The 71,647-nt window shown below is 37.1% G+C and overlaps 4 protein-coding genes, 1 long non-coding RNA gene and 2 pseudogenes across 7 annotated transcripts; 6 read left to right on the plus strand and 1 right to left on the minus strand.

Annotated features, from left to right (window-relative positions):
* The first annotated feature begins 3,030 nt into the window (after positions 1-3,030).
* LOC122312735 lies at positions 3,031-7,707 on the plus strand (annotated as a pseudogene).
* Positions 7,708-14,761: 7,054 nt separating this feature from the next.
* On the plus strand, positions 14,762-15,999 carry LOC122313848. Its single transcript, XM_043129123.1, has 3 exons — positions 14,762-15,235; positions 15,332-15,423; positions 15,574-15,999. Exons 1-3 carry the CDS (start codon positions 14,911-14,913, stop codon positions 15,856-15,858), a joined length of 702 nt encoding a protein of 233 aa, XP_042985057.1. The 5' UTR covers positions 14,762-14,910; the 3' UTR covers positions 15,859-15,999.
* Positions 16,000-17,481: 1,482 nt separating this feature from the next.
* Positions 17,482-26,149, plus strand: LOC122313718 (nucleolar protein 14). 2 transcript variants are annotated; one of them, XM_043128906.1, is made up of 14 exons: positions 17,482-17,844; positions 17,966-18,100; positions 18,609-18,759; positions 18,972-19,054; positions 19,680-19,739; positions 19,929-20,141; positions 21,031-21,159; positions 21,622-22,293; positions 22,926-23,118; positions 23,236-23,429; positions 23,999-24,103; positions 24,288-24,427; positions 24,746-25,024; positions 25,134-26,149. In XM_043128906.1, exons 1-14 carry the CDS (start codon positions 17,620-17,622, stop codon positions 25,396-25,398), a joined length of 2,844 nt encoding a protein of 947 aa, XP_042984840.1. In that variant the 5' UTR covers positions 17,482-17,619; the 3' UTR covers positions 25,399-26,149. The 2 variants fall into 2 exon arrangements, with proteins under 2 accessions (XP_042984840.1, XP_042984841.1); XM_043128907.1 differs by lacking the exon at positions 17,482-17,844 and having other exon boundaries at positions 18,977-19,054.
* A 751-nt stretch (positions 26,150-26,900) lies between these two features.
* Positions 26,901-36,261, plus strand: LOC122314129 (annotated as a pseudogene).
* Positions 36,262-41,885: 5,624 nt separating this feature from the next.
* On the minus strand, positions 41,886-44,581 carry LOC122314159. The gene is made up of 2 exons (XR_006243625.1): positions 43,869-44,581; positions 41,886-43,741 (listed from the first exon to the last, which is right to left on the minus strand). It is a non-coding gene; the product is annotated as an uncharacterized LOC122314159 (long non-coding RNA).
* Positions 44,582-44,941: 360 nt separating this feature from the next.
* Positions 44,942-47,320, plus strand: LOC122314123 (cytochrome P450 CYP749A22-like). The gene is made up of 5 exons (XM_043129533.1): positions 44,942-45,288; positions 45,388-45,611; positions 45,899-46,131; positions 46,237-46,615; positions 46,720-47,320. Exons 1-5 carry the CDS (start codon positions 45,006-45,008, stop codon positions 47,134-47,136), a joined length of 1,536 nt encoding a protein of 511 aa, XP_042985467.1. The 5' UTR covers positions 44,942-45,005; the 3' UTR covers positions 47,137-47,320.
* Positions 47,321-58,554: 11,234 nt separating this feature from the next.
* On the plus strand, positions 58,555-60,989 carry LOC122312359 (cytochrome P450 CYP749A22-like). 2 transcript variants are annotated; one of them, XM_043126935.1, is made up of 5 exons: positions 58,555-58,971; positions 59,041-59,264; positions 59,435-59,667; positions 59,774-60,152; positions 60,270-60,989. In XM_043126935.1, exons 1-5 carry the CDS (start codon positions 58,686-58,688, stop codon positions 60,699-60,701), a joined length of 1,554 nt encoding a protein of 517 aa, XP_042982869.1. In that variant the 5' UTR covers positions 58,555-58,685; the 3' UTR covers positions 60,702-60,989. The 2 variants fall into 2 exon arrangements, with proteins under 2 accessions (XP_042982869.1, XP_042982868.1); XM_043126934.1 differs by having other exon boundaries at positions 58,555-59,264.
* The last annotated feature ends 10,658 nt before the right edge of the window (positions 60,990-71,647 follow it).

Below are 71,647 nucleotides of genomic sequence, written 5' to 3' on the forward strand. Positions count from 1 at the left end.
GATATATTATATTCAGCAGAGGAACAAGATCAGTACAAATACATGACTAGTGAATATATGTTGACGTGATAACTATGGGCACGAGAGGAGAATCATATATGGGAATCTGGAATTGTATATATCAGTCCTTGACAATCATTATACTAATGACTGATATGCAAGTGTCTAGTAAAACCACCGATTGAATATGTGTATGATAATCACCTAATCATACACATAGGCCAGTAAAATTATAATGAGTAAGATTTAGGAAATTGTTTGAAATGGCTAACCCGGTTAAACCATCTAGTTTAACCAATATTCAGTTATACAGGAGGGCAGGAAATGATAGTAAAGATATGTCCTCCAACTAGATGTCTTCAAATCCACCCAATAAAAAATTAAACGATGGCTCTGAAAAAGCAAGTAAAACCAAGAAGAGCACAACAAAGAAACAGAATACATAATATAACATATGTAACACAAATAAGTTTCATGAAAAAACTTTCTGCAAAGAAGCCCCTCATCCAAAACATCAAAGAAAACGCAAAAAACATCATGTACGTGTTACAACAGGATGTTTAAACTTATATATACAAACACTTAATTATATATAACATTAATTCAGATAAAATAGCTACACATGGAACAAGGGACAAAACAGTTAAACATGAACGCTGAATTAACAATACTGATGGGTATAAAATCACTCGAAATAAGATACAAATATGTAAAATTAAATAGATATGAGCAAAGAACCAATAAGTTTTGTGTGGTGGTTATATTATATACTTTCAAAATGTACAAATGATAGAAAAGGCATACTTTTGATATATGCCTTTATGTATGACATGGTTTAGTATATTATTTGCTTTGGGGCATGGGGGGAATTAGTGTCAAATATCAATTCCATTGTTTTGTCCAGATGCGTCAATCTTCCTCAAAAAGGGGCATTGACTTAAGGGTTACGATATCACCATGCTCAAAACTGTTAGGTTCACTTGAAATAGTGGTCATTTGGTGGCTTGAATTTGTCCTAATACGAAGTGAATAGTGGAATATGTTGTTATGAAACAATAGTACTTCCTAACTTTTGCTGCTTACTAATTATATATCCATTGCTCAAATAATTACAGATCCAAAGCTCTATCTAAAAGCTCATGCACAGCACTTTTTCCACAAATTCGAACCTGAGTAGATTTAACTTTGATTGCCTTGTTACATGCCCCCCCACACACACATATATGTTGGTTATTTGTTGGTTGATTTCAAACGCATTATATATGGGGTAAAAGGGTAGTTATTATATGTGAAAGAAGCTCAAAAAGAAAAGGAAAGATAGAAGAATATTGACGTTTGGATCTACTAATAGTACTGCACTAGTACGAGCTACCTCAAGTCAAATCGCTAGAAATTAGGGCAAATGAATTGAATTTTGTGTATATATGGATCATGAACTTAGGGTAATAGTCCTTGCATGGCGGGGGCCCCATGGGTTTGACATTTCTTATATACTTGATATAGATGATGATCTAGCTAATCTATTAATTTATCCTTTTAAGTGTTCGATTTAATTCATGCTAGCTCAATTTGCATTTGTGCTAAATCGTAAATATGAAGATGTTGAACTCAAGATTTCAAGTTTCATGTGATTATAAATCTACACATGGATTTTGATGATAACAAATGAATTCAAAGAATAAAGAAGTCTCAAGCTCAAGTTGTCTACACAATGGAGTCAAGCACATCAAGGAAACAAGCATGAGCAAGAAGGGAACAAGTTCACATTAAAATTATAGAGTAATGTTGTAAATCTCTTCAAAATTCGAAATTAGGATTAATGCTCAAAATTAATATTTTATCATAAAGCATTAAAATACATTTTCCACATGTGCATGAATATTTTTGAAAATTAAATTTGAAAATTTTGAAAGATGATTGATTGTCATCTTTTGCATGTGCATGCCTTGATTAAAGGGTTGAACTTTGAAAATATTAAAGATGATTGATTGTCATCTTTCACATGTGCATGTTTTATTTGAATATTTTCAAAAGTGATTGATGCTTTTTTAGACTTATACAAAAAGTAAAAGATTAGGTTTGAATTTTTTGAAAATGAAAGTGTGCTCATTTTGTCATATGCCAAAAGTAAAAGATTAGGTTTGATTTTTTTGAAAAAGTGAATGATGTTGTCTTTGACAATTGAGAAAGAAGAACCTTTTATTTGAATTCTTTGAAAAGTGAATGATGTTGTCTTTGACAATTGAAAAAGAAGAACCTTTTATTTGAATTTTTTGAAAAAGTGAATGATGTTGTCTTTGACATGTGAATCTTTTTAAATTTGAATATGAAGTCTCATATGCCTATAAATAGATCATTTGAGAGCTTCACATTCACAACACCAAGAGCATACAACATTCATTCAAAGCTTTCATTCTCTCTTCTCTAAACATTGAGCCTTAATCCTTGTTCATTTTGAGAGATATAGCTTGCGCTGTATTGTTCTTATTTCACTCGTTGAGGAGTGTTTTCTGATAACCTACCCACTATCAGCTTTTGTATCAGAAAAAGGGTGTGTATAACCCTTGTGTGTGTAGAAAGTATTCTACACAGGGAATAGTTGAATCACCACGTGTAAGGTGATTGCAAGTGTAGAGGGTGTTCTACACGGATCCTTTGTAGCGGTGTTGTTCAAAGGTGTAATAGGTTTCTATCTCCACCTGAAGGAGGTTGAATAGTGAATTTGGGAATCCTCAAGGGGTAGCTTGAGGCGAGGAGGTAGGCAGTGGGGCCGAACCTCGTTAACATACTGAGTTTGCTTCTCTCTTACCCTTACTCTTTATATTTATTGTTATTTCATATTTTGTTTATATTTTATATTATATATTTGATTTATAATTGTTATTTTTTTAATACAACTCAATTCACCCCCCCTCTTGTGTTAGTCATCTGGGCAACAATTGGTATCAGAGCTAAGAGCTCTATTATAAGATTAACTATCTTTTGAGTTAAGATCTTATGGCTAACATTGCAGCTTCATTTGGTGAAGGTCAATCTAGTAGTCGGCCTCCACTCTTTTGTGGAGATAATTACTCATTCTGGAAAGTTAGAATGAGAATATTTCTTCAAGCTCAAGGTAGAGAAATATGGAAATGTATTGTAAATGGACCTTATATTCCAACAAAAGTGGTTGGTGGAGTAAAGGTCAAAAAGGAAGAAGAAGAGTTTGATCGTGAAGACGATAGACTTTATACTTTAAATTTAACTGCTATGAATTTATTATATAATGCTCTTAATGGAAATGAGTTTAATAGAATAATGAATTGCGCTACGGCAAAGGAAATTTGGGATAACTTGGAAGTAACTTATGAAGGAACTTCGCAAGTCAAGGAATCAAAAATTTATATTCTTACTCATGAATATGAAATGTTTAAGATGAATGATGATGAATCTATTTCTAGTATGCACACTCGTTTTACTAACATCATAAACAGCTTGACAGCTCTTGGCAAAGTTTATTCTAAGGTGGAGATAGTAAGAAAAATTCTCAACTCTTTACCAAAACGTTGGGAATCAAAAGTTACAGCGATTCTTGAAGCTAGAGACCTCAAGAAGCTCGAAGTCAATGAACTCATCGGGTCACTTATCACCCATGAGTACACATTGAAAAGAGGAGAAGAAGAAGGAAAGCCAAAGAAGAGCTTAGCACTTAAAGCTGTTCCTCATGAAAGTGAAAGTGATGAAGATGAGGAAAATGACGATAAAGATGAAGAAGTTGCGATGATAACAAGAAGAATTCAGAGGTTCTTGAAGAAAAATAGAACTCCTCCGAGGAAATCTTTCAAAAAGTTTTCCAAGAAAGATTCAGGTAAAAACGACACTTTAATTTGTTATAAATGCAATAAACCTGGTCATATCAAGCCAGATTGTCCTCTGCTAAAGAAAGATCAAAACAAGGGCAAGAAAGCAATGAAAGCTACATGGGATGATGATTCAAGTAGCTCAGATAGTGAAGCAAGCAATGAAGAATCAGCAAATCTTTGTCTTATGGCTAAAGATGACATTGAGGTAACAAATCTTGATAATATTGAAAATCCTTCGTATGAAGAATTGCAAAATGTTTTAGAAGAGATTTATGAGGAATTTGAAAAATTGGGTATCAAGTATACTGCTTTGAAAAAGAAAAATTTTTCTTTAACAAACGAAATTGAAATTTTAAGAAAAGAAAGTATCATTTTGAAAGATGAAAATCTTGAATTGAATAAGAAGAAAACCGATTTAGAAAATATTGTTGAAAACTTTACGAATGGAAAAAGAAATTTTGAAAAACTTCTTGGTAGTCAAAGATGTGTTTTTGACAAGGCAGGTTTGGGATATATGCCAAAACAAAAATACAAACCTTATAAAAATTTCTTTGATAATCATTCTACCTCAAAGGCTAATATTCAAAATTCTTTTCATAAAAATAATTTTGTCAAAAAAGGATATTATTATAATCATTCAAGTTTTTCATATATGTCACATGCTATTTGTAATTTTTGTAATAGAAATGGTCATAATTATCATACTTGTCCTATTAGAAGAAATCATACAATGACTATTAGGGCCATATGGGTACCTAAAAATCTTGTTTCTTCTAATACTAATAAATAAAGGACCCAAAGAACTTGGGTACCAAGAAAAATCATTTTAATTGTTTTTATAGGTATGCATGAAGTCATCCACAAGCAAAAATAAGTGGTTTTTAGATAGTGGATGTTCAAGACACATGACGGGAGACAAGACTAAGTTCTTTGATCTTAGATCTAAAGAAGAAGCACACGTGACATTTGGAGACAACTCGAAAGGGAAGATCGTGGGAATAGGTAAAATTGGTAATGAATCTTCTCTCATAATTGAAGATGTTCTACTTGTTGAAGGTTTAAAACATAATCTTTTGAGCATAAGTCAATTATGTGATAAAGGATTTACAGTTACTTTTAAAATGGATAAATGCATTATTTTGAATGATCATGATTGTAATATTTGTTTTATTGCTTTTAGAAACAATAATGTTTATACAATTGATTTTGAAGAAATTACCTCACAAGATGCTATTTGCTTGTCAGTTCAAAATGAAACTAGTTGGTTATGGCATAGAAGATTAGGTCATGCCAACATGGAACTTATTTCCAAACTTTCAAAAAATGATCTTGTGAGAGGTTTACCAAAAACATATTTTCTTAAAGACAAAATTGTGATGCATGTCAATTTGGTAAACAAACAAAAACTTCTTTTAAAACTAAGAAACATATTTCCACTACTAGACCATTGCAACTGATACACATGGATCTTTTTGGACCAAATAGAGTTGCAAGTCTAGGAGGAAAATATTATGCATTTGTTATTGTTGATGATTTCTCTAGATATACTTGGGTCATCTTTCTTGCTCATAAAGATGAGGCACATAATGCCTTTACCAAGTTATGCAAGAGAATTCAAAATGAAAAGGGCTATACTATTTCAAGTATCCGAAGTGATAGGGGAAAAGAGTTTGTTAATAAAAATATTGAAACATTTTGTGATGAAAACGGTTTTATTCATAATTTTTCTGCTCCTCGAACTCCTCAACAAAATGGGGTAGTAGAGAGGAAAAATAGATCTCTTCAAGAGATGGCAAGAACAATGCTCAATGAGAACAACTTGCCTAGTTATTTTTGGGCCGAAGCGGTAAGTACTGCATGTTATGTTATAAATAGAGTTATGTTAAGGTCTAAATTAGATAAAACCCCCTATGAGCTTTGGAATGAGAAAAAGCCCAACATTGGTTACTTTCATGTATTTGGATGCAAATGTTTTATTTTGAATGACAGAGATAATTTAGGCAAGTTTGATGCAAAATCTGATGAAGGTATTTTTCTCGGGTATTCTACTAATAGTAAAGCTTATAGAGTATTCAACAAAAAGACTTTAACTGTACAAGAATCTATGCATATAGTATTTGATGAATCTAATTCTCCACTCTCCAAGAAATCTATTGATGAAGAAATAGAAGGTATAAATAACACAGAAAGTCTCAATCTCAACAAAGAGAAAGCAATAGAGGAAGTTCAACATGGAGCCATCAGGAAAGATCATCAAAATTTAATACAAGATGCAACCAAACAGTGGAAATTTGTGAAAGATCATCCAGTGGAACAAATTTTGGGAGAACCTTCACAAGGTGTAAGTACTCGATCATCTCTTAGAAATATTTGTAATCATACTGCTTTTCTATCTCAAATTGAACCCAAAAATATTGATGACGCACTTCTTGATGAATCTTGGATTCTAGCTATGCAAGAAGAGTTGAATCAATTTGAAAGAAATGATGTTTGGACACTTGTTCCTAGACCCAAAAATTATACTATTATTGGAACAAAATGGGTTTTTAGAAACAAGAAAGATGAGTCTGGAGTCATTACTAGAAATAAGGCTCGACTTGTAGCCCAAGGTTTTAATCAAGAAGAAGGAATCGATTATGATGAGACATATGCACCTGTCGCAAGATTAGAAGCTATTCGAATGCTACTTGCATATGCTTGTTATAAAGATTTCAAACTTTTTCAAATGGATGTTAAAAGTGCTTTCTTAAATGGTTTTATAAATGAAGAGGTATATGTTGAGCAACCTCCAGGTTTTGAAAATCATATTTCCCCAAATCATGTTTTCAAACTCACAAAAGCACTATATGGACTTAAACAAGCTCCTAGAGCTTGGTACGAGAGACTCAGTGGTTTCTTGATTGAAAAAGGTTTTTCAAGAGGAAAAATCGACACAACTCTTTTCATTAAATATGAAAATGATGATATTCTTTTGATTCAGATTTATGTTGATGATATAATATTCGGTGCTACTAATGAAAATATGTGTCAAGTTTTTGCTAAGACTATGCAGGAAGAATTTGAGATGAGCATGATGGGTGAACTTACATTCTTTCTCGGATTGCAAATTAAGCAAGCAAAAAGTGGGACATTCATCAATCAATCAAAATATATTAAGGAATTACTGAAGAAGTTTGGGATGGAAAATGCTAAGGAAATTGGAACACCAATGAGCCCATCAACTAAACTTGATAAAGATGAATCCGGTAAGCCAGTTGACTCGAAGATATATCGAGGTATGATTGGTAGCTTATTATATTTAACAGCCAGTAGACCAGATATTATGTTTAGTGTGTGCTTATGTGCACGTTTTCAATCATCTCCAAAAGAATCACATTTAATTGCAGTTAAGCGCATTCTTAGATATCTTAGTGGTACAATTAACCTAGGGTTATGGTACCCTAAGCACACATCTTTCGATCTAATCAGCTACACAGATGCAGATTATGCTGGCTGTAAAATAGATCGAAAAAGCACTAGTGGAGCATGCCATTTCTTAGGTCATGCATTAGTTTCCTGGTTTAGTAAAAAACAAAATTCTGTTGCACTATCTACTGCTGAGGCAGAATATGTTGCTGCGGGTAGTTGTTGTGCTCAAGTTCTCTACATGAAGCAACAACTTGAAGATTTTAAACTCATGTATAATCACATTCCAATCAAATGTGATAATACAAGTGCTATAAATCTTTCAAAGAACCCAATACAACATTCTAGAACTAAGCATATTGAAATAAGGTATCATTTTCTTCGAGATCATGTGCAAAAAGGTGATATAATGTTAGAGTTCACAAACACACACGATCAGTTAGCAGATATTTTCACAAAACCTTTACCAGAAGATAGATTATGTATGATCAGAAGAGAAATAGGTATGATGCATGCTATGAATATCTCTTAAAAGATAGACCAGAGTCAATAAAAATAGAGATAGATTTTTTTTAATACTTTTACATAAATTTGAGATTCTTAGCCTCATGTTTGAGACGCTCATTCTCTTCATACAATATCATGTCATTCTTATTCATGGGAACCGGCAAGCGGAATGAAGAATCTAATAAAGATTTCAACTGTTTATTCTTCTGCCGAATGATTCCTTCCCTTGTGTGAGACTCTTGAACAATTTGTTGAAGTACAACAATTTGTTCTTTGAGCTTTTCAACTTCGTGATTTTTGGCTTGTAGCCGCTGAGAAAAAGCCACAATAGAGGAAGAGTAGCGAGTCCCAAGACTCACCAAGTCATAAATAGCATCAGAATCTGACTTATTAGTCAGATTATTATTTTCTTGCTGCAACATGGCACCAATGGTAGCTGCAGAAAGAACATGAGGTTGGGATGCAGAATGCCTCATGGATGGATCTAGAGAAATGTTAGAAGAATGAGCCATTGAGAAAAGAATAGAAGGCTTAAAACGAGAATGCTGAAGGAATGCAGATGAGTTATAGAGATGAGATGAAAACTTGATGCGGATTAGATGAACTTCAGGACTGATTTTATAGAGATAGCATAAAGAATAAGACAAACTATTTTCTCTTCAAATCTTATTTAGTCAAAAGAAATACAAGATATGCTGGACACACATTGTCAAAAGTTTTCTTACTAAGCCAGCGAGATTAACAGTAGATTGTCCCTATTTTTCTAGTAAACGATGAACCTCTGCTGTTATCTGCCGATGTTGACCTTGTATCTGAACCCTTTCTCGTTCCAGCTCTTCTATTCGTGGTTGCAGATCATGAGCATACCAATCTGCAAATTTTTTCAACTCTTGGTTTTCTTGCTTTAGCCTTTTATTCTCACTATCCTTATTAGCAAGCTTCTGTCGTAACTCAGATATTTGCATGTTAAGATGATCAATCTCACTCACCCTCGCCATTAACCTTCGAGACATGATCGTAACAGAGGCAGCATATTGATTACTGAGCATTCTTGATTCTGCAATAATCTCAGAATCAGCCTTACTAGAAAAACGGTTCACTGCTCCTATCATGGTATTGACGGCCTCAGGAGAGAAGATTGATGATTGATGCGTCAAGGGTTCCTGATTCAAGTCTGGAACATTAGTGGAAGAGAATTGCTCAGCCATTCTATCGTTGTGGAAAAACAGAACTCAGGTCAATAAGTGATTATTTTTTTGGCATCCGATAGATGAAAATGATCATTTTTTTATAGAAACTCGGAGCCTTCAATCCCGTTTGTCAACAACATCAGGCGATTGTTTAAATCTTCAGCCGTATTAAATTCATAGAGTTAGGCCTCGAGGCTTTGCAGCACTTGTCGGGTCACGGACGGCTCCATTTTTCAACTATCTACAGTGACTATTAAACGCATCGTTTTCTTCAGTCCATTTTCTTGTTGCGGATCCTTTTTAATGATGCCAAAAGGGGGAGAAGTGTTAGACTAGAACATTAACATTGTTTAAATTGCTAAACTTGTTATATATGCTTGGAATTATATTTATACTTTTGCTTGAAAAACTAACGCATATTTTCAGGGGGAGCTTAAGTATTAATATAGGTTTCAAGTTCTATCAAATATTTGTCATCATCAAAAAGGGAGAGATTGTTGAACTCAAGATTTCAAGTTTCATGTGATTATAAATCTACACGTGGATTTTGATGATAACAAATGAATTCAAAGAATAAAGAAGTCTCAAGCTCAAGTTGTCTACACAATGGAGTCAAGCACATCAAGGAAACAAGCATGAGCAAGAAGGGAACAAGTTCACATTAAAATTATAGAGTAATGTTGTAAATCTCTTCAAAATTCGAAATTAGGATTAATGCTCAAAATTAATATTTTATCATAAAGCATTAAAATACATTTTCCACATGTGCATGAATATTTTTGAAAATTAAATTTGAAAATTTTGAAAGATGATTGATTGTCATCTTTTGCATGTGCATGCCTTGATTAAAGGGTTGAACTTTGAAAATATTAAAGATGATTGATTGTCCTCTTTCACATGTGCATGTTTTATTTGAATATTTTCAAAAGTGATTGATGCTTTTTTAGACTTATACAAAAAGTAAAAGATTAGGTTTGAATTTTTTGAAAATGAAAGTGTGCTCATTTTGTCATATGCCAAAAGTAAAAGATTAGGTTTGATTTTTTTGAAAAAGTGAATGATGTTGTCTTTGACAATTGAGAAAGAAGAACCTTTTATTTGAATTCTTTGAAAAAGTGAATGATGTTGTCTTTGACAATTGAAAAAGAAGAACCTTTTATTTGAATTTTTTGAAAAAGTGAATGATGTTGTCTTTGACATGTGAATCTTTTTAAATTTGAATATGAAGTCTCATATGCCTATAAATAGATCATTTGAGAGCTTCACATTCACAACACCAAGAGCATACAACATTCATTCAAAGCTTTCATTCTCTCTTCTCTAAACATTGAGCCTTAATCCTTGTTCATTTTGAGAGATATAGCTTGCGCTGTATTGTTCTTATTTCACTCGTTGAGGAGTGTTTTCTGATAACCTACCCACTATCAGCTTTTGTATCAGAAAAATGGTGTGTATAACCCTTGTGTGTGTAGAAAGTATTCTACACAGGGAATAGTTGAATCACCACGTGTAAGGTGATTGTAAGTGTAGAGGGTGTTCTACACGGATCCTTTGTAGCGGTGTTGTTCAAAGGTGTAATAGGTTTCTATCTCCACCTGAAGGAGGTTGAATAGTGAATTTGGGAATCCTCAAGGGGTAGCTTGAGGCGAGGACGTAGGCAGTGGGGCCGAACCTCGTTAACATACTGAGTTTGCTTCTCTCTTACCCTTACTCTTTATATTTATTGTTATTTCATATTTTGTTTATATTTTATATTATATATTTGATTTATAATTGTTATTTTTTTAATACAACTCAATTCACCCCCCCTCTTGTGTTAGTCATCTGGGCAACAGAAGATAAACAACCTTTAATTGTTTATCTTGTTGGATAGAAACTTTTGACATACTAGAATGCCCACATTTCTTGGTCTCTTCACCTTACAGTGACGAACACTAAATCGAGGCGGCCAACTAGGTGGATATGTGAGTCAAAAGAAGAAGATGAGGGAGCCATTGACTTTTAACTGTTACCTGTCTACAGAAATATATAAATGGAGCGTGCATGGTTCTTCTTGAATGCGGATACTGGATGCAGCTTTACTACCCCAGCAATTTGACTTCCCTTCTTTTAATGGGAAACAAAGGTCATAATATATTATGTTATATACAAAATGGATTTGTGTCTCATATATTTTTATTCTTATTATATATGTCATGGCTGCACATTTTCTAAAACTGCATCATCTGCAGGTTCATGGATAAATTAAAACCATTTATTGACATCAACAAGAAGGATTTAAGTCTTGTGCATTGGTTTGGATTCAAACCAATTACCAGACCCATATATTGTACAACCATTCCCTACATTTGTCGTGGAAGTGGCCGTCCATTTTCCTTAAAACAAGTTAAGGATGAAGCTTGACAATGGGGCATATATACAAGCATTTAGAAGGGCTTTTTGGTTAATCAAAGTAGCTAATTTGATTAAGAAAATCTGCCCTACACTCAAGCTCAAAGGAAGTGTTAATTTTTTAAGGATAATCAGTTTACGGACCAGTATTCCCATATTTGCAATATATGCATATATCCTTAATATATATATCTCTGCCCTACATAATATATTTGCAATAAATGCCAGAAACGGTAAGCATGCATATATATACATCTCTATTTTATTTTACACAATCATACCACATCAAATAGAAAGAAAACGAAGGGAGATTCAGCTCAAACCGTACCGTGGCTTGACTTTGCCTCCGTGAGAGCCACACACTTCGGCCTGATGAACTGGGTTATGGAGGCTAGGGCATACCGTGCATGAATTTCGTAGAAATGGCTGAGTGGGTGAGGGAAAGAAGGTGCTTGGGGGTTCCGGGGATGATATAACTGGCGAAGAGGGTGAGCTATGGCTTTAGTACAAAAGGAGGCCAAATCATTGAAATTTGCTCCTTGCGAGTTTGGGGGACGGAGGTGGGAAAGGGGGTAAACGGCTGGGTATAGAAAAGGAAAAACCCTGGCCTTAAAACAGAGACAATCAGAATCGCGCGTAATTAAGAATCGCGCGGTTTCATTAATTACCTTTTGCGGCAACACGAAGTCGTGGGAAATGCCTAGCTCAACTCGTGGCAAATAATTCTGTACTCACGGATTTGTATGCTCTTCATCACGTGCAAAATAGCGATGATGCGATATGGTGGAAAAAAATTAAATTCTGACGTTAAAAGTTTTATGCCACGAAGAATATACATTAATGGATTCTTTTTCCCGTTAGAAGAAAAGGGTGGCATTAAAAGATGAAATTTGTGGGAAAAAACATAATTGCCAGTAAAGTATTTGTCACCACTGTGATCTCATGGTAAATGACATGTTTCACTCCCACAGATTACTCTGGTGACAAAATCACCACTTATTGCCACGATATTGTGTCGTGGAACAAGAACTCGTGGCAATAAGCTGCTTTTCTAGTATGTATATACATACATATATATATATGTATATATATTTATATTTATGTAATGCGGTCTAGCTAGCTATTGGTAACTGTGATCTAGAAGCTTAGATTTCTGAAATTTTTAGTATGGTTGGCTTGTGGAACTATTATGATCAGCCACAAAAAACTATTAAAGTGTTTATAATTTAAATATCCCTCATTTTTTAAAAAAATAAGTTACAATTCACGATCATGTCATGACTAAAATATATAGGACTGTTAATGAATGAGAAATTGATAATGCATAATCTTAATAATTGGTTTTCAAGAGGGGACAAATTGCAAAAGGAGAAGTTGTAGTTTGAGGGGTAAAGTAACATCTTTGGTAGTCTTTATTAGTACTGATCACTACTCAGAAGTGATCGCGCGTACTACGATATGATAGATTGTTTGGGAGCAAATGGGACTTTCCTTGTATAGATAATATATAATTACAACTTTTTATTAACCTTCTTTTATTTGTTGTAACAGTTATGAAAATTAAGGGTGAAAACCGAATGAATTGGTTTGGAAGAAAACTGACACTACCGATTCTGGTCAGTTTTTAGTCAGTTCGACGATTTTTAACCAATTTTGGGTGGCGCGATGAGAGTTTGGGAGAGTGAGAGAGCACCGAGAGGGAAGTGCGATTAGAGAGATGGGATGGCCAGACCTAATGGAGGTCGGTGGAGTGAGACTAGTGTGTGATTGCGACGTGAGAGAGAAAAATCTTGGGCCGGTGGATGCAGCTGCATGAAAGAGGAGAGAAAGACGGTGTGAAATGAGACTCTAAGAGGAAATGATATGAAGAAGAGGGGAGGGGAAGACTAGGTTAAACCATAATCCAAAACAATGTCGTTTGATGCATTAAACCAAAAAACTTCATTTCTTCTTCTTATTATTTGTTCTAAGAGCTTTGCTACATATAAGCCCACATATCACAGACCATACTTTTTATTTTATTTCTTAAAATTTTCTCTATTTTTAAAATTTTTTTTTGGGTTTATTTTTCTTAAACTAATTAAATTTTTTTACTTATTATCCATATACTAAATATTTGGTAAAAGATAAAAAAAAGTGTGGTACATGGTGTGTGGGCTTATGTTTATTTTATTTTTATTTTTCTAAAGCTTAGTTATAAAACGATGTCATTTGGTGTATTATTAAACCAAACATCATTTGATATTAATATATATTTTTTAAATCATAACTGTAAAACGACATAGTTTAATTCACTTAAGTTAAATGGTATTGTTTTGTATAAAAATATAATAAAAATATATATTATATTGGTCGGTATGTCAGTTTGAATACGGTTTAAACCTACGGAACCAAATCAACTAATATTAATTTTTAACATTTTCTACTATTGGCCGACCGGTTCTCTATCAGTTTCGGCTAATTCCAATTGGTTACGGTCAATCTCTTCAGTTTTTGTACAGCCCTAATGAAAATAATAATAACAAAATATGTGAGTCTTCAACTTTATTATGAAAGAACAAAATTGACTTTGATTCATTTTCTCGGATAGATCCCTAAATCAAAGGAATTTTTTATCAATTAATTCTTTTATAATTGGCCACCGGAAATTATCATCTTGCTATTTTATTTATTTATTATAATTTGAATGTCCTAGACCCCTTAATTGGTTTATGAACATTAGCGTACTGAATTACTGGATAGGGGTCCTTTTGGGATTTCAGTTGCCGGCCAGTTCATGTCATGGAACTGCATGTTAGAATCTGCCTAATTAGTTCATCGCACAATTGTTCTTGTCCAATGGAAAATAAAAAAATATGTATATGTATATAAATATCATTACAACAGGAATGTTTTTTTAACGAAAGTTTCCATTAAAAACATCATTTTTATTGCAAACAATCTTTGAGATGAAAATGACATTCTTTGGGATGAAAAATTTCATCTAAAAAAACATTTTTGTTGTAATATTTATGTATAAAGAAATGATATTTACAATCTTAAAAGATGTAAGTCTCGTACACATCTTTTAAAAAAAATGATTAAATATAAAATTTACATAAAAAATTAATTTTTTAACGTTGAACCCGACACTTTTTTAAAGGTAGTGGACGGGATTTGCACTATACGTGTGTGTGTTGGTGGTCTGAGAGAGAAACTCTACAATTAGCTGAACTATGTCTTGTTAAGATGCTAGTAGAAGAGGAAAAGCACCTTAACAATACAACCAGAACTGAACTGAACGTACAGCTGGAATTAGAAGGGATGGCCCTATGGCTTCATGACAAGCACGTTCAGGAATTAGTCCCCACACACGGGGAAATATAAAGGAACAAAGAACTGACATGAATCATGATTAAGAGTAAAAGAAAGAAAGGGGTAAAACATGAAAAGAAAGGAAAAGAAAAGGGAAAGCTAGCAAAGCAGAAATCAACCGTGGACCAGAGCAACATTAATATCTAGAAATTTGTTATCCTCTTCTGCTGCTTCTTATAATAATTGGCGCTTCACTTTCACTCAAGAGCCTATCTCAGGAGATGGCCAAAGCAGGCACAAAGTTACCGAGTTTCTGTCTAAACAGAATTAGGCCTCATGCTAGAGTTCGTTCCCCTCCTGTACATTCTAAGCCTGTGAATGTCATGAGTTCCAACAAATCTGATAAAAAAAGTGAGAATCCTGGTACTGTCAAAGAAGAAGAATCAGGTGATGGGGTGAAACCCGGATTGGTGATTAGTAGGAGAATAATGGTTGTGGTTGATTCCAGCCTTGAAGCTAAGGGAGCTTTACAATGGGCACTCTCCCACACGGTTCAGATCGAGGACACTGTTATTCTTCTTTGCTTAACAAAGCCTTCTAAGCAAGGTTTGATTCTTCTTCTAACTCTTACTTTTCTTCATGTAAGTTGACTGATTTATTCAGTAAATTAGAGTATAGTTTGGTTTTGAATATTTCTCACAGGCTGCAGTCAAGGGTCCAGCAAGAAGATTGTTCCAAGGAGTTATGAATTCATTGACTCGTTGAGAAAACTGTGCCAGTCGAAGAAACCTGAGGTGGGTACATTACAGTTGAGCTCCTTGATCCTTTTTTGTATAAATTTCAAAAATTCATTACTTGCTATACTATATACCTGTAAATAAGCCATATCCATGGACTAGACTGGCATATCTTTGAATGGCACTTCACTTGCTTATCATTTATAGGTGAGGCTTGAGGTGGCAGTTGTGGAAGGGAGGGAAAAAGGACCTGCTATAGTGGAAGAAGCAAGAAAACAGGGGGTGTCGATGCTGGTTTTAGGGCAGAAGAAACGCTCCACAACATGGCGCCTTATGATGATGTGGGCAGGCAAACGGGTCACAGGTGGAATTGTAGAGTACTGTATCCATAATGCTGATTGCTTGGCAATTGCAGTGAGGAGGAAAAGCAAGAAGCTTGGAGGGTATTTGATCACCACCAAGCGTCAGAAAGATTTCTGGCTCTTGGCTTAAGCAGTTTAAGTGTGTGTTAATCTGTTACAGATTGTGATTCCTATACACCTAAACACCTTCTACAACTCGGAGAAAGACATAGTTTGTGGCCAAACATTAAATACGTTGAGATTCGTATGTTATATCTATCTCTCTTCGAAATATAGAAGGCTTTTGGCTAGAAAATTATAAGGAATCCTAATAATCTGTTACGTGAGTCTTGCCGAGACCATAAAGAATAGTCTAAACTTACCACAATGAATATGTATTTGTCTGTAAATGATAATGAAAAGGGGATTGTTTGTGAATGAAAAAGTATGCAGTGCCATTATTAATTTAGGCCATTTGCTACGTACTATGGCTAAGGGAAAGACAGCGGGGTCCCATGGGCTCCTTTAGGGTCTCTTCAGGATGCTACATTAGTAGCTAAAGGCACATGGTTGCAGACCTTTTCTTCTAAATTTGACAAGTTGAGGGGACTGTTGGTTGTCCTTGGCTGTCACAGTTCTCACCTTCATCATCATACATGACTTCGTTGCTGCAACTCTATGTAGCCATGCATGCCATTATGCCAACTTGTGAAATTCAGCTTGAGTTAGAACATGATTGTACGAGGATCTGAGGAAACATCCAGAACATACAATACATTGAGTTAGATAATCCTCATGACTTACCTAAGATTGGAGCTATTTCCTTTTTGCTTTTTGCACTACTACTACTTGCGTTTGGTCTCTGGAAATGATGGATGGAAATTCTGCGGCCAGATGCTGGAAATTAAAATTAATATAAATTTTTCTAAATTCTCAGTTAAAATTGTTTGATCAAATTTATGTAAATATGGGGGCAGTTGTGCTATCTACTACTATATATTCTCTCATTTTATTTCCCTCATATTTTACTCATATGATATTTTCTATTCATTGTTAGATTAACTATTATTTTTTAAAATAATAAAATTCAAGACTAATGCAGAGTACCACGTCATCATAACAAGATAAAAATAAAAAAAGAGTACGATGTATAATATTTTTTTATAAAATTTAAGTCACCTCACCCCTACTTTATGTCTCATCCCTTCTTTTCCTCTTGACACCTTAACACTTTGCATTCTCTTGTCCATTTTCTATTTTATTTCTCTCTCTTCTTTTGTCTTCTAGTGATGATCTTTTGATGGGTTGGGCCTTAGAATCACTTTGGGCCTAGTTTATTTTACTTATAATAGGATTACAAAAAAAAGAAAGTATAGTATATAACGTTTTTGGTAAAAATAAGCATACATAAATATACATGATATAATAATTTAATAGTCATATTGAAATTCCAAACATAGAATGTTGTCTATGGGATGGTCTAATCAAGGACTTCAATTCAATTAAGAAACCAAAATAGATTTATTATTTATAGTAGATATCATGTGAGAAATAAATATTTTTTTAACGGAAAGAATATATGTCACTTTTTTTAATTTAGATTTTATAAAACATATAATTATCATTTAGAAAAACTATTTTAATAATTTAGCAAAATTTATAAATAATCTAATGTAAATGAATTTGAACTGAGTTAATTAAAATATTTGACAATCCCCATCTTGGGCTAAAATTTAGTTAGACCGCAATCCGAACCGGTTCCGATTCAGCCCACCCAGCGTATCACGCTCATAGAGATCATAGATTCATAACCCCCAGCAAAATCCTAAACTCTCTGCACCACCCACCCTCCTCCCGGACCTGAAACCCTAACGCCACTCTCCGTCCCTCTTTCGAATCAATCAAATTAGCTATGGCTAAGCTATCGAACCCCACTGGCGCCGGTCCCAACGACATCAAGAAGAATAAGAAAAAGAGGAAGAAGTCAGGCCCGAACGTCGTAGCCATGAAAGTTCAGGCCCCAAAAGCCAATCCATTCGAGACCATTTGGTCCCGAAGAAAATTCGATATCCTCGGGAAGAAGCGCAAGGGGGAAGAGCGCCGTGTCGGCCTCGCTCGCTCCCTTGCTGTGGAAAAGGTACGAATGAACGAGCTTACCCATTTAAGACCCTTTTAGTCCCTTCGATTTTCAAAGTTACATTGTGTCGATTATATTGGTTAGTGATGGATTTTTTTTTTCTTTTTTTCGTTTGAGGCAGAGGAAGAAGACGCTGCTGAAGGAGTACGAACAAAGTGGGAAGGCTTCGGTGTTCTTGGATAAGCGTATTGGGGAGAATAATGACGCGCTTGGCGAGTTTGATAAGGCTATTCTGCGGTCTCAGCGTGAGCGTCAGGTATGTTAATTTGGATTCCCTTGACACTTGAATGTCGAATAATTCTCTACTGCATTTTGGTGGTAGCTTTAGGACTAAGGAATCTAACAAAGTCTTGTGATTTATCATTGTTTCTTTTATCAATGCCCGATGGATGGAAAATATCATGCCAAGTTACTCATTTAGTTTGAATTATGGTTGGCTGGTTCTCTGTTTTTTTTCCCTGAAATACTGGATGCCCAGTTTTTTTATCATTTTTATTTCCTGACGCTTCTCGGTAAGACGTGGCATTAATTTCTATCGATTAGTCTTCTTGAGACATCATACTTTATATCGGCTGTTGAGATTGTACTTCAAAAATGACAATGCGTGCCACTCAAATGTGAAATTCTCGTTTTCCTGAGATTTTTGGGCATAGCTGAATATATCAAACTGGCTGAGTTAAATGCAGAGTAATCAGGACCTGTGATTTATTTATTTATTTTTCCTTCTTCTTACCTGAAAATTTCTCCATTTGTTTCCTTTGTAGTTGAAACTGAGTAAAAAAGGCAAGTATAACTTATCAGATGGAGAAGAAGAAGATTTTGAAATCCAAGGTCTCGGTGCATTCTCTGACAGGGATGATTTTGAGGATGAATTGTTGCCTGATGATGATGACTATGATGGTGAAGCCACTAAGAGTATGTATGGGATTTTGTGTTGCCATGTAAACATTCTTTGTTAGAATTTTCTACAACTAGTTTGGCCGATAGTTCTGCTTTCAATTAGTGATAGATATATGCTCGGATTACAGAATATAACAATCTGCATTTTGTAGTTTGTTTTTGTAACGGTTCTGCTAAACAATTGGAAGTTTCTTACTTGCCTATTAAGGATGCCTTTAACTGTGCAGAACAGTCAGCCATGCTAAATCAACTTAATGCTCATAAGACACAGAATCCACAGGAGAGGCATCTGATTGAAGGAGGGGAAAATGTGAGAGTTATTCTGCTATATTATTATTTTGGTGCACTACATTCACATTCTATATTATTATTTGTTATTCATGCCCCTAATGAGCATGACGAACAGTGTAGATTGTCAATTCAATGATACTTCTCTTATTTCGGACTATCTTGTTTGATGTTATAGTTTTGTATATCCCAACTCACTAATGTTTACTCTCTTTTTCTATAATTGCCTTTTTGCTGCTCCATCTTGTGTCTCTTAGCTATCTTGGAGCTTTATGCAAATATCATTTTTTTTTAATGCGTTTAAGTATTTCCCCTGGTTCCTTTCTCTAACACTAAAGGGAAAAAAGTACTTATCAAAAAATACTAAAGGGAAAAAAGTTTCATTTATCTGTTTGTTCTACAGAGGTGTAATTTATCTTGAGTACTCTACTTAGTCTATGTAGACATTACTGTTAGTTGATTCCTTAGATTAGCAGCATATATTCTAGCTGTGATCATTTGGTTTTTTCATTTTTCCTGATGTGAAGACTACATTTTTCCACCCAGAATCATATTCCTAGTATGGATTGTGTCATCTGCTGAATAATTTTTGTTTCATAGTTAATGATGGCTTCAATCTGATACAAAGCTATGTCTTTTCACTGCAGAAACACAAAAGCAAGAAAGAAGTGATGGACGAGATTATCTCAAAAAGCAAATATTTTAAGGTTAAAATCTTTTTCACATTTAAGAAAATTTCTTTGTGAAACTCCTTGCCGAGGGTCTGGGCACCCCCGGGATTAGTCGGGATGCTATTCCTGGACACCTAGTGCCAATAAAAAAAAAATCTTGTGAATAAAGTTATCCTATTTTCTTAATCTTTGTTTCAATTAATAAGTTTCACTAACCGCTTTCAGGCACAAAAAGCAAGAGAGAAAGAAGATAATGAACATTTGATGGATGAATTGGACAAAAACTTCACATCTTTAGTGCAGTCTGAGGCATTATTATCTTTAACTGAACCTGGTAAGCTGAATGCTTTGAAGGCTCTTGTGAACAAGAGTGTTCCGAATGAGAAAAAGAAGAAGGATGAGCTGTCTTCAACTCAAAAAACAGAAAATTTTAGCCAGGTATGGTTTTCTGATGAAGATTCTAGATTTCAATTTTTGTGCAATACATTTGGCATTTGGGATTTTTAAGTTCAATAAGAAGAAGAAACCAGGGCTCTGGAAACAGAGGCTACCTTCTTCTCCCCTGCTACCATGCAAAATCTACAGCTTGGCATGCAGTCCCTTATGATACAAGATACAAATCCATTCCCATGGGAGAACATATGGAAGACTAAGGCCCCCCAAAAAACTTCTTTAGGGAAGATCCTCACCCTAGATAATCTAAAGAAACGCTGAATCATTGTGTTGGATTGGTGCTATATGTGCAAGAAAAGTGTGGAGTTTGTGGACCACTTATTATTGCATTGTGATGTGGCCATGAGCTTTTGGAATGATATCTTTGCTAGAGTGGGGTTACTTTAAATGATGCCACAAAGGGTGGTTGATCTACTGGCAAGTTGAAGAGGCATCCGAGGTAACTCTCAAATAGCATCTATGTGGAAGATGGTGCCGATTTGTTTATGGTAGTGTATATGGATAGAGGAATGGATTTGGAGTTTTGAGGATTGTGAATGGACATTGGACGAGCTTAGAATGTTATTTTCTTAATACCTTATTCCACTGGTCAATTGTTATAGATTTTTTTACGAGTAAATTTAGCCCAAGAAATTTGGAGATTAGATTTTTTGTTATAGATTTTAATGGCATGAACATTCATGACTTATATGACGATCAAGCATTGGTGTTGCTCTTGTATATGTCCCATGTACTTGGGCTGCGTCTACTTTTCTCATTAATAAAGTTCTCCTTTACTGATAAAAAAAAGGAATGCTGTTTGCGTTTTTATGTTATGATCTTTCATATGTGTTGACTTGCGCAATTATGAGAATCAAATTATTGCATATGGCAGGATCAACCTGATTCTTATGACAAACTTGTCAAAGAGATGGCACTGGAAATGCGTGCTCGCCCTTCAGACAGGACTAAGACTCCTGAAGAGATTGCCCAGGAGGAGAGAGAACGATTAGAGCATTTGGAGGTATGAGCGCGCATCATCATAATTCTTGTATGTGCCCATATAGGTGCATGTGACTGCATACTAACAGGATATGTAGTTCTTGTTCTCTGGGCTGGTTTTGTGGTTTGTTATGGCTAATAGAGGGTTTGACATGCAGATATCTGAATATCTTGTTAGGGTACATGAATATAACTTGACTTGGGAAATATTATGATTCCTACTGTCTTACACTTTATAAATAGTTTATTTCTTACAAGTTATTTGTAAATTTTTAACTGAATGATGGTAAGACTTTGAATGTGCACCATACTTGAATTAGCATACTTGTCACTACATTTTGATGATGTGGGTCCTGTTTTTATTGATTCATACATCTTTATCATTGTATGCAATGCAATACTCTGGGAATGGGACATATTCTTTTGTTTGAGGTAAAATATAAACTTGAATACTTACAACATTTTATGATGTTCAACATTTCAGGATGAACGACAGAAGAGAATGCTTGCTCCTGATTATTCCAGTGATGAAGACAATGATGATGCTCTGAAACCGTCTACCCAGGGACGAAGATCTATATCTGGGGATGATCTTGGTGATTCCTTCTCACTTGAAGAAGAGCCCAGGGCTAAAAAGGGTTGGGTTGATGAGATTCTTGAAAGAAGGGACGGCAATGATTCTGAGAGTGAAGCTAGTGATTCTTCTGGTGATTCTGAAACTGCTGAAGATGATAGTGATGAAGAAGGATCTGATGAAGATAATGAGGAAGGTGAAAATAATCTATCTTTGAAGGACTGGGAACAAAGTGATGATGACACTTTGGGTAAAGATTTGGAAGAGGGTGAAGAAGAAGGTGAAGAACATGATGATGATGGGCAACAGATGGAGCCAAAACCCCAGAAAAAGAAAGAAAAAACTAATGCTTTTGCAGCTAGTAAGAGAAATGGAGATATTTTAGATGCCAAAAAAGACAAAACAGATGGTAAACACTCTTCAACGTCGGACCTTCCCTACTTAATTGAAGCTCCAAAGAGTTTTGAAGAGTTATCTGCATTATTGGGCAATCGTTCTAATAATGACATTATGTTGATACTTAATCGAATTCGGACTAGCAATGCAATCAAGCTTGCAGCAGAAAATCGAAAGAAAATGCAAGTATGAATCTTTCTTAGGCTTTTGTACTTTTATAAAAATATTTTTATTGGTTGTTTGTAAATTCTGACCAATTTTTTTGATTGGTCTAAATTCTGACCAATTAGGCTTACCAAATCTTGGAGACTTGACTTAAAATTTCTTAAATTTTGTCTTTTAGATTTCAAGGCTGTATGAAGTCAGAAAGCTTTATAATGTAATTGTGGACTGAATTTTGTAAGGTTGCTGATATTACCCAGATATTGATGTGCTTAAAATTATTGTTTACTTATAAAAAATATTAATGTGTACTCCTTTCAAGTAGCTTTTTGCCCTTTCATCTTTGCAAAATCTTTTAAAGCTTTGTGAAAAACTAGATTATTTCCTAGCATTGAAATTGTATTAGGAGGATGATAATAGCAAAACTTTTAATGCATGTTTAATTTGTCTTTTGCATATTAGGAGTTCTCAAAAAAGGTGATCATTCTAGTTTCTAACTTATATTAGCTTATGGTTTCCAGAAATATTTAAAGCAGAAGGTTTATTGGCTATTTTTAGACACAGCCATGACTGTTGGTTTGTCTTTTGCTTTATACACAAACCATATAATCAACTTAATTCCATTGATATTCACCATTATGTCTGCTCCTGTGTAGGTATTCTATGGCATGCTACTTCAGTATTTTGCCATCTTAGCAAATAAAAAGCCTTTAAATTTCGAGCTACTAAATTTGCTGCTGAAGCCATTGATGGAGATGAGTGTGGAGATCCCGTACTTTGCTGCAATATGTGCTCGTCAGAGGATACTACGAGTTCGAATGCAACTTTGTGAGATCATCAAAGATCCAGGTCAGCCCTGGGAAAATTATATTCATTGTTTGTTTTCCAAATTCATTGTTACAAGAAAGGGTTACTGAGATTTATCTTAAATATTTTTACACTGTTCAATTCATTTTATTCTTGCAGAAATTAGCAGTTGGCCTTCTTCAAAAACATTATTTCTTTTGAGGCTCTGGTCCATGATATTCCCATGCTCTGACTTTCGTCATGTGGTCATGACTCCAGCAATCTTGTTGATGTGTGAATATCTGATGCGCTGTCCCATTGTGTTGGGGCGGGATATTGCTATGGGATCTTTCTTATGCTCTATGCTTCTCTCTGTATGTATTTTCTTAAACTATTTGCTTTCCTCTTTCAATAGATTTTGATTTTCTTGTGGGATGTTTAATAAGGTTTGTTGAAGAGTCTGAGTGGTGTTAGAAGACTATTATTCTCATCCATCATATGTTTGTTTTCCTCAGTCAGCATTATTCTCTTTTGATTCTATAGTTTTCTAGACTTTAATGATTTTGCTCTCTTCTTCTTGCTAGTTGGATTTTCTGTTTGTATACTAAATATGTACTTCAGTTTCACCTCTCTGTGCTTTTTAATAAAATTGCATTGCTTATAAAAAATAAGAAAAGCTTCTGAATGGACAGTACGAGTCAAAAGATTTTATTGATTCTATGTTTATCCAATTGCTTTCTTCATTATGCAGACATGCCACTTTTAAGTATACCGCACTCTCTGATTCCACTTTCACTTTCATATTACCACTGATGAAGTTTTGAGTGTTTTAATACGGTCAACATTGGTAATATACTGTGCTGCATGACTGAACTGGTATGTCACTACCCTTTCATGCAAGAGTTGCAATTTGTAGTTGTTCATTTGATTAATTTTATTGCAGGTCACTAGACAATCTCAGAAGTTCTGTCCGGAAGCAATAACGTTTCTCCGAACTTTGCTGATGGCTGCGGCAAACACAAAACCTGTTCAATGTCAAGACTCTCTGGTATGATTCCTCAATCTCTTATTTGTGTTTTGTATCACAGTTTTAACATTAGAATGCATCTAATGTTTTTCTTAATCAAATAAGTAGTCAATTATTTTGAATTTGCTTGAGATTATATACCTGCTGATGGGCATTCTACTGTAAAGATTCATTCAGAAATGACTCGTGTTTACTCTGTTTGCAGTTTTATTATCGATTGGAATTTAAAGCACTCAGGCCCCTGCTTTGTATACGTGATCGCGAGATTGAGATCGGTCCGCTGAATTTTATCGCATTAATGGATATGCCTGAGGACTCTCCTTTTTTTACCTCTGATACCTTCAGGTTGGTGGTGGGTGGTTTTTTTCTTCCTTGGCAAATGAGGGTGTTGATGGGGTTTTATCACACCACTCAATGATACAATATGGTATAACGTGTTGAGGTATTACTTGTTAAAAAATTTATAACATGCTGGGGTGTTGAACTTGGTGATGCATTGTGATTTACTGCCCAGTGGTATAGTGGCCTTGTCCAAACATTTTGCATTCCTCTGTTCGTTATTAATATGATGTCTGTTCAAAATGTTGTAATTAGAATTCGTTCTATGAGAATCTCTTTGTAAGGTTGTTGCCATTTGATTAGATTTGACCTTTCAACTTGCAGGGCTGGTGTGCTGGTAACTGTTATTGAAACCCTACGAGGATATGTTAACATTTATGAGGGATTAAGTTCCTTTCCTGAAATTTTTCTGCCGATTTCTGTGTTGTTACTTGAAGTAGCACAACAGGAAAATATGCCGTATGTATTGCAAGATAAATTCAAAGATGTTGCTCAACTCATTCAGACTAAAGCTGAAGAACATTACTTGTTGCGGCATCCGCTTCAAATGCGGAAGCAAAAGCCAGTGCCTATCAAATTACTGAATCCAAAATTTGAGGAGAAGTAATTCACTCCATTCCCCTTTCCCCAAACTTTTATCTTTGTTATGTTATATAACATTACTAAGAATGGGTGGCTGGAACTGAGCATTTTACATCATGTTGTTTTGCAGCTTTGTTAAAGGTAGAGATTATGATCCAGATCGTGAACGGGCTGAGCAGAGAAAGTTGAAGAAACTTCTAAATCGTGAAGCTAAAGGGGCTGCTCGTGAACTGCGTAAAGATAATTCTTTCTTATATGAGGTGAAGCAAAAAGACAAGACCTTATTGGAAGAAGAAAGATCAGAGAAGTATGGAAAGGCTTTAGCCTTCCTTCAAGAACAAGAACATGCTTTCAAATCTGGGCAATTAGGGAAAGGCAAGAAGAGGATGAGATGAAGCATATTTATGCTATGTATAACTTGTTACTGGGGTATTTGGTTGCCTTGAGTTGAAGCCTTGAAATTGGAGGCTTTATATCTCGATCAACTGTACCAAAACCCTTTTGTGATTTTGGAGAATTGAGTCTTAACAATTTTGGCCCCCTAAATTAGCGTATTCGGAACATGGCCTCCAAATACCAGATTTATATACATTCATGCCCTTAAACTTCATGTCCCCTAGAATGTCCTGGCTCCACCATTGTAAGCCCTTGGATGCTATCTCTGCGAATGTAGTTAGGCATATGCATATTAGGATGTTGAAGTGGGGGAGATCAGCTTCTGAAGATTGAGGAGAGTGCCATTGAAGAATGTGACTTTTACATCATCAGCTAGACCTGGATGTGAGGCTGATCATTTCATAAATTCTATGTTGTTATGAAGAGAGACATAAACACCATACGGAATGCCAGAGATTAAGAGGTATTGGCTTTTACTATGGCTCGTACGTGGATGCTGAAGCTGAACCAAAGGTAACCAGCATCATTTCAATTGAGCAAATATTGCATAACTTTATACACGTGTTTTGTGTATCATTCAGATCAGAAGCCTTTTATTTTTTGGGGTAAGTGGAAATCAGAACCATTATTTTGACAATCATACCCTCAAACTATAAAAAGTTGTAGTTTAGGGGTATTTTGTATTTTTACAGAATCTAAGGACTAATTTATCTTTTGAAGAGAATAAAGATACGGTACAATTTCTTGATAGTTTGAGGGGTGATTGATAATTAGATGATAATTTAGGAGGTTTTCGTATATAGGGTATAAATATGCAAATATAGTTTTTTGGATAACAATACTTATAAAAAAAAAATTTAAAAAAATTGGATATCAATAAATATGGTGAAGTCCACTTCACATGTATTTTTTTTTTTTATCATGCTTTAGGCTTTTAAATTCCGATAAAAATTTGAAGTATTACTTTTCCTGGATATTGTAATTGATTCCAATAACATGATTTAGAGCTCTCGGCCTACCTGCTAAGAAGGAATTACCATATATTGTGAACGAATCCTACAGCAAAATTGAGCATAATCTTAAGACAGTTCTTCCGGGTTCTAGATCGGGAATCTGGGTATACCCGGCTCGGAACTCAGGTTTCAAATCCAGGCCGGATTCTGGATCGGATTAGTGCGGGTTATGATCCGGGCTGGAACCCATATGAACCTGGGTTTTTACAACCCTGAAATCTGGGTTCTGTGCTATACCCGGATTTTTTTAATTTTACAAAAGCTTATTACATGTTAATATGTTTTTTTTTTTCCTAGAAAAAGATAATGTTGAGAAGGATAGTTTTTTTTAAAAAAAAAATCTAAAAGCCTATATTCTATTACAACTTCTTCAAGAAAAAATGTTGAAAATCATCTTTTTTTATATATAAAACAAAAAATATTTCTAGTTAATGTTATAAGAAGTGTCTCATTCCAAAAATAAAATAAAATAAAACTAATTACCTTTTTAACTAATTACATTATTTGATATTTATACACTACATTACAAAACACAACTACAATATATGAAAATTACATATCTAATTGTCCTATTTTACTGGAGGAGTCTGTTTCATTTATTGGGAACACTAAGGACAAAGCACTGCCCATGAAGTCGATCACTGCATTACTTTTTTCAATAAGCAGTCATTGCATTAGCTTTTTTTATTGGTCCATGAGAGTTTCGCTTTCATGTCAAAACCATTTCTTGGAACTGTATCTTCAATGCTTTTCAAAAACTTTATGATTTGGAAATTTGTAACATATGGAAGAACTCTGTCTAAATGAGCGCATGAACTTACTAATGTATCAAATGTGTCTACAACAATCTCCAAGAGCTACAATAACAGAATGAACTTCAGAGAAGAAACTTTAAATGAGAAAATGGCGCTATAAATAAATAACTATAGAATGTATCTAGTGCATATATATGGATAAATTAATAGAAAGGATAATAGTCAAACAACCACTTCTAACCCTTTAAAAACTTATCTTTCAAGAAGTCCAGTAAGAACTCCAACACACATGCCCACATACAAATTATAGACCATATCTCCAGAATCATTCACATACACCAAACATTGAGAATAGAGACAAATCCCTAGCAGGCAGGCAAAATAAATTCACCGATTATCATCATTTAATTCTAGCAGAAATTTATGCCTGATCTGTACATATAACATATGCTACTCTGGAATAATCCTTGTTAGAACAACATAAATTTAAAACTAAAATGCGGTGAAGTATTAAGCATACAGAATTCGTGGCCATGTCACAGTCGCAGATGAAACGACCGTAAAATTTCATCCAAATCTCTGAACCTAAGCCCTCTTACTACGTAACAAAAAACAAAAAAGCCCTCTTACTGCTTTGGCCTTTCCCATTTGGTGCCATGTAAATTCTCCCTTATGGGTTTTTCCATTTTTTCCCCTTTCACAAATTTTGAAGTGACCATTCATGAGTCCATGACCCTCTCTCCTCCATGTCCCTCTGCCAATAACAAATAGATTGTCGTATATATTCCCAAATATATATCCAAATACTCCTCAAATCAACAAAGTAATAAAAGAAAAAAAAAACCCTAAAAAAATGCTTCAAAGCCGAAAGATCCAATTCTATCCAAGTACAGAGAGACCCAGTTCACAAAATCATTAGATCTATCACATTTACATTGATTGTTCATAGATCGGGAGAGAGACTTACTGAAAGGTCACCGGCGAGATGAGGGATTGAGGACAAAAGGAGATGATCGTTGAGCCATGCGTCTGGTTCTGGACAAAACGAAAGATTAAACAGCATATAGTTGGTCGATATTGGTTTCTAAAGTGGCTTGAGAGAGAGAGAGAGAGAGAGAGATCTGAAATGGGTCAGGGGGTGGGAGGCGGCAGCTAGAATTAGGTTTCTTTGTTTTCAGTTTATAAAACCCGGTACCCGAACTCGATTAATCCAGTTTTTCAAATTCGGGCCTAAAACTAGAATCGGATTCCGGTCCCCGGATGAACAGCCCTACATAATCTCATGCGAGGTTAAGGCCATATAAGCCACACCACAAATGGCCAACCAACAAACTACAAACAAACATAGCCAAATGCACAATGGCTGCGAGCAATAGACCAGCAGCAAGGTACAAGATTTAGATCAATCTAAAAAAAGCTCAAAAAAGAGCATTTTTAATTTCAGATGCGTTATCAAGCAAGCATGATGCCTCTTCTTGCGTTTTGGTTGTGACAAAATTCCCCTAATTCCAACGATATCAAAACAAAAACACACACACAGATATGGCAGGCAAACATATATGCATGTTTTTATTAGAAACAATAAAGACATAAGCCACACTACAACGACTAATCCTAGGCAACCTAAAACTAGAAATAAACACAATCAAACACAGTACTTCGGCTGCAAGAAACAGAACAGCAGCGTGAAACATGATATAGTTGTACTTATAAAAAAAAAGTCCAAACTAAAAGCATTTTAATTTTATGCACAATGGCTGTTTTGATCGACAAAACACTCGCATATGGCAAACAAACATGTCTTTACTAGAACCATATAAATGAATAAAACGAAAACATGAGGACATCTTCATGTACATATTGGACAAAATCTTTAAGGTTAAATATTATTTTCAACAATTATGGGACGGTTTTGTTGAGGGTACTCGGTAAGGCCATTGCATTTAATAGAAGGCGCCTGATTCAACAGTGCCACATGGTTTATTAAAAAAAGATTCAAACTCTAGGTCCTCTCTATTCTTTTGTTTTTAATTTTTCTGAATAAATCACGTAACATCACATAGTGGTGCCGTATCAAGAGGATCATTTGAGCAATAAGTTTCAGATGATCAAGTAGCATTATTAATCTGTATCATCAAAGAACAAACAAATTGAGCTTGATGATTCTTTTAAAGCATTTAATTCGATTGCACATCACAAGAAACATCGAGGAGAAGCAATAAAAGGAGGTCATTGATCGAATAATCTCGAAAACTATTCTCAAGTAATTTTGCAAAATTAGTTTTCCTTGTAAAAACAGAATCATGGGTGCCATGGTGGAAACCCTTTTCATGATCTGTCTTCCAATCGCTCTGTGCCTGTACCTCATCTTAGCTCTCGTCCAGCTCCTTCACAAACTATGGTGGACCCCAGTTCACATACAACATCTAATGCATTCATAGGGAATCAGAGGTCCTTCCTACAGATTCATCCATGGAAACACCGAAGAAATTTTCAGCATGCAAAAGGTGGTCATGATGATCAGCAGGCCCATGAATCTAACACATGATGATATACTTGCCAGAGTTCAGCCTCGTATTCACTCATGGATCAACCTATACGGTAACAAATCCTTCAACCACATTTTCCTGATCAATTCTACATATATAAGTAGTTGCAAGAAACAAATTCATTGAATTTTTTCTTTGGACCAGGGAAGAATTATCTTCAATGCCATGGAAATAAAGCTCAACTGGTCATAACAGAACCAGATCTCATCAAAGAGATACTATACAATAGGGAAAGAGTTTATCCAAAGGAAGAGGCCACAGACTCTGTCAAGAAGCTCTTGGGAGATGGGCTTGTCACTTCTGAAGGTGAAAAGTGGGCAAAGATGCGGAAACTGGCCAATTATGCCTTCCATGCCGAGAGGCTGAATGTAACCCCTTAGAATATAAATATATATTACCGTTGCAAGTTAGCACAAGCTGCAAAAGTGCTATTCCTGCAGTTGAAGAACATGTTTTAAGCGACCATAAGAAGCAAACTAATTACAGTAGTTCTGCATTCATGCTTAATAATTAAGAAGGGATTTCTTTTTCCAGAGTATGGTTCCAGCAATGATCAGTAGTGTGGAGCAGATGCTAGAAAGGTGGAAATTCCATGAAGGCAAAGAGATTGAGGTTTTTGAAGAATTTAATCTCATGACTTCAGAAGTGATTTCCAGGATAGCTTTTGGCAACAGTTACTTGGAGGGGAAGCACATTTTTCAAATGTTGATGAAAATGGCGTTGATAACATCCAGAAATACTCATAAAATCAGGTTTCCTGGCATCAGGCAAGTCCAATATATATGTAGCCCTACCACAGGGAGCACAGAACTACGTACACTTGTTATAGATTCTTTTGTGAATTGCTTTGCAGGCTCTCATTTCCATTAACTACTCTATCGTCCATTTAGCAGTAAATTTTCTAAAACTGAACATGAAATCGAATCGGAAAAGCTTGAAAAGGGTTTACGCGACTCTATATTATGTAAAACTCTGTGAAATTCTGTAGAATGGTCTTGGCTTCAATACCAAAAACCGTGTGACTATTCTCATTTATATACAATTACAGAGGAAGTTTGAAATGCAAAAAATACAGGATAACGGGAATTCAAATATATTTAAATTCTGTCAAGAGTTATCTCCTAAAATAGAGGAATGTTTATCTGTAGCATTCAAATGTGACTGATTTGGTGGATAAGATAAGTGAATCTTGGAGGAGTTAACTGGAGTGATTTGAACCTTGTGGTTATCATCCCCCTGCAAGCTAATGGGGAGAGAAACCACCATTAGCTTGTCGCGAAGCTGACCAAACCGTGCTGAATTGAGTCCCTTTGTGAAAATATCAGCAATTTGATCATAAGAACTAATAAACTGAAGGGAGATATCCCGATTAGCAACTTTCTCGCAGATGAAGTGAAAATCAACTTCAATATGTTTAGTGCGAGCATGGAACACTGGATTAGAAGCAAGAGCAAGAGCACCACTATTATCACACCAAATAGTAGGAGTTGTAGGCAAAGAAATATGGAGTTCTTTGAGTAGCATACAAATCCAATAAAGCTCAGCAGTAGTAATGGCTAATGCCCTATATTCTGCTTTAGTGCTAGAACGAGCTACCACAAATTGTTTCTTAGTAGTCCATGATATTAAGCAAGAGCCAAAGAAGACACCATACCCAATAGTAGTTCATTGATCATCGGGATTACTAGCCCAATCTGAATCACAAAAAGCCTGAAGAGTTTGCTCACCTTTAGTGTACCACAATCCCAGACCAATGGTGCCTTTTAAATAGCGTAAGACATGTTTTGCTGTTGTCCAATGAACAAAATTAGGACAATGCATATGTTGGCACAATTGGTTGACAGAAAAAAGCTATATTAGGTCCAGTCAAGGTGCAATATTGGAGTGCACCCGTAGTTTGGCGATATTCTGTAATTTGAGAAGCTGTGAGTGGCTCACCAACATGAGTAGATAATTTAAGACCTATGGTACAAGGGGAGGAAGAAGGTTTGGCCTCAGCCATCTTGGTGCGATGAAGAAGATCCCTAATGTACTTGGATTGTCGAAGATGTAATCCAGAAGAGTTACGACTTGCTTGGATGCCGAGAAAATAGCCTAAAGGACTAAGATCCTTCATCTTGAACTCGGTCTGCAGCTTCCTTATTAGAGACTGAATGAGAGAAGGATCTGTACTTGTAACAAGAATATCATCCACATAGATGAGGACAAATAGATGAATATTGCCCTTATGATAGACAAATATGGAGGTATCCACTGGTGAGGAGGATAGGAAGCTGAACTCAAGTAGAGTGTGAGATAGACGCATAAACCAAGCACGAGGTGCTTGTTTGAGGCCATATAGCGACTTGTTCAGTTTGCAAACATAATTTGGAAAATCTAAATTAACAAACCCCTTAGGTTGCTCCATATATACATCCTCTAGCAAGATCCCATGAAGAAAAGCCTTAGATACATCAAGCTGTCTAATTTCCCAATCAAATTGAACATAAAGTGTAAGAATAATCCGTACAGTAGAAGGCTTAATTACTGGACTAAAAGTCTTAGTAAAGTCAACACCCTCTTCTTGAGCAAAACCTAGTGCCACTAATCTGGCTTTGAGTCTGTCAACCTCACCTGTGGGTGTTTGTTTGACTTTATACATCCATTTATTTCCCACCACATTATGATCAATAGGTCTGGGACATAATGTCCATGTCTCATTAGCCAAATAAAGCATCATATTCCTCTTTCATAGCAGTACAACACTCAGGTAATAAAGCAGCTTGTTAGTAAGAGTTTGGTTCAAGTAAAGTCACATTATTGGATAATGCTTGGAGAGGATATCTGGTGGAGTAAAGTTTAAAATCTGAAAAAGTGAGGTTTGAGGTTGCCAGAGTGGAAGCGAGTTGTCATGGGGTGTTGAGATTGATTGGGAGAAGAGGAAACTTCGGATATGGAGGGGATAGGAGCTGGACCAGGTATGGGAGAGGGTAGAGTGGAAATATCAGGAGAAGTATGGGCAGGTAAGGATTATAGTCGAGAATCAAGTGAATCCAAAATAATTGGAGATGAATGTGTTAAATTAGAAGTAGATAAAGAAAAAGAAGGAGAAGGTAAAATCGTACCTTGGGATGAGACCACTGGAAGAGGTTTAGGGGACTGCAATCCATCCTTAGCAGGAAATGTGTTCTCATTAAACACAACATGCCGTGAGATTAATACTTTTTGAGTGACAGGATCCAGGCATCTATATCCACTTTGATGAGAACTATAGCCTAGAAATATGCAACGTTTGGATCTGAACATTAATTTGTGAGTTGCATATGGTCGTAACAATGGAAAACAAGCACAACCAAAGTTGCGTAGAGAGGTATAATCAGGATACTTCCCAAATAATTCAAGATATGGTGTTTGATTATCAAGGATAGGAGTTGGCAGTCTATTAATGAGAAAGATGGACCTCAAAAAGGCATCAACCCAAAATTTAATGGGCAAAAATGATTGAGCTAACAGAGATAAGCCCATTTCGACCACAAGTTAGGCGATGTTGGATTCCATTAGAGGTAAGAAATGATTGAAATTGGTTTGACATGTATTCTCCACCTCCATCCGATTGTAATTGCTTAATTTTACAGGAAAATTGGTTTTCAACTAGTGTTTTAAATTTAACAAAGCAAGCATATACATTAGATTTATTTTGAAGAGGATAAAACCATGAGAATCGTGAAAAATCATCAATGAATATAACATAATACTTGCAGCCACTAATAGATTTTGTAGAACAGGACCATATATCAGTATGAATTAACTTCAAAGGAAAGGAAGAAACACGAGTAGAAGGTTGGAAAGGAAGTTGTTTACCTTTGCCAAGTTGGCAAGGTTCACATAAGTGCATTTTATTCACTGATCCGTCAACAGGTAAGGAATGTTTGTTTAACAATTGAGATACAATGGGAAGAGAAGCATGACCTAATCTAGAATGCCAAATAGAAAATGGTGCTTTAATTTCTACAACGGCTGCCAAAGCATGTGATTTATTGATTGACATTGATTGCAAATGGATTGGATAGAGACCACCTTTACTCCTGCCTTCCAGTAGTGTCGCCCTTGTTTGTATTGCCTTGACAAAGTAATGAGTACTAGTTAGAATAAAGAAGCAATTATTATCAAGACAGAATTAATTGATGGAAAGTAAATTGGCAGAAACTTGAGGACAATGAAGGACACGTTTGAGGTTTAATTTAGCTTTAGGAGTATGAAAAATAGTAGTACCAATATGTGCAATACTAAAACCTTGACCATTACCAACATCTACATTTTCTTGTCCTATGTATGGTTGCTGCAGAGTGAGATGCTCCAGATTGGCAGTAATGTGTTGATTAGCTCCATTGTCAGCAAACCATGTTTCTTCCTCATGCTCAACGTTGGAATATGCCACCATAGCAGCTAATTGAGTTTGTGGATGACGACCCTAATATGCATAATCCATTTTGTGAAAACAATCTAATGCCTTGTGATTTAACTTTCCACAAATTTGACAAGGTGACTTGGGAGTGGAAAATGAATGCTGCATCTGATTTGGCTGAGGTGAGGTAGGTAAACCAGAAGGTTTTTGTGAAAATGAAGGACGAGGATGAGGCGAATATGGAGGAGGATTTAGTGAATTTGGATGACGTGAATATGGTTTACTTGGATTTTTGGGTTTGCGATTGTACTGCTATTGGTTGGATTTAGGAGTGAAGAATGCAAAATTATTGGTCTCAGGGGGTCTAGAATTAGTCTGGTTTTCCAGTAACAGTTCATAGGATAAGAGCTCGGCTTGAAAATCTTCAAAAGAAACATTTTTGTCTCTAGTAGCAAAGGATAGAGAGGTTATAAAGGGATTAAATGAGGGGTTGGGACCACTCACGATATAAGACATTAAGTCATCATCCTCAAGTGACTTACCAACTATAGCTAATTCATCTGACAACAGTTTCGCCTTTTCAAGAAAATTAGTGCACTTCATTGACCCTTGATGAAGAGTCTGCAGCTTTCACTTTAGGTGGTGCACACGGGTTCGGGAATGAGAGGCAAACTTGTTTGCTAGAGAGCTCTACACCTCTCGAGCAGAAGTGATTCCATAGACAGAGGCTAGCACCTTGTCAGAAAGAGTTGCATTGATCCAACTTAACACACACTGATCTTTCTTATTCCATAGAATATAATCTGGATTAAGAGAATGAGTTGATCCCCCTTGACTATCAACAAGGAACTTTGATGGACACAGCTCAGAACCGTCCACGAGCCCATCAAGTCATGACTTTTTAATACTGGCACAATTTGAGATGACCATATGAGATAATTTGAGTCACTCAGCTTAATCAACGCAAGATGTCCAATGTTTGGTGGAGCAAAGGTAACATTGGAGGAAGCGGAAGAAGAGGAAGCCATAGGTGAGAAGAAAAGGATCGATTGAGACTAGGTGTATGCCAATGGCTGTGATACCATGTAAAACTCAGTAAAATCTTGTAAAATGGTCTTGGCTTCAATACCAAAAACCGTGTGACTATTCTCATTTATATACAATTACAAAGGAAGTTTGAAATGCAAAAAATACAAGATAACAGGAATTCAAATATTGTCAAGAGTTATCTCCTAAAATAGAGGAATGTTTATCTGTAGCATTCAAATGTGACTGATCTAGTGGATAAGATAAGTGAATCTCGAAGGAGTTATCTGGAGTGATTTGAACCTTAGAGATAGTTAAGAAAAGAGGAAAAGGTAATGACATGAAAGATAGCCAACTTTGGGGATGATTTTCTTGGATTGCTTGTAAAGTCTCATCGTGATGCCGATGCTAACAAAAGAATTTCAGTAGAAGATCTGGTGGATGAGTGCAAGACATTTTACGTTGCTGGGCATGAAACCACAAGCAGTTTGCTTTCATGGATAGTCTTTCTTCTTGCAACCCATGCAGAATGGCAAGAGAAAACAAGAAAGGAGGTGCTCAATTTATTCGGCCAGCAAAATCCAAACTCGGACGGCATCTCAAAACTCAAGACTGTAAGAATCCAAACTCATGACTAGTCATTAAACACAAATAAATTGCCTAGGTCCCAAATTCTTAATTTTTTTGGTTTACTTTTTCCATGCAGATGAGCATGATCATCAATGAGTCTCTACGATTATATTCTCCTGTAGTTGTAATAACAAGACAAGTTGAAAGGAAAGTTAGACTGGGAAATCTCACAATTCCAACTGATATGGCATTGTACATCCCAATACTAGTAGTTCACTATAACCCTCATATATGGGGAGAAGACGTTCATCTCTTCAAACTAGAGAGATTCTCAGAAGGGGTTGCCAAAGCTACTAACAATAACTCAGCCGCTTATATTCCCTTTGGCATCGAACCTCGAAATTGTGTGGGCTTGAACTTCGCCACCACCAAAACAAAGATTGATCTTTCGATGATTCTTCAACGCTACGCCTTCACCCTATTGCCAGCCTATGTCCACTCACCTGCACAGCTTCTCACCCTTCGGCCACAACATGGTGTTCAGATAATGCTTCACTCCTTGTGAAGACCATGTAACAAGGAAATAATAGTGGAGAAGTAGTAAATATAGAAGATGAACACTCGCTTAGAGGGGAGTAACCTCCAGGAAGAAGAAGAAGAGAGAATTCTCATAGTAGAGAAAAAGAAAGTTGTAATAATATTCAACATAACTATCTACACTATCTCGTGCCCATGTATATGGGAATTCACTAACAAACTGGTAACATTGCTATTCTTACTTACGGTTATCAATTAAAAATAACAGTAAAGGAAAATAATAATACTACTTCACTAAATCACAAACACCTCAAGCTCCCACGTGTCTCTCATACAAGTCATCACTACTAAGGTTACATGCATTTAATCTAGACCTTTTATTGCATCCAATGGTACCAGATCTCCCTTAAGCCTCCAAGTTCCTTCTTTGCCTTTACTTACGACACTTAGCTCAGTTGGCATTTCCCTTACCACTCTCTCTCTCTCTCTCTCTCTCTCTCTTTCGTGCCTTCTTCTACTTCCCCAAGCCATCCGTGATCAAATGCAGCTGCCGTAAAAATCACCGTGCGATCTTGAGGAACTTCGCTACAGAGAGACGTGATGGACTGAACTTGGAGTTGCCGGCACCCAATTGAAATCTGGAAGCTCCAAATCAAGAAGGGATTACTTCTCAACGAGAGAAGAAGTGTAATGGCTGGGCTACTGTGTCAATAGAAATTTTCCCATCATTAACCCCAAACTCTCAGTTGAAAGAAAAAGTAATATGAAAAAAACTTGAAAGAAAATGGAATTGTGAATACTATGATTGCGTGGTGAAAAAAAAAAGGCAAATACGTTTTGACGATGGCTACTCCTAATATGAATAAACAAAAAAATCGATGGCTATTCCTAATTGCATTTTGACCATTGTTTCCGTTGGCATTGGGGGCTACAGTGCATGCAAATGAGTAGTTTTACTCCAAATGCTATATTTGGTGGGGTCCAAATGCAGACTATTTCGATTAGCTCTTGTCAGTTCAATAGTATAAAATAAGGGTGGGACCCATTTCTTTTACAACTTTTCATAAATATATTTAAACTTATCTTAACATCCAAATACACCAAAACTCATCTTAAGTAGACCTCACCAAATTCATTCAACCATCTCATCTCACTACTATTCATAAAGAACTAAGCTCAGCTCAGCATTCAAACGCAGCCTTAATTTCAGAAGTTCTCTTCTACCTTTGTTCTCCTTCCACAGAAGTTTTTGAGCTTATGGAAGGGCTCCCATGTTGCATTGTCCAATGGTTGCCCCTACCAACGAACCAAAAGCTCCACCACTGCTCGATTTCCCTTCTTCCTAAGCCTACGATTGAGGATTTGCTCTAGATCTGGCTTCAGTACTCAAAGGGCATCCACTGGAGGTAGCTTTGGTAAAGGGCTCATTGTTTGGCCCAAGTGTTCCTTCAGCAGCGATACGTGAAACATTGGATGTATTTGCGTCGTCTCAGGAAGCTTCAAGCGATAGGCTACCTCACCAATCTTGCTCGTGATTTAAAATGGGCCATAGAATCGTGGTGCCAGCTTAGTACTCCAATGTTGGGCAACGAAGATTTGTTGATAGGGTTGTAGGCGTAAGTAGACCCACTCCTTTACTTTAGTTCCTCTCTTTATGCCTCATATTAGTGTATTTTTTCATCCTATCCCTTGCTTTATGCAGGGGATAGCTGAGTGGAGGGTACCCGTATAGTGCTTCGAAGGGAGATAGCTGAGTGAGGTGTGCTTGGTGGTATTATACCACCATTTTGCCAGGTGTATCCATTTTATCCGATCCCTTGGTCAATCACTAGTGAAGCAGCGTAGATAATTTTTCTAACACATTGTTAACAACTTCCGTTTGACCATCAGTTTGTGGATGGTACACAGAGTTGAAAGCTAACTCCACCCCTTATTGTTTGAATAGCTCCTCCAAGAAGTGACTAGTAAAAAATTTATCCCTATCTAACACAATCACATTAGGCATCCCATGTAGTTTAAAAATGTGTTTAAGGAATAGGTTGGTTGACAAGGGTGGTTACAGTGTATAGGTAGGCTAGGGGTGTGAAATGGTTGTATTTGGTCAGTTGATCCACCACCACCCAAAGGCTGTTGAATCCTTGGGTTTGGGGTAGACCCTTGATGAAGTCTATGGATATTTGAATATAGGGTTTGGAAGGTATATTTAGCGGTTGAAGAAGGCCATTTGGAAATAAATTCTCGGGTTTCACTTGCTAGTATGTTTGGTATTCTCGAACATACTGCTTAACTTCTTTCCTTAAACCAGGCCAGTAAAAGTCCTTGCAGACCCTGTGAAGGGTTTTGTCCAACCCTGAATGACCCTAGTAGCATTGCTGTGGAGTATGTTCAACAATTTCTGCTTAAGAGAGTCATCATTAGCCACGTACAATCTTTATTTTTAGTAAACTAGCCCATCCCTATCTGATAGTTAGAATTCAGCTTCCCTTCTTCAATCTCCTTAAGGATCTCTTGTACCTTGGTATCAGACTTATAGAGTTGGGTCAGTTTCTCTCGTAGTTGTAAAGTTGGTAGTGATATTACTGCCAAGCTCACTTCTATTTTGTTATCATCCTCACCCTTCCTTGAGAGTGCATCAGCCACTCTATTATCCTTTCCTCTCTTGTACTCCACCAAGAAGTCATAACCCATAAGCTTAGCCATTGGATTTTGCCGCATTGGGGTTCCCATCCATTGTTCTAACAAGAACTTTAAGACTTTGATGATCTGTATGTACTGTAAATGAGTTCCTTAGCACTTTTTTGAATTGCTAAAACTAAGGCAAAAAATTCCCTCTCATATGTAGACAGATTCAAGGCCTTACTGTTCAAAGCATGGCTGTAAAATGCAATTAGGTGCCCTTTTTTCATTAGAACTGCTCCTACTGCCTTGCCGGAGGCATCACACTCAATGTTGAAGCCTTGGGAAAAATCTAGTAAAGCTAAAATGGGCAGTTGAGTCACCAACTCCTTCAGCTTCAAGAATGCCTCTTCAGACTCTAAACCCCAGTGTAACTCATCTTTCTTCAGTAGCTTGGTTAGGGTAGTTGCCACTCCCCCATAACCCTTAATAAGTCTAAGAAACAAGGACTTCACATTAGTAGGAGTAGACCATTCCAGCATCGCCTTCAACTTCACTCCATCAGTCGAAATGTAATGTCCCAAATAAACTATCTCTGAACATTCGAACCTATACTTGGACATTTTGCCATTTTGGAATACAACTGATGCTGTCTAAGTGTTTTTAGAGTTGTGGTTAATTGTTGTAGATGCTCTTTTTAATTTTTACTGTAAATAAGAATGTCATAAAAAAGGAAGGATAAATTTCCTTAAAAATGGCTTAAAAACTTCATTAATTAAATTTTGGAAAGTGAATGGAGCATTGGTCAAGTCAAATGGTATAACCAAAAACTCATAATGACCTTCATGGGTTCGAAAGGCTGTTTTGTGGATATCTTCAGGTTTGACCCAAATTTGATGGTATCCAAACCTTAGGTCCAACTTAGAAAAAAATGTGTAATCCACTCAATTCATCCAAAAGCTCTTCTATTACAAGAATATGAAACTTGTCCTTAATAGTCATATTGTTGAGGGCCATGTAGTCCACACAAAGTCGCTATGAACCATCAACTTTTCTTACTAAAAGCATAGGGGAGGAGAAAGGGCTTTCTTTGACTGGGATGGACTATCCCGGTATTCAGTAGCTCGTTGATGATTTTTTCCATCTCTAGAGCTTTGTGCTTAGAAATTATATAGCATATCTAGATAATTTTAATGTTAAACCAGAATGGGTGAAGATTAAGTAATGTTTTACTGCAAAAATTAATAATTGAAGAAAATTTTGGCAAGATAGAATAAATAAATGTTTAAGCATATGATTTTCAAGTTATTTCATTGGAGAAAATTAATTGGCATAACCAAACTCAATTTTATTAAAAACAATTCAAAAAAAAAAAAAAAAAAAGAAACTACCATATTCTACAGCAACAACAGGTTGAGATGAAAGTAAAAGCTAAATATTAACCTATCAAGTTCATAAGAAATAGTTACAGAAATACAAAATAAATGGTTACAGCCAAAAAAAAAATCTCAGTAATATTCTAAAATGCTTATTTACTCTACCAAAACACACTCACATAAAAAGGTTTATAGAAATAACTTGTAATGAATCTGTTTGGCTCTTTAGATATTCCTCTTGTGGTGACATATGTACAAGTTGAGTAGAATTTAGCAGTGTATGATCTAGATCAAGGACCAAATAAAGCTTCTTATGGTGTAATAAATTCTTCATGTTTGTGTTTCTCAATCTGACAATTTCATCATCATTCTCAAGCCTAAGTCCATACAAACACAGATGTTGCATAGGCTCAAACCATATTCCATTTGAGACTATACATCACTATTAATCAGGAAATCTTAATTTTGCATGTTCGGAAAAATGGATAAAATTCTAAGCTGGTTACATCTCTCCAGTTCTGATTATAAAATTCTTTTGTATTAGGGGATCAGTAGTTTGTGTATGAAAGGTCGCAACCAATTGGCAGTAGATAATGCCACAACATATTGGAAGCTTTCACAAGTACTTGAAATAATATTTTCCAATATGTAGTAAAGGTAACCAAAACCCAGAAATTACCAAACATAATGAATGCATTCATTGTGAATGTACCCAAATGTCACACTAGAATCTACATCCAACCTTTGCCCACACAGTATACACATATCTCCAAAAGAACCAGGATGTGTACAAGCATCCTTCTTCATGGGTGCTTCTGCAAAAGATTACACATTTCTTATAAATTTAGTTAAACCATATAGCATAAATCTGATATGAAAGTAAATCTCAGTAATGCACATCTAGTGTGTCATTTTTCAGGAAGTTTTCATAAATAATATGGAAGTTGGTACACACACAGAGAAGGATATAAAATATGGCAGAGCAATGACTCTGCAGGGTTGCATATAACAGTGTGTGAATGTAGGTTTAGTATGTACATTTATACATAGACTCTTACTTTTCTTTTTTATTCATTCCATGGTCATAGACTCAAGACACTTTCTTTTCTTTCGCTAGCTCATGCTTACCAGTACCAAGGTCCCATCTTCAGTTAAACTTAAAAAGATTCCCCTTGTCCTTTTGGGGTCCGACTCCAAAAGTCCAAATTCAATAACTAGAGGTGTAACCAGTCCAGTTTGGGACAAAATTTAATACCGAACAGGTATATATAGATTTTGTATTTTCAAAAACCGATTACGCACTGATTACCCCCATAAACCAGTACGTCCGGTTTTACCGGTTCCGGTCCAACTCAGTCGGATTTTTCGGTTTTGATATAATAAATATATTAGTATTACTAATGTATTTATCAAAAGAAATATATTAAGAATTTATTAGGTAATAAAATGTATTTAATATATAGATTTGATATTTAAAACATATGATCAAATAAATATTCATGTTTAAGATTAAAATGTTATATTATAAATTATAATATATAATTTCATACATAATTATATATAAAATATATTATATATAATATTAAAAATTCATAAAATATATATAATATGTGAACCGGTCTGGTCCGGTATTGAAAAATATAAAACCGATTCCACACAGGATTTAACCAGTTTTTAAAATAAATGAACAAATTCCAGATTGAACTGGTCGAAAACCAGACTGAACCAACCGGCTCAGTCTGGTCCGAGCTGGTTTTCCGATTTATTTTTACACCCCTATCAACAACTTCCTTTGCTTCAATCGGAATCTTGGGCTTCTTTGAGATACCCCATTACAAAATCCATATCGCTCTTCAATTTAGAAGCCTTTCCAGGATCCAAAATTAGGGTCCCATTGTCGGTCTCACTAAGGGTTTTACATATTTCCTTAAGTCGTTGCGCTGTAACCTTCAAAATATCCACAGTAAAGTTGTAACGAGCTTCTCCTATAAACTCATCTTCTACTAGCTCGTTAATCTCATTCATGGTTCTAAGAGGTCTTGTGTACCTGCCACAACTTCTACCATTCCAGGTGGGGAATGCTAGTGAAAACTACCACAGTGAAATTTTGAGAAACCTCAGTAAGAAAATAGATAAAATACAATAGATAACATAAGCATATGAGAGAAACCATAATGAATGCATAGACATGAATTTTGACTTATGCAACATTGACTTTTACAAAAATAACATGTAACAGAAAACCATTTGACCTTTTTCAGAAAATGTCTTTTCATCTTTTCATTCTTGGTTCTTAAACATATAGCATATCATTTGAGCTTGAGTTATTGGTCATTCTCATAACATAAACATATAATTGGATACCTCACGGCTCCCCTATGCATCTTGTATTCCCCTCTAATTACCACATCAACCAATGGCTCACTTGACCGAGGTGACTACATCATATTCTTAAACATACTTATTACGGTAGTTCACATTTTCGCTTTCAACATATGACACCTACTAGCTTAAAGTGCAACCCCACTCTAAAATCCTTTAGGATTCATCCAAGGTCCGTCGACTATACTTTGTTGACCTAGGGACTACTACGCTATTTTAAACACTTTTGAGTGGACAGATGAGTTCCACTAGGACATTCTCCCGTCCTAGCATTTGGGGTCGTGATAAAAAATTCATTGACTCTTTTCTTTTAAAAGAAATGCACAAATCCAATGCATGTGGTATGGACTTCTGATACTTTGCTCTTTTCATGCATCATGCAATCATGTATGTTGAGACTCTTGTAAATCATATAACATGCGATCGTATACAACAATGCATATCCTGCGTTACGGCTTGAAAATATTAGACCATGCGATTACTTTCACTTATTCATACGACCAATGACATTCCACATTGAAATAAGATTAAAACAATTTCACATCATCAAATGCTATGCATGGCTGAAACATAAAAGTGATTGTATACATGGTTATTCAACAATAATATGAACTTGGAACTTCTAACATATTCGGTAATGCATCATTAACCAACATAGCAACATAAACATGTAGATCCGAACACTAGATGTAGCATTACAAAATATTTCCATGGTACAACCAAATTGCAAACATCATGATAATATTCGACAAGTAGCATGGTAACATATATCTAGATGAAACCGAATACATAACATGATAAGAAATATCATCCAAATCAAATACAAACAAAAATGAATAAGAAAAGAAATATGTAGGAATCTATACAGTATAATTATGAAGTTATGCAACCAGAAATCAGATTGGTATGACAAAAGGTAGCAAATAACCTTATGATAAGTTGGTCTGATGCTGTCTTTCCCAATATTTGGCTGGGGGGATGTTAAAATGCATTTCTCACAAACTTCTATGGCCAAAGAACTAATCAAATAAATGAGAGAATTTACCTGTGGTTTGTTCTAGAGAGGGTGCAAGAGAAGTTGGGTCCTAAAGTTTCTCTATGTTTTTCATCTTGTTAACTTTGATCCTTTTTACCCTGCAAGTTAATGCATTTACAGTATAGAAAAGTCAAAGAATACAAAAAAATTAATATATATATATGTGTGTGTGTGTGTATTCCAAACCGAAAAATCCCAAAAGCCAACAGAGAAAAGAGCACCTACCTTGCATTTCAACCTGATTGGAATCTTCAGCTTCTTCGGAAGAACCGAAATCAAGTGATGCATTCGTTACTTGATCAATGGGTTGCATTTGTCAAAGACTTAAAACACTGATCTCATGGTGCGGTTTGCATTTTGGCCATTTTTGCATAGGAGAGAAGAAGGGAGAAATAGAGGAGTAGAGAGAATGGCGTTGCGGGCTAGATCTCATGGTGGATCTTGCTGTGTGGGTGACGTTCGCACTGTTTGTGGTGGTCCGAGGCAGAACCGGAGGCTAGATATGCTCAAGACGATGGTTGGTAGCTCGATAGGTCTTCCTTACGGCAAGTGCACCGTGGCTACGAGTGGGAAACGTATGAGAGATTGAGAGAGAGCTGCTGTTGCTTGAAGGAGGGCTGTTTTCTGGCCTGCTTCATGGCTACTAATAGCGACAAGGGACACAAGGCATAGAAGAGAAAAGAGAGAGGGTTTATGTTGCGTGTAGTTTGAAATTGAACAAAATAACGCAAGTGAGAGGGATAAAAATGGAAAACGAGAAAAATAGGACAAAAACATAAATTTTTGAATAAAACAAAACCAATAACAAAGACAAAACGCAAAAACCATAAATGTAGAGGGACAAAGTTGGAAACGAAATTTGGAGAAAACTACTGTTTATAAACGGATAGATGACAGGCTACCGTCAACCAAACAGGGGCAAAGACGTAAATTATCTAATGAAATTGAGGGACAAAAACGTAAACTTGCGAATAAATCAAAAGCACTACCAAGAACAAAACCGGAAAAGCAGAAATAAAGGGGGACAAAATGGGAAAACGGAATTTGAAAAAAAAATTAGTGTAGATTGCTGAATGGTCTATTCTAGGAATATCTTATTAATTGGTTTTGTCAAGGTTAGGTAGTAAAAAAATAAATATTTTTGGTTAGGTACCGTGCAAGGCGGCGCACAATTACCTGATCTATCATAGCACAAAGAGAGAGAGAGAGTTTAAACAGTATGACAAATCCAAGACATTTAACTCAATAATATCCAAGAATCATGAGGGACTATATAATACCCAGGAATTAAGCTGCAAATCGACACTGAATTATTCAGGAAAGCAAATTCTGAAGTTGCAAAAAACTAAAAAATAAAAAACTATGGGTGCAGTTGTAACCATGGTAATCTGTCTTTCAAGCTCTCTATGTCTGTATCTTCTCTTCGCTTTCATCAAGGTTCTTCACAAACTGTGTTGGACTCCATATCGCATCAAGTATCAAATGCTTTCGCAGGGAATCAGAGGCCCTTCCTACAGATTCATCAATGGAAGCTCCAATGAAATTTCCAGCATGAAAAAGGAGGCCATGAGCAGGCCCATGAGTTTATCCCATGATATATTTTCCAAAGTTCATCCTCATATTCACTCATGGATCAATAAATATGGTAATTAACAAATCCAACTATGTTTTTCTGAATCTTATTTGCATGGAATATTTCAATAAATCAGGTCAAATTTTTAATCTTTCTGCTCTGGTACTGCAGGGAAGAATTATCTTCAATGGCATGGCTCTAAAGCTGAATTGGTAATAACAGAACCAGAGCTTATAAAAGAGATACTGAACAATAAAGACAGAGCTTATCGAAAGGAAGAGGTCGAAGACTATCTGAAGAAGCTCTTAGGAGATGGACTGGTGACAACCGAAGGTGAAAAGTGGGCAAAGACTCGAAAACTGGCCGATTATGCTTTCCATGCAGATAGGCTGAGAGTAAGCTAGATCTTAGTGCTTCTACTGCATGCTCTTTACTGTTTGTTGAAGAATATGTACTTTAACCTAGTCCACTACTATTCATTATTTTTGATCTACTTTTTTATTATTATTCATTACTTTTTACTATTATTTAATATTCTATTATTATTTTTCACTCATATTTTCACTATTATTCATAATATACCTTAACACTTCTCAACACCCATATCCAATCTTCGACGAAAATGATCAGTAGTGAGTATTTTGAAAGGACAGAATCTACTAATTTTGTGAACTTTTTTCAGATCATGGTTCCAGCAATTATCAGTAGTGTGGAGGTGATGCTAGAAAGGTGGAAACTTCATGAAGGCAAAGAGATTGAAGTTTATGAAGAATTCAATCTATTGACATCGGAAATGATTTCCAGGACAGCTTTTGGTAGCAGCTACTTAGACGGGAAGCAAATTTTTCAGATGTTGATGAAAATGGAAATGTTAGCATTCAGAAATGCTGATAAAATAAGGTTTCCTGGCATGAGGTTTGTCCAAATCTCTGAGACTGGGGAGCATAGAACAATATTTCTTGATGATTTATTGCTTTTTCAGTTCCCATGTCCTCTAATATTCATTTATACATTCTACAGTAAAATTTATAGAACGGTGGATGAAATTGAGTCAGAAAAGCTCGGAAATGGATTACGTTACTGTATATTAGAGATCATTAAGAAAAGAGAAGAGAAGGTTAGGGCCGGGGAGGTGGCCAACTTTGGAGGTGATTTTCTTGGAGTTCTTATAAAGGCTCATCATGATGACAATGCAAACCGAAGAATTTCCATAGAAGATCTGGTAGATGAGTGCAAAACATTTTACATTGTTGGACAAGAAACCACCAACGGTTTGCTTGCTTGGACTGTCTTTCTTCTGGCAATCCACACGGAATGGCAAGAGGAAGCAAGAAAGGAGGTGCTCAAAATATTTGGCCACCAAAATCCAAACCCAGATGGCATCACAAAACTCAAGACCGTAAGAAGTCATGATACAACCCCAAATAATTAGTTGTCAGTGAACATTAATGCAGAACTACGCATCCCATGCTCCTAATTTTTTGTTGAATTTTTCCAATGCAGATGAACATGATCATCAATGAGTCTCTACGGTTATATCCTCCGGTACTTCGAATAATAAGGAGAGTTGACAGGAAAGTTAGACTGGGATTAAATCTCACACTTCCAGCTAATCTGGACTTGTGCATCCCAAATCTAGCCGTTCACCATAACCCTCAAATGTGGGGAGAAGACGTGCATCTTTTCAAACCAGAGAGGTTCTCAGATGGGGTTGCCAAAGCTACAAACAACAACGCAGCCGCTTATATTCCCTTTGGCATGGGACCTCGGAACTGTGTTGGCTTGAACTTTGCCACCACCCAAACAAAGATTGCTCTTTCAATGATTCTCCAAAGCTACGCCTTCACTCTTTCGCCAACATATGTCCACTCACCTGTTCATAGTCTCACCCTTCGCCCACAACAGCTGCACTCCTCGTGAACACCAGATCATCAAATGGCATGAAGCCATGTGGCCGGGATGTCGTCGTGTATTGGTCATATTATTTACATGCTTTTGTGTGTTCTGTTCCTTCAATCTAAAGTACGTGTTTATACAGCTAGTCATACACCCGAGGTCATGTGCAAGCTGACATTAATTAAATATTTAATTCTATTCTATATCATATTTTATTTATAACTTGATTAATGTGTGAATTAAGATCGATGTTTAAGCATGGGCTAAGCTTCTTCTTTTACTAATTATTTTAATAAATTGCGGAAGTAATAATGAGCAAAGCAGTAATTAACGAGAAGTACTGCAATGAATTAGTTTTTAATTTAATTTAAATGATAATTAAAAATATATGTAAAGTAGCTTAACAAGAGAAGATCAGCTTTGTGCTTAGAAATTATATAGCATATTTATGACGTTGTAGACCATTTTAATGTTAAACCAGAATGGGTGAAGATCATGAAGCAATGTTTTACTGCAAAAATTAATATTAATTGAAGAATAAATAAATGTTTAAGCCATGATTTTCAAGTTATTTGATTGGAGAAAGATGGTGATTACTGATTGCATTTAAGACTTGCATTAAGAGGGATTTTTTTTTTTTTCTTTTCTCGTTTACCAAACACTTAGGATATATAATTAAACTGAATTGAGTGTAAAGTTATGATTCAAATTTAGAATTTCCAATTCTAAATATTTTTTTATTTTATTTTTATAAACCAAACATTTCTTTTATTTAAATTACAAAAACTTAGATATAGATGCAGAATTTTTTTTCTAACACATCGGACACCCTCCAAGCAGAAACTGATAAGTCATTGAAATTCTGAAGTATAGTTTTGCCACTGTACGTAAGAGAGTTACAATTTGCAAGTGGTAAGAGCTAAGGGTATTTTACTTTGAAAACAAGACTTCCAATTTCTGATTTCGCCAATGAAAACACGAGTTTCTTCTTGATCAATATTCCATGTAGTAAATGGGATTGCATTTAAACCCAACAAGTTCTTGAGGCAAAACAAAGAAAGTACAACCAATACCTATAACAAATATTCTGTCACCAAAGCTTTTCACCAAAGAAAGAGTACTAATCTTATATACAATTTTAGAGTATTATGCAAGTCTCATATATTCCCTTTAAAAGAAAAAGGATGGGGTCTATGTTGAAGTTGTGCTCCTTTTTGTCCCACATCGGTGAGATTAAAGGAAAGAGCCTAGATCCTTAGCTATAAATAAGAGGCTAAGCCTCTTAGTTTAAGTGCACCAGTTGAAAGCTTATCTAGTAACTTTTGACTTTAGTTAAATTTCTCTATTAACCTTTTGTAAAAGGGGAAGAGGTGTAAAGTTAAAGTTTTACTAGTGGGGTAGCTTTGTAGGTGTGGTGAGGAGAAAAATTGTGTGATTGTAACAATTTTTCACATAGTGAATTTTCTTCTCTGGGTCTGGTGGTTTTTCTCCTGTTTTGGAGTTTCCACGTAAATTTCTTGTGTTGTTATTATTTCTCTATTTTTTTTGTTATTCCTGCAAAGGGTAGATCCTAGGGGGGGTGAATTTGGAGATCCAAATTCCCAACAATTGGTATCAGAGCCACTAGGTTCTTTTTGTGGGGTGGAGCTTTGGTGTGGTAGTGTGGATACGTACAGTCTAAGAAGGTTCTGTCTAGGAGATTGGAAATTTTAAGTGTGTCCATTGTGACCCTCCAATCTTTCCTGGGAACTGACTTAGTGAGGTACTATTCATTTCTACAATAAATTCATCAAAGCAATGTCAGGAAGTAGGCCTTCAAATCTTGTCAAATTTGAGGTGGAGAAATTTGATGGGAGAATCAATTTTGGCTTGTGGCAAGTACAAGTCAAGGATGTCTTGATTCAATCAGGATTACACAAGGCATTGAAGGGCAGACCAATACATGAAGTCAGCACTGGTACTAGTGTGACTGGTGAAAGTAGCAGATCTAAAATGAGCGATGAAGATTGGGAGGATCTGGATTTGAGAACAGCAAGTGCAATACGTATGTGCCTGGCCAAAAATGTTCTTGCAAATGTGCATGGAATATCTACGGCAAAGGAACTCTGGGAAAAACTTGAAGAGTTGTATCAGACGAAGGGCGTCTCAAATCGTGTGTACCTGAAGGAGCAGTTTCATACACTGTGGATGAGTGAAGGTACAACTATTTCAGATCATTTAAGTGTTCTCAATGGCATTGTCGTTGAGCTAGAAGCTATTGGAGTTAAAATTGATGATGAGGATCAAGCCTTGAGACTCATCTAGTCTCTTCCACCTTCCTATGAGCACATGAAACCTATTTTGATACATGGGAAGGAGAAAATAATTTTTTCAGAGGTTACCAGTAAAATCTTTTCTGAAGAGAGAAGACTAAGTAGTGGAAGTAATGTTCCACTTGAGAACTTAGCGATGGTAGCAGCTGGAAATGGGAAGATGAAGAACTTCATGAAGAAGAAAGTAGTCTGCTGGGGGTGTGGACAATCTGGGCACGTCAAGAAAAATTGTCCAAGAGCTGGAGCAGGTTCGGCAAGTGGCTCCAAGTCAGTAAATGGAGATACTGGAAATGATGCTAATATTGTGTCTCTCTCCATGGAAGATTTTGCTCTTTAAAAAGAGACATGTACATCCTCATGGCATGCCGCTAATTCCCAAAGTTGCCATGATAGAGGATGTGTTAATATTAGCGGGTCCACAAGTTTGCACATAGGCATTGGTTTGGCATTGATGCAGGGTGTGTGGTGAAAATTCATGTCGATAGCTGATGAACTTCCAGGAAAGCCAAACGTGGAAGTTACACCATAATTTTCAGCAAGGTTGTTTTCGACATGGGCCGAAGTAAAATGTTTGGAATTGATTTATTCTAAGTGGATATGCTTTTATGGTGAAGCATGATAGCAGAAGCTATGAAGATCTTCATTGAGGTGGAGTTTGGCTGTGGGACCAGTCAAAGTCGCAAGGTGGAGATTGTTGAAGTTGTGCTCCTTTTTGTTCCACATCGGTGAGATTAAAGGAAAGAGCCTAGATCCTTAGCTATAAATAAGAGGCTAAGCCTCTTAGTTTAAGTGCACCAGTTGAAAGCTTATCTAGTAACTTTTGACTTTAGTTAAATTTCTCTATTAACCTTTTGTAAAAGGGGAAGAGGTGTAAAGTTAAAGTTTTACTAGTGGGGTAGTTTTGTAGGTGTGGTGAGGAGAAACATTGTGTGATTGTAACAATTTTTCACATAGTGAATTTTCTTCTCTGGGTCTGGTGGTTTTTCTCCTGTTTTAGAGTTTCCACGTAAATTTCTTGTGTTGTTATTATTTCTCTATTTTTCTTGTTATTCCTGCAAAGGGTAGATCCTAGGGGGGGTGAATTTGGAGATCCAAATTCCCAACAGTCTATTGTTAAAAAAATAATTTTTTATATAATTCTCAAATTTTATTACTTTTTTCAAAAAAAATGTGTGAGTTTTGCATATTCTAAAACTGTAAATATTATTTATTCACATTAACCCCACACTTCTACAATCATGAACTGCAGAATATCAGCACTCAATAGCCCATCACCCTGCGAATTATGCATTACTGTATATTCCTTTTTAATACTCTCTACGCTAAGCTTGTGCACCTTTGCTTTACATGAGACTTGCATGTAAAGTCAAACTGTAAGATCCTATATAATAACAATCTCCCTTTGTCATTACTGTGTGACATAGATCTTTCTCAAAGTCTTTAAGGTATCAGAGCCCATATAGTGACGTTTAGAGAGACTAAAAAAAACCCCAAACGCAAAAAGAATGGCCACTCATTCGCCTCACACCCATGAATTCCCTTCTATGGAAAACACAAATGCTTAATATTCTAGAGAGCTATAATCTCCCGGGCTTTGTGACTGGTGAAATCCAACCACCACCTTCATCCATTGAAGGTGATACTACTGGGCCTATTCCAAACCTTGCATTTGTTTAATTGTGTAAGAATGAATTGCTTGTTAAAGGCTAGATCATCGCCACTCTTTCGGAAGAAGTTCTCGGCATTGGATGTGATAACCCGCTTTTGCGTGTTTTTTTTTGCTGAAGGGTTGTTTTTATTTTAATTAATGTATTAGTTTATTTATTTTAATTTATTTTGTTTTAAAATTGGTTTTTTAATTTAATTGATGTTGTGTTTTATTTCTTTTAGTCTTTTTACGGTTTTAATCTTGTTTCGGCGGTTTTGTTTTGTTTTCCCGGAATGAGGATTAGACCTCATCTTTTCCTACATCTCTTTTCCCTTTTTCCTTTTTTCTTTTTTTTCTTTTTTTCTTTTTCTTCTTTCTTTTTCTCTTTTTTCTTTCTTTTCTTTTTTTTCTTCCTCCTTCTCCTCTCTCTCTCTCTCTCTCTCTCTCTCTCTCTCTCTCTCTCTCTCTCTCTCTCTCTCTCTCCTCTCCCACGCCGTTGCAGCTCAAACCACCGACCCACCGCCGTCCGACCGCCGTGCGGCACACCGCCCATACCGTTCGACTCCCCTCCCTCCGGCGCAACCCTCCACCAATTCTCAGCCCCATCCGGCCAGCCGTTTGGCCGGAAAACCCCCTTAAAGCCTCCACGGTTTTTGCCTCGATCCGCCGCCGTCGCTCCACCTCCGGCCACCATTTCTTCACCACTTCATCACCGGTCCCTTGCCGTCCTAACCCACCTATTTTCGGCCTCCAATGGTCACCGGAACAGCTCCCACGAGCTAGCTTTCCTTTTTGGAAAATCCGGCCTCTCTCCGCCGTTTCTGTCGCCACCCACGGCCAACCACCACTTCCAATAGCTTCATAATCATCCCTAGACCATTCCCTATCAATCCCAAGCCTTGGTTTGTCCTCGTTCAAAAGTGGGTATTTTACAACCCACGGCCACAGTGAATTTTCACTGTTACGTTGCTTTTCCTCCGCCGTTTGCAACGCCGAGTGTTTTATAAAATTACCGTATAGCGCTGTAAGTAATTTCCAAACCCTATTTTCAGATTTAAATATATATTGCTCGTTCAATTATTTTATCTGCTGGTTGGTTGATTCCGGACTGAGTCCGAGGAGTTCGGGAGTCGGATGGATGGAGGACGGAGTTGCTTGTTTTATTGTATTATGTTGGTTGTTTATTTTTTTGTGCATTGATATGGCATTACATGGTGCATGCATGTATGTTTTTGTTCAAGTGTAAAAAGCCTGTGTATTGGCATAAATGGACCTACGGGTGCGTGTGTATCACGACCCCAAGCCGGGATGGGGTATTATCCCGGTGGAGCTCCTCTGGTCACTCGGGAGCAAAATAAACTGAGTGATGTCTCTTGGGTTGTCGCTAGGCGACGACGGGAGCGGGGGCTAGGGGTTGCTTGGCTACGAACGTGCCGGGCGCGGAACCAGGCATCGCTCTACGCACCGACTTCGTGGCCCTTCGCTGGCGAGGGCTAGAGGATGCTTGGCTACGAACACGCGGGGCGTGGAATTGGGCATCGCTCGTTAGGTGTCACATGCGTGGTGGTACTCTGCGGTGTGGCACTGGAGCCAGGGTGTGCGGATGACCCCTAGGGGAGGTCATGGCGCATACGAATAAAATGAATTTTGGTTTGAGACGGTTATAGAGGCCAAATGTGACTTTTGGCGTGGTTTTTGAAAAAGATGTGTTTTTGGGCCAAATGAGATTTTTGGCGTGTGTGGTAAAAATATGTTTTGTGGGTTTTGTGCATTGGGCATGCTTCATACATTTTTTTTGAGTTTTATGTGTTTTTATCTGGTGGTGTTTGGGTTTTACTTACCTGCGGTACCATTTTTGGTTCCGTAGCTTTTGGTGCAGGTTTTGAGGATGAGGAGGAGGAGGCTGAGCCCGAGGATGCGGCTCCGCCGGGTTGCTGATGTTATGCTTTATATTTGGTTTAAAACTATATTAGTGTTTTGTAATATTTTATTTATGTATGTTTTAAACAGCTTGTATTACGTTAAGAAAAATTCTGGTACTTAGTTATATGACATTCGTTATCCGCTGCATGTTTCGTGCACATATGTTGTCTTTGCACACACTTGGCACCCGTCGTTAGGGTGGTGACCCGGGTTGTCACCATCCGGACGTCTCGATTTTTCGTGTTCGTGCGTGGGGATTTGAGGGCGTCACATTGGTGTTGACCTCAACACTACTATTAAAGTCTGGCATGCTCTGTTTCACTCATTGGCCAATGACTCCTCTGATCGTAGCCTTGCTCTCAAGCAACGGCTCACCTCCATTTCTCAGTGTATTGATTCTTTATTAGTCTACCTACGACGTTTCAAGTCCATTTGCGATGATCTTTCCGCTATTCGATCACAAAAAATCGTGGTGGCTCCTCAATGGTCTTAGCAAGGACTATCAAGTTTTTACAACCACAATGATGCATCCTCCCATGCTCTCATGACCGAACCTTGTTACTTTCTTGGAAAGCTATACACAATGTAACAAGCTAGATGCCCATCATCCTCACCAAATGCTCACTCGGGCCAAAGCTTGATTTGCAAACCGAATCCAAAATACCTTAACCTTTATGTTGCTTGATCACCTTCCGCAATTCCCATTGTGTCATGCTCCATTACTGCTGCTCAACGTCACACTAGTTGGATGGCCGCTATGCATGAAGAGCTCAATGCACTTGCCAAGAACAAAACTTGGACTCTAATCTCTCATCAGTCCTATATGAACTTTATCGGCTGCAAGTGGATCTACAAGGTGAAGCTCCAACCCAACAACTTTGTGGAACGCTTCAAGGCAGAGTTGGTTGCCAAAGGCTTCCACCAAGTGGATGGTCTTGACTTCCACGAAAATATCTCCTCGATTAAACTAGCAAGAATCAGCCTTTGTCCTCACCATTGTCGTGGTCAAAGGATGGGAGATCTATCAACTTGATGTGAGAAATGCATTTATGCATGGTTTCCTTGCCACTCCTAAATACATGCAACAACCACCGGGCTTCGTTGACTTCAATCCCCTCACATGTTTGCAAGCTGAGTCTAGCACTCTACGACCTTAAATAAGACCCTCGAGCTTAGTTTGATCACCTCAGTAGTCAGTACCTTCTTTCTACAACTTGGCTTCTACTGTAGCACCTTTGACCCTAGCCTATTCATCTACCAATTTGATCATGGTCTTCTCGTGCTCCTCCTTTATGTCAACGACATGGTAGTTACTGGCGACAATCCCTTTCGGATTCAGTGGCTTATTTCTCAACTAGTAGCATGATTCATTCTTAAATACTTGGGCTCCCTTCATCACTTCCTCGACATTGAAGTACATCGGACTCCTCAAGGTCTAACTCTCTCTCAAGCTCGTTATGCTCGAGAGCTTCTAGATCCCACCTCTATGGGTGATTGCAAACCCTAGCCCCCTATGCCTTCTAAAGGTCAGACCGGCTCATCAACTAAACCATATCCTAATCCCACTCACTACTAATGCCTTGTTGGAGCACTCAAATACCTGACTTTCACGTGACTGGATCTCTCCTACAGCATGAACTTTGTGTGTCAGTTCATGCATGCACCGACTATTGCTCATTTCTAACTTGTTAAAAGGATTCTATGCTACATACATGGTACCATCTCCTTTGGCCTTCTCATCCTTGCCTCTAGCATGCTTGATCTCTATGCTTTTTCTGAGACCAATTGGGCTGGATGTTTGCTTACTTACCTTTCCACCACTGTTTTCTGCACATTCTTAGCATGAACTACATCTCTTGGAGTGCAAAAAAAATCCCAATGTTGCTCAATCTAAAGCCGAAGATGAGTATTGCTCCATGGCTTCAATCGTTGCCAAACTCACTTGGTTAACATTTCTTCTCTGGAACCTCTGCATACCTCTTTCTAACACACCTATACTTCACTGTAACAATTTGAGTGCTCTTCATATGTCCGTAAACCTAGTGTTTCACACCAGAACTAAGCATATTGAACTCAATGTCCATTACGTGCGTGAACAAGTTGCACTTGGTGCTCTTGAAACTTGGTTTGTTCCTTCTTCCCTTTAGCTTGCCTACATCTTTACCAAGCCACTTACCAAAATTCCATTCTGCATGATTTGGTCCAAACTTGGCCTATGTCTTGACTTGCGACTTTGTTTGAAGGGGGATGACAGCCATGAATTGCAGGATACCAGTGCTCCACAGTTCATCACCTTGTGATTTATGCATTATTATATATTCCTTTTTAATACTCTCTATTCTAGGCATGTGCAGCACCACCTTTCCTTGCATACTTTTCCTTAACATGTAAAGTCAAATTGTAACATCCTAAATAATAAAACTATCTCTCTCTGTCGTCATTGTGTGAGACAAATTTTTCTCAAAGTCTTTAGCTTCATCCATTATCCTTTTGAAATCAACTATATTAGGATGTTCTTGGTGTCTAAAATGTATTCTATTAGTCTTCCATTCTATAAATAGTTCAATAAGTTCAAAGTTTGTGTTGAGAGGAGACAATTGGATTTGGAGGTTGGAGAGTTGGTCTAAGAGACTTAACTTGCTTGAATCTAACTCTCAAAATTTGATCAAGCAACCTTAATATGTAAAGATAGAAGGAGAAGAAGTTGCCGTAGTTGAAGTTGAAGATTTAGCGATTAAATACGGGTGAGAGCAACAGATTGAATTAAAGGTGAGGGAATTTTAGAGGGAAGCAATGAAAGTTGGCATGAGAAAGAGGGATGGGATAGATGAATTTAATGAATTACAACCGTCGTGGAATAAAAAAACATTGATACCAATATCAAAGTTGTTGCCAATTGATAACCATAGTCACTTTAGGTTTTCTAAGGTTGGGTTTAGGCAAATGAGCTGTCCCATCCAAACCCCGGTCCCACCTGGGCGGGATGGCCATCTTCCACCTCGCCCCCAATTACACTCTTCCACCATAGCTGTCTGTACTCGCCTAATGGGCGTATCTCAGGCCACCATCTGGCCACCTCAATCCATACTTCAAATAAACTAATTTAAACCCTAAACCAACGGAACCAGAGTTCATAGATCTAAAAATAAACATAGAAATCTATAAATAAATCCATCAATCTAAAAAAGAACTAGATCCGAAAAAAGAGAAGCCTTTGATTGAAAAATAAAATTGCTCATAGGTTTGCCCACGGCCACAATGTAGGTGTCATGGGTATTATGTGCACACCAACAGTATGGCTTGGCTATGAGTTTGTGCACTCATGGCTACCATGGGATGTGTTGTACTAAGGAGTGCAATAATGGAGAGAATGAGAAGAAAAAAGGAGAAGAAGAGAATAAAGTGAGTAGGAATAGAAGACGAGGAAGAAGAGGAGAAAGGGAAGAAGAGAAGGAGGAGGTAGAGAATAAGAAGAAGAAAAGAAAAAGAAGGAGGAGGTACAAAAATAACTGACGTTACTTTCAATACGTCAGATTGTAAAACTACTTTTATTATAAAGTAAATCTAATGGATCACATGAAACAATATCAATTTATGAATTTATTTATAATCTCTTTATGTTTATAACACTTTTCTTTAACTTTGTATATCTAACTATGCGGGCGGGTACCACCCACTTATGTTTATAAATTTAAACTATCTGCCAGCAACAATGTTGGGTAGGCAGATTGCCCATCTGATCCTTAGCGATATAGACAGATTGCCCATACGGGATAGGTGCGGGTAACCCATCCCCACTCCTAAGACTCAGTATATCATTTTAAAGAGATTAACTTCAAATAGGACTAGGTGAATAAGAGAGTTTTACACCCTCTAATCAAATTTTTACATATAAGCATCTTAAAAGAAGAACAATAGAACTGCACACAACAAATCTCACTTTCTCTTTCTCCCCTCTCCCCTCTCCCCTTCCCCCATTGTTCTCTCTTTTTCTCCCCCTCTCTCCTCTGTCTTTCTCTATTTGTACCTATGCCGATTGATTTTTGGTATATGCATCCAAAATTTTGTGCTTTTCTTGATGAATTTGAAAATGTTTATGGATAGACAATAAACACCCAAATGGATTGAAGTACCAACAAAAGCTCATATTCATGAACCACATTCTTCTTCTTCCTTGAAGAAGCTATGTATAAAGCTGCTATGTTCTACTCCCAGCAAGAAGAGAACAAAAAAAAAATTACGAATTTGCACTGTTATGTGCAACTCCCAGCACGAAAAGGAAAAAAAAAATTAAGAATTTGGACTGATATGTTCAACTCCCAACAACAAGAGAAAAAAAAAAAAGAAACTAAGAATTCTCACTGTTATGTTCTACTCCCAACAATAAGAAAAGAAAAAAAAAATACTCGACACTCCTAGGAGCAATGAGAGAGAGAGAACACTACCAAGGAGAGAGAGCGACAGATAGAAAGAGAGAAGACGAAAAGTAGGATTTACTTACCTATTTACAATTCTATTAATTTTTCTCTTGAAATAGTTATGTATCAAAATTAAGAGCGTAAAAGTTTTTAATTCACCCCTCCGTCTCCTAACCACTCCCCATTTTAAAACCAAATAGGCTAAAAACTCCTCTCTATTTTTTTCTTTTTTTTATTAATCCAAAAACTCATGCATTCAAAAAAAAAAAAAAAATGCTTTACGCTTTCAACGCAAAGCTAGAAAAATAAATACAATACTCCAACAACGATATGGGTTTGAAACATGATAAAACTGCCAAAAGCTTGACAAAGGGGTACGCACAGAGCCTTCGGAAGTCTTCCAAGCGGTGCTCGCTTTTTTAAGCTCCTTTGAAAAGACTTTTAATATATATATATATATATATTGTTTTATATTTAAGGTTTTACAATTCTTTGATTTATCTTCTTCCGAAAACCAAACGCATAAGCTTGGGCATACTTTTTTTTATTTTTTTGTCTTATTCTTAAATTTAGTAAAAAAGAAACGAAAAACGAGATTTTGTAACATTGTTTTCCTAATTGAAATGTTAAATCTACCTATAGTTGAATTTCGATACTATGTTCTGATGTCTTTTTCTAAAAATTTATTTAATGATTAAAAAATTATTTTTTAATAATATTATGATTATTTTTAAATATTTAAACATATTAAAATATATAAAAATAAAATAAAATAGATAAAATACACTTAGGAACTAGGTGATGAGCCACTCTTTTCCTATACAAGCCAAGATCAGAAAATATTTTTAGCATAAGTACAAGATCATTCTCAATTAAAGAGTGGTCTACTTTTAGAAAATTGATTTTTTTTTTTTTTTTTTTTTTTTTTGGCGATTGTGACCCTAAATGGATCTTGAGTTTTGTATTTTAGGTATTAGACCTTAAAATATAATATATAATTTATTTTTTTAAAATTTTAAAATAAAAAATAATATTTAAAAATAATATTTTATTTAATTTTTATTTTCACCCAATCACCTCATCTCAATCCAAAACAGTGGCAGCTGTTCAATCTAAATTATAAAAAGTCGTCCCTTCTCCTTGGTTCCTGTCTTGTTCCTACTCATTCCGCTGACTCTGTACAAACATAACATCCCAAAGTTGAAGAGACAGCAAGAAAAGTGAGAAATTGAATCATCCCGGAAAAGCATTCTCAAGTTACTAAAGAACAGTATGGGTGCAGTTGCAGCCATGGTAATCTTTCTTTCAAGCTCTCTGTGCCTGTACCTCCTCGTAGCTCTCTTCAATGGTCTTCACAAACTGTGGTGGATTCCAAATCGCATACAGACCCAGATGGGTTTACAGGGAATCAGAGGTCCTTCCTACAGATTCATCCATGGAAGCACCAAGGAAATTCTCAGCATAAAAAAGGAGGCCATGAATAGGCCCATGGTCAATTTATCCCACGATATACTTTCCAGAGTTCAGCCTCATATTCAATCATGGATCAACATTTACGGTAACAAGTGCAACCATGTTTTACTGAATCCATGTCCTTTTTTTATTGTTTATTTCTTATCTGGTGCAGGGAAGATGTATCTTCAATGGTATGGCTGTAAAGCTCAATTGGTCATAACAGAACCGGAGCTTATCAAAGAGATACTGAACAATAGAGACGGAGCCTATCAGAAGGGGAAGTCTGAAGGCTATATAAAGAAGCTCTTAGGAGATGGGCTCGTCACTTCTCAAGGTGAAAAGTGGGCAAAGATGCGGAAATTGGCCAATCATGCCTTCCATGCCGACAGGCTCAAAGTAAGCTCTTAGTGAAAAAAGTTCGCATTTTTTAGAAAAAGTTCCATACCAAAAGCATGGCTATAGATTAGCTCATATCATTAATCAGTATGTACGGATCCCAACTATAATAACAGAAGAGACAGAATCTCCTAATTTTGTGAATTTTAAGATGGGTTTTATTTTTCCAGAGTATGATTCCAGCAATGATCAGCAGTGTCGAGGTGATGCTTGAAAGGTGGAAAAGTCATGAAGGCAAAGAGATTGATGTTTTTCAAGAATTCAGTCAAACGACATCAGAAGTGATTTCCAGGACAGCTTTTGGTAGCAGTTACTTAGATGGGATGGAAGTCTTTCAGATTTTGGCTAGAATGACCTTGATATCGTCCAGGAATGTTTATAAACTCAGGTTTCCTGGCATCAGGTAAGTCCATTAACTCTATAACAGGGGAGCACAGAGCTCCTCCCATTTTCAAAGATTCTTTGTGCATGATTTGCTTCTCTAGTACTCATTTCCATCCATTTTGCAGTAAAGTTTATAAAACCGATGATGAAATCGAATCAGAAAAGCTTGAAAAGGATTTACGCAACTATATATTAGAGATGGTCAAGAAAAGAGAAGAGAAGGTAATGACCGGGAAGATAGCCAGCTTTGGGGATGATTTTCTTGGATTGCTTGTAAAGGCTCATCACGACGCCGAAGCTAACAAAAGAATTTCAGTAGAAGATCTGGTGGATGAGTGCAAGACGTTTTACTTTGCTGGACAAGAAACCACAAACGGGTTGCTTGCGTGGACTGTCTTTCTTCTAGCAATCCACACAGACTGGCAAGAAAAAGCAAGAAAGGAGGTGCTCGAAATATTTGGCCACCAAAATCCAAAACCAGATGGCATCACGAAACTCAAGACCGTAAGAAGTCATGATATAAACTCGAATAGGTTTCTAGAGTAAATTGCAGAACACATATCCATTTCCGCTACATATCCCAAACTCTTATTTTCTTTTGTTGTATTTTGTCCAATGCAGACAAGCATGATCATCCACGAGTCTCTACGATTATATCCTCCTGTAGTTACAATCTCAAGAAAAGTTGAACGTAAAGTTAGACTGGGATTAAGTCTCACACTTCCAGCTGATCTGATCGTGTTCATCCCAACTATAGCAGTTCACCATAACCCTCAAATATGGGGAGAAGACGTGCATCTTTTCAAACCACAGAGGTTCACAGAAGGAGTTGCCAAAGCCACTAACAACAATACTGCCGCTTATGTTCCCTTCGGCATGGGATCTCGAAATTGTGTTGGCTTTAACTTTGCCACCACAGAAGCAAAGATTGCTCTTTCGATGATTCTTCAACGCTATGCATTCACCCTATCGCCAGCCTATGTCCACTCACCTGTTCAGCATCTTACCCTTCGCCCACAACATGGAGTTCAGGTAATGCTGCACTCCTTGTGAAGACCAGAAACTGGCAGGGAAAAAACTAATGGGCAGAACACCAGAGATTAACGCCTTGGAATGTGGTACCTGTTTTTCTCCTTTGTATTATAATATGATAGTTTGGAAGAGTATTTGGTGAAAATTGAGTACTGCGCAGAGGGCGAACAGAAGACCTTGGATTTTTAATAAAACGAGCATGTATTGTGTTGTTTATCGGCTGCTCAAAGGTGAACCCAATTTGATAGGGACCATCGGTCACATTTCAATTGCTAAATTATATGCAAATCGAGTGACTTTTGAGAGAAACTGGCAACATAAATTCAACCTTTAATTTACTTACAAGTGCTTGCTGATCAGCAACTTGGAATGTTGACTCCGAACTGCTGATGGTCATGATCCCCACTACAAATTACAATCTCTTAGGCTTTTATCATTCTGTGCTGAATTGCTAAAGCTCGTAGCTCCTCTATATTATATCTTTCACTCTTCTTAATTACAATGGAGGCAGAGCCTCTTAGTATATATACGAAGCTAAAATGAATATTCTCTAGCGCTGGGACAACTTTACAGCTAGCAAATATTCGGTTGTTACAAAGGATGATTTGTTGAGAGTACTCTAGGAGGCTCATGGTGCTACTGTGTACGTTGCATGTGATCTGTATGGTCTGTCGCTGAGTGCTGCTGCTCCTAATGTTGTTGTGTCTGCTGTGTACATTGCAGTGTTGCCATTGCATGCTGTTGTATGTGTTGCTTGGAGTCATTAGCAATAGCTGCAAGCTGTGCATGGGTTGCATGTTGCTATATGTAACATGCATGGGATGCATGTTTTGCTCTAACAGGCCCCTTCAAGTTGAGCGTCAGTAAACGTAAGTGAAGACTTGAACATAGTGACTAAAACCTTGCAGCAGACAACGGTTTGGTTAGAGCATCTGCAAGCTGTTCTTTTCCTGAAATGAAAGCCACGAAAATAAGGTTGGAGCCGTAGTAAGATTAATTATCACAAAATAAGGTTGGAACGGTAGTAAGATTAATTATCACAAAATAAGGTTGGAGTAGTAAGATTAATTCCAAGATCACAACACAAATGTTGCACCCATATGATTTCTACGGTGGTGTTGGCTATGGCTTTAAATTCTGCTTCTGTGGAGGACCTGGCTATTGTAGATTGCTTTTTGGAGGACCATGAAATGAGATTAGCACCAGAAAATACACAATATGCACTGGTTGATTTCTTGTCATCGGGGCACCCTACCCAGTCTGCATCCGAGAATGCAGTTATGTTCATGGATGTGGATTTGCAGATGAGCAGGCCAAGTTGAGAGGTATGCTTTAGATATCTAAGGATCCTCTTTACTGCTTGCCAGTGAAGAACTCTTGGAGCATACATGTACTGGCATACCTTTCCTACTGCAAAGACCAAATCGGGTCTTGTAAACGATAAGTACTGGAGAGAGCCAACTGTACTGCAGTATAATGAGGGATCTTCAAACAAATTTCCAGTAAGAAGACTTCGCTTCTCTGATGTTGCCATTGGTGTCTTGACAAGCTTAGCAGAAGTCATGTTGGTTCGAGCAAGCAAATATGCAATGTACTTGCTTTGCGTGAGAAAGAGTCCATCACTTGTGTAGTTTGCTTCAATGCCTAAGAAAAAGTGTAGCTTGCCGAGATCTTTGATGGGAAACTCTAGATGTAAAGCTTGAAGGAGAGTAGTGATAAGTGCCATGCTTGAACTTGTGATTAGCAAATCATCTACACAGACTAGAATATAAAAGACAGCATTACCATCTATGTAGACAAACAGAGAAGAATCGACAGAAGAAATGATAAAACCCAGATCAACAAGCTTCTGACTCAATCAAGAGTACCAGGCCCTTGGAGATTGCTTAAGACCGTAAATAGCCTTGCGCAGCTTACACACTTGAGTGGAGTACTGAGGATGGGTGAAGCCTTGAGATTGTGACATGAAAAATGTTTCGGATAGGGGGCCATCAAGAAAAGCATTTTGTACATCATATTGTTGAACAGACCAACCTTTGGTCATGACAAGGGCCAGAATGAGTCGAATTGTTGTTGCTTTTATGACAAGGCTGCAGGTCTCATCATAGTCAAGACCAGGCTGTTGAAGAAATCCCTTAGCCACCAACTGAGCTTTCCGTCATTCAATGGTGCTGTCGGCAAGATGCTTTGTTCTAAAAACCCATTTGCATGACACAATATTAATAGCTTCAGAAGCAAACACAAGGGTCCATGTATCATTTGCTAAGAGTGCATTAAACTGATTTGACATAGCTTCTCTCCACTCTGGATATTTCTGGGCAATAGAGAAACAAGAAGGAGTTTCGAGAATGTTAGAAGTAAGAGATAGGTGAGCACATGGAGGTGGCAGCCGAATGGTACCATCGATAAACTATCTAGGGCGAGAGGAACCACTTTGCAAGTGTGTGACCACTAAACGAGGTTGCTGCAGAATACCAGGTTGCGTGGTCTGTGATAAAGGAATGTTTGGTGAAGAAGATGAAGTGGTGATTGGGCCTAGAATGGACTAGACTTGTTGAGATTGGCCTGGGGCAGAATTGAAAAGAGGGAGAGAAACGAATTTGGACTCAGACAAGTTGGGCTTGGATGTGTGTGCAAAGGGAAAATGGTCTTCATCATATTTTATATCTTTTGATATATAGACACACTTTGATGGAATGTGGTAGCAGATGGACCCACGATGGGCCGGGCTTAAACCAAGATAAACACACTGTAGAGCCCTTTAATTGAATTTATGAGGATTGAATGGACGAGTTAGAGGCCAACAGGCCGATCCAAAAACTCGTAGAGATTTAAAATCAGGGTTAGTTTTGTGGAGAAGAAAGAATGGAGATGAGTTATTAAGAGAAGGGGATGGAAGCATATTTATTAAGCATATGGCATGTTGGAAAGCATAGGGCCAAAAGGTTAATGGAACAGAAGCATGCACCAGTAAGGCCAGACCTGAGTCTACAATGTGCCTATGCTTTCGTCCCACTATGCCATTTTGGGTGTGGGCATGAGGGCACGAGACACAGTGAATTATTCCAAAGTTTGAGAGGATTTAAGAGAAAGATCGAAATTCTCCTCCCCAATCTGTTTGAAGTTGTTTAATCTTAGTATTGAATTGCAGTTCAACATAAGCCTTAAATTTAATAAAAATAGATAACGCTTGAGACTTGTGTTGCATAGGAAACAACCATGTATGTCTAGAATAATCATCTACAAATGATATGTAAAAAAGAAAACCCTAAGCTGAAACATGAGGTGAAGGACACCATAAATCACTAAAACAAGATTAAAAGATGCAACAGACTTAGTGGTTCTGGTAGGAGCTGGTATGCGGTGATATTTTTCCATAGCACAGGCATTACAAAAATTCATTGAAGACATTTCATCAAAAGGAAGACCATTCTTGATGAGAACAGAAAGGACAATCTTGAGGGAGGGGTGGCCAAGACGTGAGTGCCATAGTGGAAGGGAAGAGAGTGAGCTGGAATTAGCTTGAGGAAACTGTGATGCGAAGGTATAGAGGCCATTAGGTGTTGTTGTCCCTTGGAGCAATAGATTCCCTGTTTTGTAGTCCTTTACACAGAAGCGATCAGACAAAAATTGAAAGAATACATTATTGTATGGACAAAGATGAGATTCTTGGTAAAAGAAGGGACACAAAGCATCTTAGTCAAATTGAGATGAAGAGGAAGGAAAGAGAGCTAAACCAGAGTGTGAGATTAGAGCAGAGGAGCCATCGCCAACATGAAGTTGGTCAAAACCATGGTATTCTACAAACTGGAGGTTCAGGTTGGCAAGCTCACTCGTAATGTGATTTGTCACCGCTGTATCAGGGTACGAAGCACCATTTGATGTATAGTTGGATGAACTGTAGCGAGCTGAAGCAGGAGCTACAGATGTGTAGGCTTGGTTGAAGCGGTAGATACACGTAAGGGGGATGGAGATTCAAGACAAGCCATTTGTAATGCCACTAGTAGGGCTAGGCATGCCGAGGCTAGGAGGGTTGCATTGGGTAACATGCATGGCTTGGGTGGTGAGACATTGGGCGTCCAAGGCAAGGATATTGAATTAGAACCTTTATTAAGGGAGGCAACCTAAAGTTGGGTTTGAATGAGATGAGCTTGAGAGGAAGAAGCATAAGCAGATTCTAAGGATAGCCAAACATCACGAGCATAAGCCCAACCAACGACCTGAGCAATGATGGATTCGGAAAGGGAGCATTTTAAGGCCGACATGACCAGCTGGTCTTGCTGAATCCATATTTCATATGCTTGGTTAGGTGAGGCATTGGGTAGTTGATGAGGTGGAGCTGGACAAAAGCCATCAACATATTTAAAGAGACATTGGCCTCGTAGATAGGGTACAAGTTGAACTTTCCATAGTAGAAAGTTTTCAGGCATAAGCTTCACTGAGAGAATGTGAGAGAGGTTATGTGAAGGTAAAGAAGGAAGAGAAGAGGGAGAGGAGGAGGAGTGGGTGGCAGAGGAATCAAACATGGTGTCGTATGAAGAAGAGATGGACGATGAGTCCTAGGTATGTTCTGATACCACGCTAAAGCTAGAAGCTCCTCTATATTATATCTTTCACTCTTCTTAATTACAATGAGGCACCTCACAATATATATACATGAAGATAAAACGAATATTTTCTAGTGCTGGGAAAACTTTACAGCTAGCAAATATTCGATTGTTACAAAGGATGATTTGTTGAGAGTACTTTGGGAGGCTCACGGTGCTGTTGCGTACGTTGCATGTGATCTGTACGATCTATCGTTGAGTGCTGCTGCTCCTAATGTTGTTGTGTCTATTGTGTACATTGTAGTATTGTTGTTGCATGCTGCTATATGTGTTGCTTGGAGTTATTAGCAATAGCTGTAAGCTATGCTTGGGTTACATGTTGTTGTACGTAACATGCATGGGATGCATGTTTTGCTCTAACATGAACACTAACCCCAAAATTGCATATTAAGTTAAAAGTTTTTCTCTAAGGTTGCAGCAAGGAGATCTGCACCCAAGACCTAGGAGAGAGAGAGAGAGAGAGGGAGGGAGAGAGAGAGAGAGAGAGAGAGAGAGAGAGAGAGAGAGAGAGAGAGAGAGAGAGAGTGCTTGTATTCGTAATCTCATCCTAAAAGACAACGTTATTGGTCGATTAATGATCATTACAACAAAAGGGTATTTGGGTAATCAAGAAACATAGATAAAAGGACAAAATAGTCTTTGCATGTTAAACACATGAAACATTTTGCATCCAAATTCATGTTGGAAACGGAAAATATAATGAAAATTCCAAGATTTTTGCTAGCTTATCCTCTATAGATAAGGAGACACTAGAGGATTTCTTTCGTCACTTGGATGGATGAAAATGTCCTCTAAAATTAAGTTGATGTATTTTTAGTAATTTTTTTATCACTTGAAAGGAAAATCCCTTCAAGATGTTTTCTATTGTGGCCTATGGGGTTGCTCTTTTGATCATTGCACGCACTTCAACTATTTTGCCCCTATGATTGCAATAACTTGCACGTTGTCATTTGCTTCTATTGGGTTTTTCTGACTTTTCACTATAGTTGGTCGTATCCCATCCCTTGTGTTACCAAGGAAGCGTTGCATCTCAAGATGAAAAGTTGAACATTGTGTTTGCTTCTCCAGCCACACAATCTATTTTCGTTCACCATGTGCTTCTCGATCCTTCCATAGCGAATTCGTCATCTCTCTCTTCGTTGGTGTTGCTTTGCATGGCAGTTCTTGCATTTCTTAGGCATATCAGGTTCCTCACTGTCCCACTTAGATTTCTTATTGTCAATGTCAGAAGAAGTTGAAACTAACTCCATTTTGACAATTCGCCTCTTACTTTAACATCATGCCAACTATTATTCAGGCCCAAAAGTGGGAAGCCATAAAAGTCAAAAGAAACAAAGAGTGATTTTAAAGAAGAGAAAAATGAAGAGAAATAGATGCTTGGATGAGCTTGGTATAAGGTTTACACGTTATGTGATATATGAAGAATACATTATCTTGCATTATATTGGCTATACAATGTATAAACAAATCAATAACTAAAATCAAGTAGACTATCATGCTATACAGCTAGCTGATTGATATCTAGAAGATAATTACATTCCATACAAGTTGGTAAACTAGAATCACGAAAACTATCCTGGGAGATTTGTACTCTCCGTTACACTTAGGACTAAGAGCATTCTTTACTCTCCCTTGGGTCTGAGCACTCATTTCTCACTTAGAACAATTGGGAGTTCGTGGCAGATGCTTGGACATAAGAGCATTCTTTGCTCTCCCCTAGATCCAAGCACTCTTTCCTCACCTATAGTAAAGACACACCCGTACAAGCAAGGATTGAGTAGTTTTTTCTCACCCCTGGGTCTAAGCACTCTCTCGTTGCCCTAGTACAGAGCACTTGCCTCCCTTGACGTTTTGAAAACATCACTACTTGTTTAATTTTCCTCAAATTTCAAATAATCTTTATAGGAGGCGCTACGCACATGCTCTTACTCATGGTTACTAAGCAAGGCCAATTTTCACAAAAAGCTGCTTGGGATACTCAAGCAAAGGAAAAAAAAAATAAGTTTTTCCTTGTGATCAATAAAAGAGGCAACAATCTTGCTCAAAATTACCGAGTAAAGCCTCACAATTTTAGCGAGCTTCTTAAAAAAAGAAAGTGCTCACCTCAACCCTAAGGAGCATGAACCTCACCAATTCAGTGAGCAACATGGAAAAACAAAGTCCCCACCATCAGGGCGAGCACTAGCGAGAACAAAGGAGTTCAGCCTAGGGCAAGTACAACAAAATTGAAAGTACTTGCCCTCGAACACTAGGGAGAGATAAAGTTTTTGCCTGATGGAGGGCAACAAGAACTAGGGGGAGCGAAGTGCTCACCTACTAGCTGAGCATTGTGGAGCACAAAACTACTCACCCCCTCCCCCCCCTCCCCCCCCAAAAAAAAAAAATAAAGCAAAAGTGCCAATCCATAGACGAGCACTACAAAAGTGAAAGTGTTCAACCCTAGGCCAACAACCTGAACTAGCATGAAGTTTGTGGCTTTAGTGAGCATCCATTGTCAAAATGCAAAGTGTTCGTCTGGAGAGCAAAAGTACTTCCCCAAAGCATGGGGTGAGCACTAAGGGACTATTATCGCATTTTAAATGCTTGCAAAAACAAGCAGATCAACTTATTCATCTTAACATTGTTGCTTGTAGATTTATTGGTTCGAATTGAGTTTTTTTTTTTTTGTTTTTTTGAAATGACTAATGTCCACGATAATAGGATAATTGAAATATAGCTTCCCTAGAATCTAGATAAAAGATCATTTACCCTCAATTTATTTTCTTTTTTCTACAAGGGAGGGAGGAGGGAGGAACCAAGCTGCAGTTCGCAGATGCCAAAATTAGACTATTCATGTTGTCACACCTCCAACTTCAAAGTTGCCACAAGAAGAAACAACAGTTAAAGCAATTATTTCATTGAATTATATTTGAAAATTGGAATTGCTTTCCAAATATAATTTTCCAATCGGTAACCTTCCCAATACTTCATTAAAAAAAAAAAATCCGCTCTCTCCATGATGAGCTCCTTTCCTCTCCTAGTAGACTACACCCATCCCTTTCACCTTCCTAAAAACTAACATTCAAACTTTCCGTTTGACCACAAAAAATCTCACAAGACTACCAACTCTCCAACTCATCCACCGTTCCTCGCACCTCAAAATATTCCAACCCGAAAAAAGCAAACAATACAATCTCTGTAACTATGAAGGAAAGTCAACCAAACATTGACCAAATCATAGCACAGACAGAAGCCTTGTCATGGGATGATCTCCTTCTAGAACCTGAAGCAGAAAAAGCCCAGAAAGTCTCTGACCACACACTAGTGCGAAAACTCATCTCCTCGAAAGTCCTAAATAAGCATACCTTCCACTCCACCACCAAAGCCATCTGGAGCTCCATCTCAAGACTAACCATTGAAGACCTAGGTCCAAACTCCTATCTCTTCACATTCCCAAACCCACAAGACAAGGAAAGAGTGTTCAACCAAAGACCATGGAACTTCAAAGGTTTCCATATGGTCATCAAAGAATGGCTTCATGGGCAAAGTCTTTAAGAAATAGATCTCACTCGCACAGCTTTCTGGATTCAAGTCCATGGTCTACCATTGGAAATAATGACCTTAAAGAACGCCATCAAGAGGGGAAGCCCTTGGAACCCTATTAGAAGTGGGTGAAAATTCTCTACTAGATGTCTCTACATCACAATTTTTAAGAATCAAAGTGGATATTGAAGTTTGGAGGCCTCTCATAGATGGTATCTTATATCCTAGACTTAAGGGTCTCCTTGCAAAGGTATTATTCAAGTACAAAAGGCTCTCAGAGTTTTGTTACTTTTGTGGAAGCCTAGGGCATGTGCTACAAATGTGTCTTCTATACTTTGGGAAAACTAGTGTGACCCAATACAGCCAAGAGCTAAGAGCAATGGCCAAGATTCCCGCCGACCTCTCAAAATGGAAGAGCAAGCACCCCTGGACAAAACATTCCCTGACGATCTGCCCTCACTACCCCATATCCACATCAGAGAACACTCACCCACGAAAATCAACCTACCTCCTCACAAGCAAAATCTCTGCAACAAAAGAAAGGGAAAATTAATTTTAGAACGGCTAGAAGAAGATGAGAGTTCCATTCTAGAGCTTTATAAAAATAAAAATAAAAATAAAAAACCCCTTCTTCAGCAGCAGTACGAGGGCCCCGGTGAACCTCTCTTCTCTACCATGCATGCAATCGAAGTATCCCTCACAAGCTACGCCCCCTATTCTGTACACTTCAAACATTCTACACGGCACTCATCCAATCCTCTAGACAATAAATTCAATGGAAGATCTGACCAACCGAAATCCAAAGGTACAATTTTAGCACCTGACACCAATCCTTCAATCTGACCATGCAACCGTCAATCCTTTTGTTAAAAAAATCTCACAAACAAGCTATCCATCCAACAACTTGTCCCATGTCACCTCTCATTTATTTCATCCACTTTCTCCGACTGAGTATACAACAAACTATCATCCCATCGAGAATCCACATCTGAACCCACCATTCATCCCAATAAATGCTTAGCCCACAAAAGAAATCATTGCCATTCAAACACCTGAACCCTCAATCTTCAAGAAAATAATTGCTCAATTTCATGCCGTGCATGCCTATCCTTCAATCCTTACATTCAAGAACAAACCCCTCAACCTGAAACGCAAGCTACTCAACTAACCCAACCTTTTGTTAATCAAACCCACACTAAGATAGACCCAAACAACAACCACACCTCAGCCAAACCCACTTCTCATCCAGCCTAACCCAGCAAACCCGAAAACCTCTCTTTTAGGAAGAGGAAAACCTCATCTAGAGGGAGCACAGACAAATCTACTCCTGAGAAAAAATGTTATATGTCCTCACTTATAGTGGCCGAAGTGGACAAAGAGACCCAGATCGATGCAAACACAGAACCAATCTTAAAGCAATCCTCTTTATAGACCTCAACGGTTGGAATGGGGACCATTTCTCATAACCCAATGGCAAGCTCAAGGAGAAGAAACCCACCTCGTGGAAAGAAAAAGAAGAACCGCTTCAATTCATACAAGCATCAGACTCCATCCTCAACGGGTAACTCATCTCAATCTCAAGTGATGAATTTATTCCCCCTAACTCCAACGACCACAGTGGCAGGGTCTATACTTCCACCAGATGATCCATGAAAGTGCTATCTTGGAATTTCCAGTAATTGGCCCGTCCCCATGCAATTCAGAATCTATGGGCCAACATCAGGCTTCACAACCTTGATTTTATCTTTATCTAATAAACTTTGTTGTTGTCTGTAAATATTTCTAGGACTCTTAATAGTCTAGGCTTCCCCCACTATGTACATATTCTCCCTTCGGGGAAATGGGGAGGGCTTTTGTTTTTATGGCATACCAGTTTGGATGTTGAAGTTGTATTTTTTTCTAACAATATTATATTCTGTTTAATCTACTTTGAGCCTCAACACTGCCCCTGACTTCTTAACTTATTGTATTGCCCTACAAAACACTCAGAAAAACAAAATTTTTGGTACACCCTAAACAAAATCACAAATTCATTTTTGGGCCCCATTGTTGCTCTCGGGGATTTTAACTCTACTATCAGCCATAGTGAAGAATTTGGAAAAAAATCCTTTGCAAGCACTTCCACCTCCAATGGCCTCAAAAACTTTCTGGACTGAAATGGTCTCATCGACCTGAAAGCCTCTGATCCGAAATATACCTGGACAAATAACAAACAAGGACCCCATAACATTGGAGAAAAACTCAACAGGGTAATCATGAACTTACAATGGAACACCTTATTTCCTGATGCTTCTATTCTCAATCTCTCAAGAGTGACCTTTGACCATTCTCTCATCATCCTTAACACCATTAATCTTTAAAAAAAGAAACACTCTTTCAAGTTTGAGGAATTCTGGTTAAGGGATCCAACTTGTTTTGAAACCATCAAGAAAGCCTGCAATGTAAGTATCTACGGGCCTCCCACTTTCATATTGGTCAAAAAGCTCAATGCCACAAGAAGTGCCCCCAAAGTTTGGAACAAAATATCCTTTGGCCATATCCAAACAAAAATACAATGCCTCACAGCCTTTCTCAACCGTATCCAATCTGAAGACCCAACCAATGACTCCAATCTTTCGGAAGAATCTCTAAAGAAAAATCTGAATGAACAAATCTGTCGTGGAAAATCTCTATGGAGACAAAAATCCCGAGTAACTTGGCTCACTTCCACTGATTTAAACACAAAATTCTTCTATACCTCCACTTCCATCCATCGAAGAAGAAATACCATTGACTCTCTAAAAATTACTGACGAGCACTGGACAAACGACCCAACTGAGATCTTGACTTTATTTGAAG

The sequence above is a fragment of the Carya illinoinensis genome, chromosome 6, assembly GCF_018687715.1.
Source record: "Carya illinoinensis cultivar Pawnee chromosome 6, C.illinoinensisPawnee_v1, whole genome shotgun sequence".
Lineage (NCBI taxonomy): Eukaryota > Viridiplantae > Streptophyta > Magnoliopsida > Fagales > Juglandaceae > Carya > Carya illinoinensis.

Excerpts from the sequence above, each read along its gene's own strand:
- LOC122312359 (XM_043126934.1), top strand. The coding sequence starts at position 58,686 with ATGGGTGCAGTTGCAGCCATGGTAATCTTTCTTTCAAGCTCTCTGTGC. Across the intron at positions 59,265-59,434 it reads TCCATGCCGACAGGCTCAAA|AGTATGATTCCAGCAATGAT; the intron begins GTAAGCTCTTAG and ends TTATTTTTCCAG. Across the intron at positions 60,153-60,269 it reads GCATCACGAAACTCAAGACC|ACAAGCATGATCATCCACGA; the intron begins GTAAGAAGTCAT and ends TGTCCAATGCAG.
- LOC122313718 (XM_043128906.1), top strand. The coding sequence starts at position 17,620 with ATGGCTAAGCTATCGAACCCCACTGGCGCCGGTCCCAACGACATCAAG. Across the intron at positions 22,294-22,925 it reads AAAATCGAAAGAAAATGCAA|GTATTCTATGGCATGCTACT; the intron begins GTATGAATCTTT and ends GCTCCTGTGTAG. Across the intron at positions 25,025-25,133 it reads AATCCAAAATTTGAGGAGAA|CTTTGTTAAAGGTAGAGATT; the intron begins GTAATTCACTCC and ends GTTGTTTTGCAG.
- LOC122313848 (XM_043129123.1), top strand. The coding sequence starts at position 14,911 with ATGGCCAAAGCAGGCACAAAGTTACCGAGTTTCTGTCTAAACAGAATT. Across the intron at positions 15,236-15,331 it reads AACAAAGCCTTCTAAGCAAG|GCTGCAGTCAAGGGTCCAGC; the intron begins GTTTGATTCTTC and ends TATTTCTCACAG. Across the intron at positions 15,424-15,573 it reads GCCAGTCGAAGAAACCTGAG|GTGAGGCTTGAGGTGGCAGT; the intron begins GTGGGTACATTA and ends TATCATTTATAG.
- LOC122314123 (XM_043129533.1), top strand. The coding sequence starts at position 45,006 with ATGGGTGCAGTTGTAACCATGGTAATCTGTCTTTCAAGCTCTCTATGT. Across the intron at positions 45,289-45,387 it reads CTCATGGATCAATAAATATG|GGAAGAATTATCTTCAATGG; the intron begins GTAATTAACAAA and ends CTGGTACTGCAG. Across the intron at positions 46,616-46,719 it reads GCATCACAAAACTCAAGACC|ATGAACATGATCATCAATGA; the intron begins GTAAGAAGTCAT and ends TTTCCAATGCAG.